General features: G+C 42.4%; 1 protein-coding gene across 1 annotated transcript; it reads right to left on the bottom strand.

The window, feature by feature from the left end:
- Positions 1–48,915: 48,915 nt before the first annotated feature.
- LOC130037360 (interleukin-36 gamma-like) lies at positions 48,916–52,500 on the bottom strand. The gene is made up of 3 exons (XM_056129184.1): positions 52,395–52,500; positions 51,697–51,830; positions 48,916–49,125 (listed from the first exon to the last, which is right to left on the bottom strand). Exons 1-3 carry the CDS (start codon positions 52,498–52,500, stop codon positions 48,916–48,918), a joined length of 450 nt encoding a protein of 149 aa, XP_055985159.1.
- Between the last annotated feature and the right edge of the window lie 19,589 nt (positions 52,501–72,089).

Raw genomic sequence — 72,089 nt, 5'->3', positions numbered from 1 at the left:
ACCTGGCAAGCTACCGAGAATATCTTGCCCGCAGGGAAAAGCCTGGCAAGCTACCTGTGACGTATTCAATATGCCAAACACAGTAACAACAAGTCTTACAATGGAGACGTTACTGGGCCCACTCGAGCAAATCAATGAACAATGGAAGGACAGTGCTACAGTGCAAACCCCAAAAGCAAAATGGTGGAGAAGCCTAGGTTCCTGATATCTAGTTACAGGTGTCATATAGACATCTATATTGACTCACAGAACTAATAAAATTCACATAGCTCTTCAGACAGCATGTTATCATAGGATTCCCACAGATCTTCTGGAAAAAATGCTATGTTCAGTTTTCAGATCTGTCTCCACCAAGCATGAAGGCTTAAAGTAGGGGATCTCAAAACCACATTCTAGAGAACAAATATCTATTTCAAACTTCAAAATCAATCATTCTAGTCCCTGGTGTGAGGAATGAGTGTTAACTCCAGCATCCTGCCAGTTTGCAGCAAAATATGTTTGCTCATTCTCTCCTGTGTTTATCACTAACGATTAATATATTTCTGTTGCAAGCTCCTCAGGGAGGAGAAAGTCTGCTCTTGTATCCTTTGAGGCAACTTGCTTACAGTAGAACTTAAAGATAAAATTTGGAACAGTTGGGCCATAATATGGGAGAGTGCCAGTGAGAAAACAGCCAGGTATAGTCAACAAGAGCTACTTTACTTCTCATCCGCAGATTTCTATTCACCTATCTGGAAGCAATTTCAGCCTAGATAAAGGGCTGAAAGGAGGAATAGCTACTGGTGCCCATAAGGAGGACATTCAGGAAGTAGAGTAGGGTGCACCACTCTGAACCAGAGATTTACTATTTCGTCCATTATGAGTGAATGTATGGAAATCTAGTGGAGATTACTAACCCTGAGGCTATTGCTCATCAAGAATATACAGTGGGTAGATGGGAGTAGAGAGATATAAATCATGATTGAAAAAAATTAGTTAACAGTCCCTTGGTGTGGCAGAGCAAAGATTACTCCATTGTTTTGGATTTTTTCTTCTTGGCAGATATGACCACTGTCTTTTCCCTCTGACCAAGTATGCATGTTATTACTTGACTAATAGAAAGCAGTGGATATGGGCTGACTTTTCACACTTTCTTTTCAGTGAAACAAAATGGTTTTATTTTTATTTTTATTTAAAATTGTAATAAAAAACTGTGTTTACAATATTATTGATAGTTGAGTTTTAGTCATATAATATTTCAATATCAATCCCACCACCAGTGTCAACTTCCCTCAACTTGTGTTCCCATATTCCCTCCCCACTCCTACCTTTACCCCACCCCCACCTGTCAATTTGACAGCAAGACAAAATGGTTTTACTGGAAAAAAAATAACTTATATAAACAAATGTGAGGTGGGAGGGAGAGAGAGGTGTGTGGGAGGGTTGAAAACTCAAAGAATGGCTTTTGGGAGGTCATATGCAATTTTTCCAAATTGTCTTGAGTTGGAGTTTTCTGCAGAGGTAAAAATCAACCTGGATGCTCTCACAGGGAAAACCTTGGACTCTTGGTGATTTTTTCCATATTCTTACTATGGTGTTTAGATTCTCCTGTAGCTTTCTTTCTGAGGGGATCCACCAATCACTGGGAGATGACTCAGTTTTTTCAACTGAGTAGTGCTTCAACTTCTGCATCTGGGTTGTTCTTCAGTTTCTCAGTCTCCAAAGAGCTCAGAATTTGCATCTCAAATGGTTGTGTTCCTCATGCTTTGGGTTGTTTCAGGGTTAGTCAATTTCTTCTTAGGTTTTATTGCTTCCTCTAAAGTTATTACCAGGGTCTCACTATCTGCTGGCAATGTTCCACCCACCTTTGGGATTTCATCCCCTTAAATTTTTAAGAGGTAAATGAGTGATAAAAAGGCCCTCCCGTTGATCGTCGATTTGCTCGAGCGGGCCCAGTAACGTCTCCATTGGAGACTTTATTGTTACTGTGTCTGGCATATCAAATACTCTCGGTAGCTTGCCGGGCTCTCCGAGAGGGGCAGAGGAATCGAACTCGGGTCGGCCATGTTGGCCGCTTGTAAGGCGAACGCCCTACCTGCTGTACTATGAGTGATGGTCCATCTTTTATGACTTCTTTCTGCTGGAGAAGGTCATGAGACTTCCCATAGAGGGAATAAAAAAATCTCAGGTTAACTTAATACTAATGGGGCCCAGGCAAGAGTTTATTAGGTTTCAGATTTGTTTAAAAGTGAAGTTGAGTAGATTAGACAATAACTTTAAAAATATTATGCTGTGGAAGATAAAATATTTCCTTGGACCAAAGAAGGCAGAGTGCTTTTAAAAACAAGGAAAAATGGATATAGCGTAAGCTTTGTTGTTTAAGCTTTGTTTTGTATTCTGATGAGTTTGCTATGAAAGAAAGCACCTATTTCTGTTTTCACTGGCCACCTGTAAAGACATGTTCAAAGGTAACAGACATATAACTTAACTGGATTTTTCTTAGAAGTTTTAAGTCCTCAAAGGATTCATAGCAATAAGTTGATTTGCTCTATGTCAGTGTCTCGGTCTGGATGACATAGATGGAGCTGATTTTATCTCGAAGAGATGAATACATCTAGAAACTCCATTAAGTTTTACATCAGTGGGGGCGTGTACTTATGATAACTTGGTAATAGCCCTTCCATTTTATTAGAAGGGGGTCCAGTTTTCCAGATTTTTTAGTAAAACCAAGCTACCTGGCTGAAATTTTGATGTGACTAATGCTCTATTTACATTAGGTGAAACATATTTCCATATTCTAGAATTGCCAGCTGTATCTGTCCAAAACCAGTAATACTTGTACTTAATTTTAAATTCTCTGAGTCTATTGTTAAAAAGGAGTCTGGCGGAGTTCCAGTCAAGAGGACCGGGGTTCAACAGCAAGTGCCAAAGCTGGCAGAGGGACTGCAGCCCTCAGTGCTCCGAACTGCTGATGGGGCCATAATATTTCTGTGTGAGTGAATGTGGGTGCCCTTAGATACCCTGTCTCAGGGAGAGCACCATGAAACAAAACTGGCTAGGCACCCACGGTGAAGTGCCAACCTGGAGTGGGATTTGTGAGGATGGCAGGGCTGTGGCAGCCAACTGGTAGAGCTACCACAGCTCTCAACCTCTCAGTGCTAGAGGTGGTCACAGTGTTTTAAAGTGATTGAATAGGACTATTTGGGTCCAACTCAGTGCCACTGAAGAGCGAGGTTCTGGAGTTGGGAGAGCGCCTGGGTTCCCACTTTGGGGACCCTGTCAGTGGAGCAGGCCTGCCACCATATCTCCCCCAGACTAACTTGTACCACTCACAGTGTATTATGGAGGAGGATCCTCCCGAACACTAACTGTCTGGAGACCAAGGATGGGGGGTTGTGCCCTCTGTTCAGGCTCTACTGGACTGGTGACTGCAGCCCACCCAAAGTGCCCAGGCCACAAATTAAAGCAGCACCAGCCTGGGTCTTGGTCCCTGTCAGGGTCCTGCTGCCATCAACACTGGGGTCAGAGGGAAGGGCTCCACAAGCTGGTCAACCTGGACCCACTGGTGAGAGCATCAGTAGCCTGATGGTATCCTCGGGCTTTCTGACAGCCCAAAATTGCCACTGTGCCTCTGGCCAGATTCCAACAATTCATGACCCTAGTGTGACAACTAAAAATATTAATTTCTTTATTAATATGAGATTTACTTTCTCTGTCCTTAGCCAATTTCCTCTTAACCTCTCAAGAAATCCTGGGGTGTCTCAGAAGGAGAATTATCTAATCTTGATTTGTTCATGAAAAGTAACTAGTCACATTTGTTAAAAACAAGTCATTTGGTAAAGTAAAAGTGGAGCAAAAACTGTTTTGGTAACATGCCTTTCTGTACAAATCAGATTCTAGTTCTTCAGAGGTTTTAATATTTCTGGAGTAATTAAAATATAAAAACTCCCCATTCTAAGGCACAAATTGGCAAGAAAAAGTTAAATATTTAGATAAGGTAATCTTAAGGATTGGTCTCTATCCAGAAACCATAAAGAAGTTATTCTAAACTCATGGCACCTCAAACTGGAGAACAATTGAAAGCCTGCAGGGGATGACAGGATTCTACAGACTTTGGATCTCCAACTGTGGAATTATAGCTAAACTTCCTTTTGAGGCACTATCGGGGCCTGATTTTGAGTCACTAAAGAGGAATAAGAGCTGCCGTCAGGCATTTCACACTCTTAAATACATTTAGCTTTAGCTCCAGTTTTGGCAATACCTTAAATGTAGCTGAGAATCAAGAGTTTGTACTAGGTCTGTTTACCCAAAACCTGGTGGAAATTCCTAGACTTGGAACCTATTATCTAAACATCTTGACAATGCGGCTCAGGGTTGGCCCAAATGCCTCTTAGTAGTGGCAGCATCTTTTCTCATCGTAGAGGAGTCCACAAAACTCACTTTAGGACAGCCACTTGAAGTCCAGACTCTCCACCAAGTTCAGAGTGTGCTAGAAGTAAAGGAGCATCAATGGCTGAGAGGTGGGGGGTATGACAAAGTTCCAAGCCCTGCCGTTAGTTAGACTCTCCATAGTAACTCTTTTTTTTAAAATTTTTTATTAGTGAAACACCATGAGGTACAGTTGTAGACTTACAAATTTTTGTGCTGGGGTTTCAGTTATACAATGAACCAGTACCCATTCCTCCACCAGTGCCCATTCTCCATCATTTACATTTTTTTAAAATTTTTGTTAGTGAAACACCGTGAGGTACAGTTGAAGATTTACAAATTTCTGTGCTTGGGTTTCACTTGTACAATGATCAAACACGCATCCCTCCACCAGTGCCCATTTTTTACCACCACGGGTCCCAGTATCCCTCCCACCCTCCATCCCCCCATCCCACCCCTTTTGTTCTCTCTCTCCTTTTGGGTGTTGTGGTTTACAAAAGAGTCATTGAGTGGCAATCATGTTTGGTCATAGGCTTATTAGACACTTAATTCAGAAACCCTTACTCCCATCCCTCAGTAAACCTTTGAAAGTACAAATCTCCTGTGAGTAGAGGTGATTGAATAACATAACAGGTTTTTTCTAAAAGCAACCTTCCTAGATGAGCCAGATGAAACTTGGTTTGCAGATGAGAGTAGCCTACTTCATGAAGGAACTCAAAAGTTACACATGCTGTTGTGAGTCTGACCAGGGTTGTGGATTCTCTGAAGAACTAAGAATCTGATTTCTACAACAAGGCATGTTACTAAAATAGTCTTTGCTCCACTTTTACTTACCAAATGACCTTGCCAGGGGGAACTTCAGCTCAAAAGGCAGAATTAGTTTCTCTCACTGAGTGTACCAAATGGCTGAAGAGTTTAGAGTAAACATCCATACTGATTCTAAATACAAGCTCATGCCACAATATAAATGGAAAGTGGGTTTCTAAGAGCTAAAAAATCTGATAAAGCATGGAGAAGAAAATTTAAAACCACTGGAGCAGTGTAGGCTGACAAAGAAACTGCAGGGGCCATTATAAAAGAGATATTGAGATAATTAAGGGAAATATCCAAGTGGATGCCAATTGAATTTTTGTTCAATTGTGGGACTTAACCCCATCCAGAGAAAATTTCTATTAAGCCAGAATACTTTTTTCTTAATAATGTAGGAGTACTGCTATTTATTCAGCCATTGATTAAGCTGATTGAATTGTGCATGAACTCCACATTACTTCTTTTTATTTTGAATGTTAATTTTATTTAATTATTTTATTATTATTTCCCCCACCCCTCTTTTTTGATTCACTGTGAGATACAGTTACAAAGCCTTCAAGTTTGAGCTTTGGTCATAGAATTATCAAACACCCATCCCTTCACCAGTGCACATTTTCCAGCACCAAAATCCCCAGTATTCCACCTGACCCCCATTCCAATCCCTCCCCTGCCTGTGTGGCAGACAATTTCCCCCATACTCTCTCTCTGGACTGGAGCGCACAGCGGTAGGGCGTTTGCCTTGCACGCAGCCAACATGGCCGACCTGCGTTCGATTCCTCCACCCCTCTTGGAGAGCCTGGCAAGCTACCCGTGATGTATTCAATATGCCAAACACAGTAACAACAAAGTCTCCAATGGAGACGTTACTGGGCCCGCTCGAGCAAATTGATGAACAACGGGAGGACAGTGACAGTGACTCTCTCTCTACTTAGGTTACATTAGATATTATAACACCAGTTCCACCACCTACTCAAACCTGCCCAAAAGGCAATGCTAGATGATTTATTTTGTTTTGCTTGTTATGGATAGAATATAATGTTTAGGAACTTCTTCCAGGAACTTTAGTTTATAGTCTCTGGGTCTTGGCCGTTGTTGAGATTACATGGTGCCAGGGGCAGTTTGTGGGTGTGACTGCCAAGCTACTGAAAAACTGGGGACCTGGGGGGAGGAGGCCCAGTCTCTATCCGAATGGGCTTGGAGATCTCAGTCACGGGTTCTCACATATATGGGTTTTCTTGATGGTCCACTATCTCGTGAGGTTCATCCCGAAGCCAGAATGCTTTGGAGAAGAGAAAAACGGGAGTTACATTAAGGTTTTTCAAGGGAATAAACTAACGGATGATCTATTAAACAAGGTAAACTACTTAATTCAGCCAAAGTTGTTAGCTTCTGGGTCTAAGAAGTGCAGTAGTTAAGGCATAAACATGTGCTCAACATGGGATTGATCTCCAACACCAAATGCTTCCCAGAGCTGCACCTAGTAAAAAGAAGCAACAGAAACTTGCAACCATAGATGGTGAAGAGAACAGTCACTGGGAAGCAGTATAGAAGGCTTTACTATTTTTAAAAAGCAAATGTGTATCTAAATGAACCAGAAATCTTCCCCACCCATTACCCCCCACAAAATCCTGCAACTGAATATTTACCGCAGCTTTATTCAACATTGTCAAAGTCAAGACATCACTCAAGATGTCTTTCCAGTACTGAATAGACAAACTGTGTGCAATATGACTTAGTCATAAAAAGAAATGGTCTCTCAGGTCACACACACAAAAAAAAAACTCATGGAAGAGTATTAAAATGCATGTTCTTAAGTAAAAGAAGTCAGTCTGCAAGATTCCACAACATAGCATTCTGGAAAGGCAAAACTGGAGCTTGTTTTGCCTCTGCACAGAGACCAGTGCAGGTCAGTTCTGAACAAATTGGGGAAGGTTGAGAGGTGAAGATTTAATGGCTGTTTTGGGCAGTGAAACATTATGTATGATTCTGTTTTGGCAGATATATGACATTTTGCCTTTATCGAAATTCAGAACTGTGTAGGATAGATTAGAAATGAAGAATTTATTTATCAAATTATATAAAAATAATATAAGCATAAATGGTTCTTCTGCTGCAACAAAGATACCATATTAGCACAAAGTTGTTCATAATAGAGATGACAGTGTATGGGAAAGGAAAGTGTGAGTTGCTCTGTATTTCCCACTCAATTTTTCCACAAAGTTAAAGCTCTTCTGAAAAAAGTTATTCATGAAATAGCACAGAAATAAGTGCAGTAATTTAAAAAAATACTTATTCTTTAGCCTAATATCACACATATTACCACTTTGCTACACAATCATGATGAAGATAATTAGGTCTCCAAATGAGTATTTGTAGTCGATTTTGGAAATGAGGTGTGTTTCATACTTCATCACATGTTGGTGTTAGGTAGCCTAAATTTCAAATGCCTGATAGCTCCTTTTGCTACCATAGTGCTACCATAATATCCACCCACTACCACATGCTACCACATGCTACCACACCCACCATATTGAACAACACAGTGTTGAACTCTGAAGCAACTGCACTCAGATTTCAGCTTCTCCATCCTCTTTGTCAGAAAGAAAAATTAGAAGACAAACTCTCACACCATTCTGAAACTAGCCATATATCTACCCCATAGGCCTACAGCAAGACACTGTTACCTCTTTCTGAAAAACCCAGCAAGCAGCTTCCCATGGTGCTGCTTCTCCTGCTCTGCTCCTGGGGTTCCTCTCATATCACAACCACACCTGAGCCACATTCATCCTCCATGTTGTTATGGGTTCAGCAGATCCACTGAGGCTCACCAGGGCCTCATTGGTGCAACAGGAACTGGAATGGCTGTCAGATGCAGAAATCTACAGTAACCTTAAGTGTTCCTCGGTTTAGAGGCTCACTGAGATGCCTTGGGCCAAGCTGGAGAGGGGAGATGGTGAAGTAGGGACAAGTATAATGCCCACTGAGCAGGCCAGTCAGGGGCTGGGTAATGTCAGCTATATTGTGTTGGAGAGGGGCTTGCTTTTTCTCAGACTTGCAGCCTTGCCAATAGGCTTTCTTTATTTTTATTTATTTATTAAAGGATAAAATATATTTAATTTATAGTTCATAACTACCATGCGATAGCACAGTGGTAGGGCTTTTGCATTGCAAGCAGTCAGCTAGGTGAAGCCAGGTTCGATTCCTCCAACCCTCTCAGAGAGCCCGGTAAGCTACTGCGAGTATTTCGCCCGCATGGTAAAGCCTGGCAAGCTACCCATTCGATATGCCAAACACAGTAACAAGTCTCACAATGGAGACATTACTGGACCTGCTTGAGCAAATCGGTGAACAATGGGAGGAAATGCTATTATAGTTCATTAAACATTCATTTAAATAATTTTAACATTTTTAAATGAATCACTGTGAGATGCAGTTACAGACTTACAAAGTTTAGTGATTACGTTTAAGTCATACAATGATTGTATACCCATCCCTCCACCAGTGCCCATTGTCCACCACCAATGTTCCCAGTATCATATCATTCCCACCACTACCACTGTCTCCCCATCCCTCCCACCTCTGTGGCAGGCACATTCCCTTTTACTTCTTTTTACTCTCTCTCTCTCTCTCTCTCTCTCTCTCTCTCTCTCTCTCTCTCTCTCTCTCCCTATGGATATCATGATTTGCAAAACAGGTACAAAGTGGCCATCATGTTTGGTCCCTAGTCTACTATCAGCACACATCTCACATCCCGAGCAAGCCCTCCAAGAATCATTTACTTAGGGGCACCTCCTCTATCCCAGCTGCCTTTTCCCCCAAAATGTGAGAGCAGCTTCCAATCTATGGAACGATCCTCCTGGCCTTTACCTCTACTATCCTTGGGTGTTAATCTCCCATTATGTTACTTTATATTCCACATATGAATGCAGTCATTCTATGTCTGTCCCTCTCTCTGTGACTCATTTCATTTAGCATCATATTCTCTATGTCGATGAAATTATATGCAAATTTCATGATTTCATCTTTTCTAACAGCTGCATAGTATTTCATTGTGTAGATGTACCAAAGTTTCTTTGACCAGTCATCTGTTCTCCGGCACTCGGGTTTTTTCCCAATTCTGGTTATGGTAAACAGTGCTACAATAAACATACAAGTACAGATATCATCTCTACTGTGCTTTATTGCACTAGTTTTTTGAGAAACATCCAAAAATTGTTTTCCAAAAAGGCTGAATCAGTTGGCATTCCCACCGGAAGTTAAGGAGAGTCCCTTTCTCCCCACATCCATGCCAACACTGGTTGCTTTTGTTCTGGATATGTGCCAGTTTCTGTGATGTGAGATCACATCTCATTGTCGTTTTGATCTGCATCTCCCTGATGATAAGTGATGAAGAATATTTTTTCATGTATCTTTTGGCCATTCAGATTTCTTCTTTGAAAAGGTTTCTGTAAATTTCATTGCCCCATTTTCTGATGGGATTGGATGTTTTCTTTTTGTAGAGTTTAACCAGTGCCATATATATATATATATATATATATATGTATATATATATATCCTTGATATTAACCCCTTATTAAAAGAGTATTAGGTGAATATCTTCTCCCATTCTGTACACTGTCTTGCATTCTGGTCACTGTTTCTTTTGAGATGCACAAGCTTCTTAGTTTAAGATAGTCCCATTTGTTTATCTCTGTTTTCACTTCCTTGGTCAGTGGCATTTCATCTTTGAAGATATCTTTAGCTTCAAAGTCCTGAAGGGTTTCACCAACATTTTTGTCAATGTACCTTTTGTATTCTGTTCTGATATTGAAGTCTTTAATCCATTTTGATCTGACTTTTGTGCATGGTGTTAGGTAGAAGTCTAAGCCCCCTTTTTTTTGAAGTAGCTGTCCAGTTTTGCCAGCACCACTTCTTAAAGAGGCTTTCCTTGCTCCACTTTATATCTCTTGCTCCTTTACCAAAGATTAGATAATCATATATTTGAGGGTGTTTGGAAGGATATTCAACCCTATTCTATTGGTTTGCGGATCTGTCTTTATTCCAAATACCGTGCTGTTTTAATTATTACCACTTAATAGTAGAGTTTGAGGTTGGGGAAGGTGATGCCTCCCATCTTTTTTCCCTCAAGAATTGCTTTAACTATTAGTGGGAGTTTATTGTTCCATATGAATTTCAGGAGTGTTTGATCCATTTCTTTGAAGAATGTCATGGGTGTCCTTACAGGGATCACACTGAATCTGTATAATGCTTTGCCTTCAGAGGTTATAAGAGTTCAGGAATTTATCCATTTCTTCTATATTCTCTTGTTTTGTGGCATACAGACTTTCAAAGTAATCTTGGATGATCTTTTGCATTACTTTAATTTCTGTTGTGATGTTCCCTTTTCCATTTCTGGTTGGGTTTATTAAGCTTCTCTGTCTCTCTCTTTCTCTCTCTTTCTTTCTTTGTGTGTCTTGCTAGTGGTTTATTAATCTTGTTTATTTTCTCAAAGAACCAGCTCTTGATTTCGTTAATCTTTCAGATTGTTTTTTGGAAATAAGCTCGTTGATTTCTGCTCTAAGTTTCATTATTTCTTTCCTCCTGTCTAGTTTGGACTTCTTTTGTGGGTTCTTTTCTAAGATATTGAGCTGTTAAGTCAAGTTATTGATGTGGGCCCTTTCTTCTTCCTGATAAAGGCTTGCAGAGGTTTAAATTTTCGTCTTAACACTTCTTTAGATGATTCCCACAAGTTCCAGCAGCTTGTGTCTTCATTCTCATTTGATTCCAGGTATCTTTCAATTTCTTTCTTGATTACCTCCCTGACCCACTTGTTGTTCAACATGAGTTGTTTATTTTCCAGGTATTTTATTTGATTCTCTGCGTCTGTGTGTGATTGACTTCTATCTCCAGTGCATCATGGTCTGAAAAGACAGTTGACACAATTTCTATCGTTCTGATTCTTTTGAGATATGTTTTATGACCCAGAACGTGGTCTATCTTGGAAAATGTTGTATGTACACTGGGAAAGCATGTGTATTCAGTTTGGGGAAGGGGAGGGGACGGAAAGCCCTGTATACATTGACATTGAAAGAGATTATTGTCATGGGATTTTGTGCCATCTTTCTGTAGAGGTTTGTTGTGCTTGTAAGGGTTTATCTTTTCTTACAATAGCCCCTTCAGTTCTTTTTTTTTTTCACTTTCTTTTTTTTTTAAATTTTTATTAGTGAAACACCATGAGGTACAGTTGTAGACTTACAAATTTTTGTGCTTGGGTTTCAATTATACAATGATCAAATACCAACCTTCCACCAGTGCCCATTTTCCACCACCATGGGTCCCAGTATCCCTTCCACCCCCTTCTCCCCCATCCCACCCTGCCTCTGTGGCAGGGCATTCCCTTTTGTTCTCTCTCTCTCCTTTTGGTTGTTGTGGTTTACAAAAGAGGCACTGAGTGGCGATCATGTTTGGTCTATAGACTACTTTCAGCATGCTTCTCCCATCCTGGGAGAATCAGTCCTTCTTTTAAGGTTGGTTTTGAGTCTATAAAGTTACTGAGCTGTTGTTTATCCATGAAATAGTGTACTGTTCCTTCAAGTTTTGGTGAGAGTTTAGTCGGATGAAGTATTTTGGGTGAGGCAATCATGTTTTTGAGTTTTTTCACTATATTCCACCATTGTCTTAAGGCTTGAACAGTTTCCTCTGATAAGTCGGCTGTAAATCTAAGGGATGCTCCTTTGTATGTGATTTTCTTCTTTGACCTTGCTGCTTGCAGTACTGTGTCTCTATCTGCGGTATTTATCATGATTGTGGTAATTCTTGAAGTCTTTTTATTAGAGTCTCTTTTGGCTGGTGCCCTTCGGGCTCTTGGATCTGGATGCCTGCATTCTCCAGCCCTTGGGAACTTCTTAGCAATAATATCTTTAACTGTTATTGCTTCATTGGGGTTGCCTTCCTGTCCTTCTGCTACTCTGATGATGCTTATGTTGTTCCTCTTGAGTTCATTCCCTAGGTCTCTGATTCGCCCTAGAGCTATTTTGAGGTGTTTTCCCATTATATTTCATTCCCTGTATACTTTCCACAGCTCTTCTTCAAGCTCACTGATTCTTTGGCTGTTGTCATTCTACTATTGAGGGCACCCACTGAGTTTTTAATTTCATCTACAGAATTCTTTTTTGGTAACACTTCTGTTTGTAGCTTTCTTACTTCTGCTCTCATTTCTTTATGTATTTTATGGCTGTCTGTTACACTGTTTCTTTCATGTCCTCCTTTAATGTACTAAATGTTTGATCATCCTCAACATTTCACCTCTGAATTCTTTATCGGAGAGATTGTATTTGTGGGTATTCTGTCTTGAGGCTTCAGGGCTCTTTTCTTCATCCACTCCTTGTGGTGGGGATCTGCACTGTTTCTTCATGTTGCTGTGGGTAGTATGGAGTTGAGGCTCTCCAGTTCACTATCTGTGACCCCCTCTCTCTTCGAGGGAGGATTTTAGATGGGCCTTTTTGTGCTCCTCTGCGAATATGTGGGGCCTCTAGTACAGCCTCAGGAAATGTGTTCTTTTACATTAGGCTTTTTCAGATTCTTGTGTTCACTGTTATTTTGTTGAATTTTGGGAGTATATTGATTGGAATAGGCTATTGGATTATTGGCCTAATATGTTTGGGATAGCCAGGCTGTCCTCATCAGAATTAGGTAATGGAGATTGAGATGTGAGTCCAAAGCGCTGGAAAAGGGGAAAATATCTCCAGCTGCTGAGCAGTGGCCTCCGGAGAGGCCACGATCACCACACTGCTATACTTATTGGGGAAGGGCCACTTCAGTACCTGTGCAGGGCTAGCAGTTCACTTCTGAGGCACTCCTATGACTTGTGGGTGTCCACTTTGGCCTAGGTGCTCGGAGGGTACCCCAGCTGAGAAAAAGGTCTTCAGGCTCCCTGTGCTAGTAGCTGGGCACGGTGCCTGAGGACACACACTCTGCACCGCTGTGCCTGTGGGGGAAGGGGACTCTGGCGCCACACAGAAAACTTTTAACTTTTCCTGATGATGCAGGCTGCACAAAGGTCATTTTTATAAAAGGTGATAAATCAGACATTAGAATTTTAAAATTTTGGGCAAAACATCACAGGGAAGAAATTAAAATGATAAGAAGTTGTAAGAAATTATTTGTTGGGGACCAAAGAGAATGCACAGTGGGCTAGGTGCTTTCCTTGCACATGCAAACCTGGGTTCAATCCTTAGCACCCAATGGTCTACTACCATGTCACTGTCACTGTCACTGTCCTCCCATTGTTCATCAATTTGCTCGAGTGGGCCCAGTAACGTCTCCATTGGAGACTTTGTTGTTACTGTGTTTGGCATATCGAATACATCACGGGTAGCTTGCCAGGCTCTGCCATGGGGGCGAGATACTCTCGGTAGCTTGCCGGGCTCTCCGAGAGGGGCGGAGGAATCGAACTCGGGTCGGCCAGGTTGGCTGTGTGCAAGGCAAACACCCTACCGCTATGCTACCATACTGCAGGTAAACTCTGAGCAATGTCTGGTGTGACCCAAACTACCCCAATCCTAAAATAGATGACTTTCAAAATAACCCATAACTTAACTGGGATTAAATTTATAAATTATTTTGAAAGAAAATTGACCACTTGATAAAATTTTTATCTCATTCAAAAGAAATTGACACATCTTCATTTATTCTCTTTTTGGTGTTTTTTTATAGTGTATGCTAGGTGGTCTATATTACTGAAAGAAGAGCTATTTTTCTACATTATTTTGATTTAACGATCATGCTGAATCCATAATTACTTACATATAGGAGTATATATTATGTATATTTTCAATGGTATGAAAATATCTTTTACAAATCTGGCATATTTTATCTTTGTTTCTGAATTACAGTTATCAATTGTGTTTATTCCAAAGTGCTGACCACAAATTCCACTATAAAAGTAAAAGTAGCAAGTACTAAATTTATGATCTTAAAGGGAGTGAGTCTTATGCCTGATGTGATTATTGAAATTATTATATAATGTTTACTATAAATTAATCAAAAACTAAATAATTAACTAATCAATCAATTAAAAACTTAGACAGATTTTCTAATGTTGTCTTCTACATTCTGGAGCAAACCCAATGACTATAAAATATTCAACGCATTATAAATTTTGAGAACTGATATTTTATTTAGAATATTTTGACTGGCAAAAAAATTTTCATTGACATTTATAAATTAAATGAGGCTATTATTGTTATATTATAATAATTTTATTATTTGTATTGTTATTATGATTATTTTTCATTTTCTGATTTTTTAATTTACTTTTTTTTGGCTTTTGGGTCACACCCAGGGGAAATGTTTAGGGGTTACTTCTGGCATTGCTCCAGAGACCACATGGGATGCCAGGGATCAAACCTGAGTTGGCCAAGTGCAAGGCAAATGGACTACCAGCTTTACTCTCTCTCCAGCCCCCATTATCTGGTTCTTAAACCAAAATAATACTCCTCAAAACATTTGGAAATTTTTATTTGTGAAACACATTGTTTCTAGAGAAATTAATTGTTTCTTGAAAGTTTGGTAGAATTCATACATAAAATTATCCCAGCCTGGGACTTTTTTATTAAAGGAGATTCTAGTGTCAATTTACCAACTGCTTATTGGCATATCCAAATGATATATTTCCTCTTATTTAAAAGTTTTATTTCTTGTAAGATTATCTGTTTCATTTAGAATTCCCAACCTTGGTGCTATTGTTAGGGGAATGATTTGCCACTGAAAGTTTGTCCCTGTAAGATGAGTCAACTGGAAATACCATGGTAGATGGAGAAAACTACAAGGATGGACACTAATTTGTAATTGTTCCTCAACCTTTTGTACCTCTGCCTCTTGTGATCTTTGCAACTTTCCCAACTGTGCAACTCAGGACACAAGAGGAAGGTAGAGACCAAAGAAGACCCAATTGTCTACTTTTTATTCTGCTAGTGTCAAGTCACTTTCCATTTCTATATTTATTTATCTCTAGTGGAAGGAACTCTGCCCTGTAGTTACTCAGCCCCATTAGACAAAGACTCAACTTTCTGTGGCTGCGATTTTTGTTTGCCTTTATACCAGAGGTGAAGTGGTGCGATACAAGCACAATACAGGCACTGGTCCATTGCAACTGTCACCTAGTATTAGAAAAGTTTCTGCCACAATCATGCTACATACCAAACAAAACTTCAGGACTTAGAACAGTCATTTATTTTGCTCGTTCTCTATAGGCTCAGTATCGGTTGAGGTGATCTCACATGGATTAGCTTCCATTCAAAGCTGTGAGTCAAAATCTGCTAGATTCACCTTACTTGTATCCAGGACTCAGATGCGAGATGCATTCTTAGAGCCTTCTCTTTTCATAGCAGAAGCCAGAAATTACAAGGGGCTTCCTTAGACTCCCAAGCATCCTGTGTGTGTGCATTTGTGTGTGTGTGTGTGTGTGTGTGTGTGTGTGTGTGTGAGAAGTAGGGGGAGTGGAAGCAGGGACAGGAACACCACAAACCTACTGTTGTTCAGAGATTATTCTCTGCTCAGTTCTCAGCAGTTCCTCCTGGCTTTGTCTGGAAAACTATGCAGTGTCAGGACTCAAATTCATCGCTTCTGTATGCAAAACATTTATTCTAGTCCATTCAGCTACCTTCCAGCCAATACCATTCCTCTTAACTCATGACTGGTTCACTGTCATGTCTGCCCACATTCCAACTGGCCCAAAAAAGCATATGACAAAACATCAAGGAAATATGGAAGGGAAGAGCAGGTAGACAAGGAAGCCTCATGGACGAATAATACAATTTACCTATTCCTATAGCCCTTCACATGATATTGGGCATGCACACTACAAAGGACAAGACTATGAAAAACTTGAGGACTTATCAGGAGCTACTGAATATCCTTGTGCGATTGAGTTATTTTTGTAGACACAATATGAGAATGTAGTTCAAGTCACAGTCAAAGTCAAACTTGAAAGTCATATATTTCTGGACACACTGGTCCAGTTAGCTAGTAGAAGAGCATACTAGTGAGAATAAAGATAACTTCAAAGGGATAAATCATCCTTCGAGAAATCAAAACAAGATTGGGCAAGCTTAACACAGTACAATAACGTGGTTATTAGGAAGCTGTAGGAACTTTGAGTTTGTTAATAGTCTATGGCTCAGATTTGTCTCCTCCTTCTGCCCTCCTTCTGCCCATTTATACCTCCAGCATGCAGATCTTTCAGTTCCAGAATTGGTCAGAATAATACAGATCCAAGAACACTGCAAGGACACAAGAAGCAGGAGTGAACAAAACCCATCCTCAAGATACACAGGGGACATTCATCATGCATGACACTGAAAGGTAGCTCTATTTGTAAATCAAACTGGTGAGATCTGAAGAATTTGAAGTCATTAAATATTATCATGAAACCACTTGCAATGTGTCCCAGGCTGCTGTCTGGTGACTAGACCATGGTTAGATTCAGGTGACATGTGCAGAGCAACAGCAGTGACATTATTGGTGACAGGAGCAATGGTTGGATGTACCATTGGCCTGGGAACTAATAATGAACTGTGGTCAATCAGCAGTATTTGAAATACAGTCCCAGAGTTCTTGAAAAAATGTTGCAGAAGCAAAAGAACTCTCTCATGTATTCAATGAATGTTGATCATGACCTGGGAACTCTTTCACAGAAATTTATTGATAGTACAACTTTCCAGGGATGGTGATTTCTCTAATGTCCCTGGAAATTTGAGGCATCAGAGTATATTCTAGAATTTGCTGTTTACACATTCAATTTCTAAATTCTAAGTTGATAAAATATAAACAGAATGTCAGACAGTGATCTTGCCCTTGTCATGCTCCCTGAGAAGTTTGTGTGACAGCAGAACATGCAAAGGGAAAATCTAGTAAACCCAGTGTGGAAAATAGTTATAGGGCTATGCATGATTTCTCAGTTCATCTAGGATTTTAGACCAGAGCTGACACCAGAACATCAGGGGGGAAATCTCAGAACATAAAGAGTTAGCTGACAAAAAAAAAAATTCTGTGTCAAACTTTCTTGAGATAATGACAAAAGAGGAAGAACTGGATTCATTAACTGCTGGACCTTGGGGATGGATGTATCAAGCCTCCAAAACTTTCTCTTATCTTAGACAGTAATCAGTTTATGTGAGGTAAGTCTTTATTAGTTGGGGGCACTCTTATATCTAATATTTACCCCCAGATTTTGTATATTTAAGCTCCCAAACCTCTATTTCTTCCAAAATTCAAGACAGTAAAGGATGGAGGCAAAACCTCCTTCACTGCAGGGATATGCCTATGACATGACATGAATATATATATGGAAGAGTTGTAAGAAGCTGGATTTGGACAGGATTTTTCAGGACTTGTACAGTGGGTAGGGTGCTTGCCTTACTCTCAGCCAACCTGGGTTCAATCCCCAGCATCCTATATGGTCCCTCAAGCACCACCAAGAGAATTCCTGAGTGTGCAGAATCAGGAGTGACCTCTGAATATCCCAAGTTGTGACCCCAAAACAAAACAAAACAAAAAAGCAGTTCAAATAGTTCAAAAAATTTTTAAAAAGGAATTCAAAATAAAACTCACAGATAAATGGATCATGAAGATGGGGTATATATACACAATGGAATACTACACAGGTATGAGAAGTGATGAAATCATACAATTCACAGAAACATAGATGAAACTGGAAGACATCATGTTCAATGAAATAATCCAGAAGAAGAAGAAGAAACACAAGATGATATCACTTATATGTGGTATTCAGAACAACTGGATGAGGGAATGCAATGTTTTAAAAGGGGAATGCCCATATCAACACTGGCCTCAGAGTGAAAGGAGGAGAAGGAAAGGAAGAGTGGGGAGAGAGTGAGAAGAGACAGATGAGAAGCAATGGGGCACCAGGGCAGGGGAGTCAGGTATAAAGTTGGTGTTGAGGAATGATAGAGACAAATACCCAAATCACAGAGTCAACAACACTAAGTAAAGTAAAAGTAAAGTAAAGGCCCTCCCGTTGATCGTCGATTTGCTCGAGCGGGCCCAGTAACGTCTCCATTGGAGACTTTGTTGTTACTGTGTCTGGCATATCGAATACTCTCGGTAGCTTGCCGGGCTCTCCGAGAGGGGCGGAGGAATCGAACTCGGGTCGGCCATGTTGGCCGCTTGTAACACTAAAATCAAGTATTTTTATTTTTTATATTTTTTATTGAATCACCATGAGATACATAAAGCTTTCATGATTGAGTTTCATTCGTAAAATGATCGAACACTCATCCCTCCACCAGTGTACATTTCCACCATCAATGTACCCAGTATCCCTCCCACCCCATCCCCTGCCCCACCTCACCATCTGCCTCTGTGGCAGACAATTTTCTTCTTAGTCTCTCTCTACTTTTGAAGAGACGCAAACTTTACCAACCAAACTTAGAAAGTTGATTGTTAGGAGGACAGGCTGGAAGGGCCGGGGGATATGGAAGGAAATCTGGGACTATTGGTAGAGGGAAATTGGGGGGAAGTGGTGGGATTGGGGCTGCAATATTGTAAGTTTAAAACTCAACCATAAATAACTTTTAAAATCACACTTCTTCACAATCACGATCACAACCATCCTGTTATTCGTCGATTGCCTCGAGCAGGCCCCAGTAACGTTCCTTCATCCTAGCCCTGAGATTTTTTTTTTAAAAGTGCCATATTCAAGGCTCTTCCAGAGTTTGGAGAATGAGACCCTTCATTGTTACTGGTATTTGGCATATTGGGTATGCCACGGGGAGTTTGCCAGACTCTGCCGTGTGGGCAGGCTACATTTGGCAGTCTGCCAGTTTGTCCAAAGTAGGAATGAGATGATAAGATGTCGCGTGGCCACAAATGCAGCCGCGCACTTCCAGGAGCTGGGTTTTATAGTCTCTGAGTCTTGGCCATTGATGGGATTACACGGCGCCAGGGGGTAATCTGGTGGGTTGGTGGGTGTGACCCCTGCCTACTGGAATTTGGAGGATCTGGGTAGAGGATGCTCAGCCCCAATCCGAGTAGACTTGGAGATCTCAGCCCCAGGATAGGCGTGCCTTTGTTCCTCTGCCGGATATGTATCAAGTTCCTCAGAGGAACAAAGAGAGGAACTTGATACATATCTATAATTATCTGCTTTTGCATTTTCTCTCATGGACTTGATTCCCACTGACTCCCAACCTTCCCTCTTTCCTGGGAGCCTATACTGAGGGATTCTGACATCGCCTGAAATTTTTCCACCTCACAAATATGGAACGCTAATAAAGTCTGTTCTGCTGCATATTTTTAATACAAACCAGCGCATATATACTTGATTAACATAAGAATGGTGCCAGCATAATAAAAAAGTCATAGGATCTTTATACTTTTCTAGTATGTCAGTTATGTTAAGAAGGAAAACTTAGCAATATATATACAAAAGGCTGTGAGGTCAAAAAAAAGATGGAACTCTACAAATAAGTTCATTCCTGTAGTGCCCAATTTTTAGTGGTTTTAGGAACTGCTACACATTCCACTGAATTAAGCGATCTGGGTTTTAAAATGTAAGTGCAGCACAGATCAAAAGGGATGAAGATACTTCTTACTGGCTTACAAACTCATGCATATTTATTTTATCCTTCAGGTTATCATAATTTTGTTGCTTCATCGCCCCCAGCTTATCCACAGAGAGCGTTTGCCATTGACAGTATCTCACTTCTTAAATTTTAAAATGTGTTGATTGAAAAAATAAATAAAACTTGAGGCTCTCACTCCACGCACTCTCCTCATCTCCTGATGGACTCACTACTCAATATCCAAATTCAAAACAATATCGTGTGTGACTAATCTCCATTTTTGAGGTTATGGAGGCAGGAGACCTCCACCAAAAGAGACCACAGATTCAAAGAAGGAGGTCCTGCGTGTTGGGGAGCTAAGAATGGTAAGGTGGTGGGGCCAGTGCAATGGTGCAGCAAGGTGTTTGCCTTGCACATGGCTGACCCAAGTTCAATCCCCAGCATCCCATATGATCCCCCCCAAGCACCACCAGGAGTAATTCCTGAGTGCAAAGCCAGGAGTAACCTCCGAGCATCACCAGGAGTGCCCCCCCCAAAAAAGAAAGAATAGTAAGATTACACCAATTTCGAACATTGGGTCAGATCTACTCTATTCTGCTCCTGAAAAGACAGAGGTCTCCAGGGACAAGTAGAGATGTTTAATCAACATTCACAATTCAACATACTGGTGACTTTAGCACAAATAGCTTTATTAAGAAAAGTTTCTTCCCCTTTTCATCATCACTGATAAGAATCTGCAACAACGAGAATCTTGGACTACCAAGACTCACCTTGTATCACAGGAAATGCAGAGGGAGATATGAGAAATCTTGTAAGACTGAGACAGCTTCCTATTTTTTTTTCCTTAAATTTTATTAGTGAAACACCATGAGGTACAGTTGTAGACTTACAAATTTTTGTTCTTGGATTTCAGTTATATAATGATCAAATACCCATCCCTCCACCAGTGCCCATTCTCCACCACCACTGATCCCAGTACCCCTCCCACCCCTCATCCCCCCATCCCACCCTACCTCTGTGGCAGGGCATTCCCTTTTGTTATCTCTCTCCTTTTGAGTGCCGTAGTTTGCAAAAGAGACATTGAGTAACAATCATGTTCGGTCTAGAGTCTACTCTCATCACACATCTCCCATCCTTAGAGGAACCTCCCAACACCCTTTATTTGGTGCTCCCTTCTCTATCTGAGCTGCCTTTTCCCCTAGCGTGTGCAGCTGGCCTCAAAGCCATGGAGTAATCCTTCCTATTTTAGTAGAACACTGAAAAGGGCTGGAGCAATAGCACAGCGGGTAGGACATTTGCCTTGCATGCGGCTGAACCGTGTTCAATTCCGCCACCCCTCTCGGAGAGCCTATCAAGCTACCGAGAGTATCTCGCCCACACAACAAAGCCTGGCAAGCTACCCATGAAGTATTCGATATGCCAAACACAGTAACAAGAAGTCTCACAATGGAGACGTTACTGGACCTGCTTGAGCAAATCAGTGAACAACGAGAGAACAGTGCTACAGTTCAGTGCTACTGAAAAGTCTAAAACCAGAGGACACTACCAAGGTAAAGGATACCGGATACCTGTGGTCAGTCCTAATGAAAAGATCTATTGAGTTCAGAGGTGAACCTACCCAGGAGAGATAATAGCAAAATATTCCATACCTAGGCTACCCAAAGTGGCAATTGAAGAAAACACCTGACAGATGGACAACGCCATACTTTCATCACACATTTATGGTTCTCGAGTTAAAAAAAAAAAAAATTAAAAAAAGTTTACATGAAGCACTATAGCACCGCCTAGTGTAAAAACAAAGTAATTACAAAAAAAATAAAAGAATGAGTCTCCAGTAATCAATTCGATGGGCATGGAAATGAAAAGTCTAACAGATGATGAATTTAAAATAACTATTAAAATTTAAAATAATTTAAAATAACTATTACAAGTGCAGTAAGAAATTCAAGAATATGCCAATCGTGTTTTTTTCACACCCAAATTGAGAGTTAAATTCAACCAAAATTAGCCTGGTTTTTGGATCCTATAAAACCTGAAAAACCGAATTCCCTTTGGATCAAATACAGTCTAAATGGAAAAGATCTCATCAATTTATCTTAAGCACTCACACTTCTATGAAACTGAATGGAATTTCTAGTGGGATTTCTAGTGGGGTTTCTAGTGGGGTTCGTCTCTCCAAGGTAAAACCCATTCCATTTAAATTCAACCACTGACCACATTAGAAGTTGGCGTTGTCAATCCACTGAAGATTCCTGAGTGCATAACCATGAGTATGCCCTGATCCTTGCTGGGTGTGGTCCAAAACTCAAAATAAATAATTAAATAAATAAATAAACTTAGTTTAAAATGTTTTACCTTGTGCCAGAAAGAGAGTGCAGGGGATAAAGCCTTGCATGTGTATGACCCCAGTTCCAATCCCTGACACCACTTCTGGTCCCCAAGCACCATTAAGAAGTCACTCCTGAGTACAGAGGCAAGACTAGCTCCTAAGTACTCCAAGTGGCTCAAAACTCGAATAAATTAATTGATCACTTGATCACTTGATATCCCATTACTCATCGATTTGCTTGAACGGGCGCCAGTAATGTCTCCATTCATCTCTGTCACGTGCTAGTGTAGCCCATTGGCATCTGCTCGTTCTAGGAACACAAAGAGCCTCAAACCGATTGATTTTTCAGGGTCTTGATGAAGAAGTATGACCATCGCGTGGCTGTGGTGGGCAGCCACGCAATCTTTTGACGTCCCGTGGAATCCAGTTGGTAATGGCTCTAGTCCAGTGGTCATCTCTAAATCTCATTACGTGTCCAGCCCACCTGATTTTCAATGCCTTGGCAAACGAGACAGCGTCCCTGATTCTTGAGCATTGACGGAGGTCGGAACTCCAGATTCTTTCTCTCATTTGAGTGAAGCGTGATACTCCAAGCAGAGCTCTTTCGATTCCTCTTTGAGAGACCTGAATAGCGTTCTCATCCTGTAGGGCCCAGGTCTCTGAGGTGTATGTTAATGCAGGAAGAACAGTGGAATCGAAGAGATGTGCCCGGAGAGGGAGGTTCTTCGTCTTCTTAGCTATTTCTTCGATGCTCTTGAAGGCAATCCAAGCTGCTCTCTTCCTCCTGAGCAACTCAGGTGCCAGGTCATTCATCATGTTGACTTCTCAACCTAGGTACACATAACTGTTGCATTCAGAGATGGTCATTTTGTTGAGAGCGAATGGAATGTCAGGAAAAAGACTGTTTCTCATGAGCATTGTCTTTGTGAGATTCAGCTGTAATCTGACCTTTCCACACTCACGGTCGAAGTCGGTCAGCATTTGTGCCGTTTGGCTGGTGTTTGGTGTTATTAGAAAATGTCATCAGCAAAGCGGAGGTAGTGTAGTTGCCGACCATCTATCTTCACTCCCATTCCTTACCATTCCAGCCGTCGCACAATGTTCTCGAGGGTGGCACTGAAGAGTTTCGGTGAAATAGTATCACCCTGCCAAACCCCTCTCTTAATATCGATGATCACTTCTTTGTAGAATGGTGAGATCCTGGTATTGAATCCGTAATACAGCTCACGGAGGATCCTGATGTATTGAGTTTGAACGCCCTGATTGGCTAGGGCTTCAATGGCCGCTTCCATCTCAACAGAATCAAAGGCCTTCTTTAAATCAATGAACGTTAGACAGAGCAGCATCTTGAACTCTCGAGAAGCCTCAATGAGCTTGGTTAACTTGTGTATATGTTCGATCATGCTGAATCCTTTGCAGAACCCAGCTTACTTGCATGGTTGTCCTTCATCTAGTGTTCTGCCAATCCTATTCAGGATGGCTGAGTGAACAGCTTGTAGATGACAGATAATAGGCAGATCGGGCGATAGTCGCCAATGTCATGAATGTTTCCCTTTTTGTACAGTAGTACAGTCCTGCTTGTTTTCCATTGGGACAGAAACTTGCATTCAGATAGGTAGCGTGTGAAGAGCCGAGCCAGCATATTAATGAGTACTGACGGTAGGTTCTTCAGGTGTTCAGGTCTGACCTTGTCTGGGCCAGGTGCTCTTCGTTTCTTTACCGACAAGATGGTGTGTCGGATTTCGGAAGGGAGAACTTTGGGAACGACATATCCATCCTGCGGAATTTAGTATGTGGGCAGGTGGACATGGCTATCAAAGAGATCTGAGGATAAGTCATGAATAATCTTCTCCATTGCCCTTCTGGAAGATGTGATAGATCCATCAAGACGTCGGAAGACAGTACTCTTGGTCTTGTAGTTGGCGAAGGACAGGAGGGCGTTACGAATGCTTTTCCCTGCTTCTGCCACATTTACCAGCACTGCTACTCTTCCCTCTTTGAGGTCTTCCTTGATCAATTCTCTGCACTGCTTTGCGAGCTCACTTGCAGTTGCCTGAGGCATGCACCAAGCCACTTTGGTGAATAAGCTGAAGAGTTTTCCAAAACAGACTTTTTTTGTGGTTATCTCGCTCTTGGCATTCCTCACACAATCATAAAGGTGCTGAACCAGTCGATCGATCGTATTCCTCATCAATGTTATCAATGACAGCATCTTCCCATGTTGCAGTAATAGTGCCAAAGAGCTCCCAGTTGGCGGTCATTCTGGGAATTCTCTTCTTAAACTTTGCAGTCCTTTCTCCCCACTCTGTGAAGTAGAATTTTGCACGAAGGAGACGGTGGTCCAATCCCATTTGGAATTTTGGGACAACAGCGACGTCAGGCAAAACTGTTGATTGAATATGATGTGGTCAATTTCATTGTTGAACTGTCCACTGGGAGACTCCCATGTCCAACGTTTAGATTCGGCCTTTTGGAACTGTGAGTTACCATGGAAGGTCTTGGTTGCCATGATGAACTCAGACAGTCTGTCACCCTGTTCATTTCATTCTAGGCCATGGGTCCCGATGTGAGTTCTTCGACTGATCTTCTCATTCTATCTTGGCATTAAAATCACCGACAATGATCTTGTAGAAGGTGTGGTCTTCTTTATAGAACTTCTCCAGCTCCATGTAGAACTTCTCAATTTCTCCTTCATCATAATTGGATGTTGGTGCGTAGATAATGAAGATAGAAACTGCCGGCAGTGAGCCACATCTATTCAAGTGTAATCGTCCGATTCGGGTTGTTAGGCATTTGAATGAATCAATGCCCATGGCTAAGTTCGTGTTGACAAGGACACTGACACCACCAATGCCTCTTTTGTCGCATGTTCTGAGGAACAGTTCTCTAGTGTCGAAAACAGCGTGATGTGATTGATGCCTTCTTGTCTTGGTCAGACCAATGATGTCGTACTTGATCATTCGCGCTTGTACCATCAGGTCCTCAATGGATGCATCTGATGCCAGCGTATGTTCTTTGAAAGTACAGACAGTCATTTTTGTCTTTCTTCGTTTTGGCAGCCTAGTTCGGCTTTGAGTTTTTTTCAGCCTCTCCTTCCACATCCTTCTCAACGCTGCCATATTGGTGGCTCCTTCAGGGTCAGGGGACTGAGACCCATTGTATTTACTGGGTCAATGAATAAATTAATTAATTTTAAAAAATCCTTTGTCCCTAGCTCTCAGAGAGTCCGGCAAGCTACCGAGAGTATCCCACCCGCGTGGCAGAGCCTGGCAAACTACCCATGATATATTCAATATGCCAAAAACAGTAACAATAACGGGTCTCGTTCCCCTGACCCTGAAAGAGCTCCCAATACGGCAGAGTTGGGAAGAATGAGGGGAGAGGCTGTTAAAATCTCAGGGCTGGAATGAATGGAGATGTTACTGGTGCCTGTTTGAGCAATTCCATGAATAACAGGATGACAGTGCTACAGTGCTACAGTCCCTGGTTAAAAGGATATGAAAGGAAAATGGGTTCCTCTTTTCTCTGGAATGATGCTTAGGAGACCTAAGTAGAGGAAACTTCCTACTCTTTTTGCTTTCTATGCTTTATTTCACTTCACTTAATCACTTAACTTCCCGTTAGTCGTCGATTTGCTCGAGCGGGCGCCAGTAACGTCTCCCGAATCGGACGTTTACATTTGAATAGATGTGGCTCACTGCCTGCAGTTTCTATCTTCGTTGTCTACGCACCAACATCTCATTATGATGAAAGAGAAATTGAGAAGTTCTACATGGAGCTGGAGAAGTTCTATAAAGAAGACCACACCTTCTACAAGATCATTGTGGGTGATTTTAATGCCAAGATAGGACCGAGAAGATCAGCTGAAGAACTTCACATCGGGACCCATGGCCTAGAATGGAACGAACAGGGTGAGAGACTGTCTGAGTTCATCATGTCAACCAAGACCATTCATGGTAACTCACAGTTCCAGAAGGCAGAATCTAAACGATGGACATGGGAGTCTCCCGGTGGATGATTCCACAACGAAATAGACCGCATCATATTCAATCGACGGTTTTGCCTGACTGATGTCACTGTTGTCCCAAAATTTCGAACGGGATCGGACCACCGTCTCCTTCGTGCAAAATTCTACTTCACAGAGTGGGGAGAAAGGGCTGCAAAGTTCAAAAAGGGAACTCCCAGAATGACCACCAACTGGGATCTCTTTGGTACTATTGTGGCAACATGGGAAGATGCCATTGTTGACAACATTGACGAGGAATATGATCGACTGGTTCAGCACCTCCATGAATGTGCGAGGAACGCCAAGAGAGAGATAGCCACAAAAAATCGCCTATCTTCGAAAACTCTTGAGCTAATTCACCAGCGTAGTTTGGCGCATGCCTCAGGCAACCGCAAGCTAACGTCCGAGCTCGCAAAGCAGTGCAGAGATGCGATCAAGGAAGACCTCAAAGAGAGAAGAGCAGAAGTACTGGTAGATGCGGCAGAAGCCGGGAAAAGTATTCGTAACGCCCGCCTGTCCTTCGCCAACTACAAGACCAAGATGACTGCCCTCCGACGTCCTGATGGATCCATCACATCCTCCAGAACGGCAATGGAGAAGATTATCCATGACTTCTACTCAAATCTCTTTGATAGCCAGGTCCACTTGCCGACATACCAAATTCCACAGGATGGATATGTCGTTCCCAACATTCTCCCTCCTGAAATCCGAGACGCCATTTTGTCGGTAAAGAAACAAACAGCACCCGGCCCAGACAAGGTCAGACCTGAACACCTGAAGAACCTGCCGTCAGTACTCATCAATACACTGGCTCGGCTCTTCACTCGCTACCTGTCTGAATGCAAGGTTCCGTCCCAATGGAAAACCAGCAGGACCGTACTACTGTTCAAGAAGGGAGACATCCATGACATTTGCAACTATCGCCCAATCTGCCTATTGTCTGTCATCTACAAGTTGTTCACTCGAGTCATCCTAAATAGGATTGGCAGAACACTAGATGAAGGACAACCATGCGAGCAAGCCGGGTTCCGCAAAGGATTCAGTACCATCGACCATATCCACACAATAAACAAGCTCATTGAGGTTTCTCGGGAGTTCAAAATTCCGCTCTGTTTAACGTTCATTGATTTAAAGAAGGCCTTTGATTCTGTTGAGACGGAAGCGGTCATTGAAGCCCTAGCCAATCAGGGCATTCAAGCCCAATACATCAGGATCCTCCGTGAGCTGTATTGCGGATTCACTACCAGGATCTCACCATTCTACAAAGAAGTGATCGTTGATGTCAAGAGAGGGGTGCGGCAGGGTGATACCATTTCACCGAAACTCTTCAGTGCCACCCTCGAGAACATCATGCGACGACTGGAATGGGAAGGAATGGGAGTGAAGATAGATGGTCTTCACTCTAGGTGGCACTGGTGGCAACTACACCACCTCCGCTTTGCTGATGACATTGTTTTAATAACACCAAACATCAGCCAAGCGGCACAAATGCTGGCCGACTTTGACTGTGAGTGTGGAAAGGTAGGACTACAGCTGAATCTTACGAAGACAATGTTTATGAGAAACAGCCTTGTTCCTGACGCCCCATTCGCTCTCAATGGAACGACCATCTCCGAATGCAACAGCTATGTGTACCTAGGTCGAGAGGTCAACATGACAAATGACCTGGCACCCAAGCTGCGCAGGAGGAAGAGAGCGGCTTGGAACGCCTTCAAGAACGTCGAAGAAATAGGTAAGAGGATGAAGAACCTCCGGCTCCGGGCACATCTCTTTGATTCCACTGTTCTTCCTCCATTAACATATGCCTCAGAGACCTGGGCCCTATGCAAACAAGATGAGAACGCTATTCAGGTCTCCCAAAGAAGAATAGAAGAGCTATGCTTGGAATATCACGTTTCACTCAAATGAGAGAAAGAATCCGGAGTTCTGACATCCGTCAACGATCAAGAATCAGGGACACTGTCTCATTTGCCAAGGTGTCGAAAATCAGATGGGCTGGTCACGTAATGAGATTTAAAGACGACCGCTGGACTAGAGCTGTTACTGATTGGATTCCACGGGATGTCAAAAGACCGCGTGGCCGCCCACCTTCCAGATGGTCAGACTTCTTCGTCAAGATCATGAACGATCCGTTTTAGGCCCTTCATGTTCCCGGAGCGAACAGATGCCATTGGGCTACACTAGCATGCTTTATTTATTTAACTTTATTTAAACAGCATGGTTTACAAAATTGCTCATAATACTATTGTTACAGGCATTCAATATTCCAACACTGATCCCATCACCAGTGTGATATTTCCTCCACCTTTGTCCCCATTTCCCGACTCCTTCAGCCTGTCTCTTAGCAAGCACAAAAATTATTTCGTATTGCTTGTTAAAACAAAATAGCTAATGAAATGATAAAAAAATGTACTTCAGAAAATAAAAAATTGTGAAAATTGTTATATCTTAATATAAAATTGTCATTAAAGTCATTGTCTGAGAGTTTACTGAGCTGCTTTTTGCCAGTTAAGCCTTCTGTTAATGTTTTTGTTTATTGAGCTAAGTGGGCTTCTATGCTACTTTCCATTCTAATTGTTGTGTCTGTCTATATTGTGGAATTTGAAGGTGTCACATTGGTGTGTATGTGGCCACATGCTCCAGGAGCTCCAGGATCTGTAAAACTGAAATGATTCTTGGCCAACCCCCATCCCAAGGGGACCCATAGTATTCAGCCCAAAGATCAGTGTACCCATGAGTTTTGGTGATTTGGCTGTCATCTATTCCAAAATTAGTCATGATGCTGTGAAATTGGGCCATTGTTTACATAGAAGCAGCTGTGATATGTCACCTTCTATACTTTCTGAACAAGAAGTGTTAAATAAAATTTCTGAATTTGGCCACCAAGTGTTGTCTCTTCTTCCAATCTGGGAGTTTGAAGATAAGAACCTGAGTGCACTGAAACATTTGGAGAGTTCCAGCCATGAGTGTCCAACTTTCTTCCTCATCCATAGTGGGAAACTGGTCTAATTCAGTCTCTCTCCATCCCTCTGATCCTCCAAGTTGTGAAATAGTAGATAGTGGTCACTAATATCAGGCCAATCCAAGGTTCACTGTATCACTGTCACTGTCATCCCACTGTTCATCGATTTGCTCAGGCAGGCACCAGTAATGTCTCCATTCGTTCCAGCCCTGAGATTTTAGCAGCCTTTTCTTACTCGTCCTTGTCAACGGTGCTGTATTGGAGGCTCTTTCAGGGTCAGGGGAATGAGATCCTTTATTTTTACTGTTTTTAGCATATAGAATTCACCACGGGGAGCTTTCCAGTCTCTACCATGTGGGCAGGATACTCTCGGTAACCAAGGATATGAACCGTATTTTCTGCCACTGGTCCTTGTGTGATAGTGATGGAATGGATTGTTAATGAGATTTGTGGCAACACTTGACAAACCAGAAGCTCATCCCTCCCTTAACCCAGTTTGAGATACTTAATCACTGCCATAGGCTGTTCTGCCCCCTCCCTTGAGGAGGTGACACTCAGTACTCTTGAATTCTGAATTCCTCCATTTTTCTAGCTCCTTTTCCCATGACTACCCTGTTTTCTGAACTTCAGGAAGTAAGTATCATGCAGGTCCAGAGAGAATCAATTAAAAAGTGACTAGGACATCACCAATCCAAGTGCCCCACATCCAGACCAGGTGCCAAGTGGCCCTGGCATCCCTCTTCATTACTTGCTGCTCCAGTAACCTCATTGCCCACCCCCAGTTCCAGGATAGGCAACTACTCACTTGGTGGAGGCTCTATCAAAGGTGGTGCTCAAGGGCACCATCCCTGGCTGGGGTTACCTTGGCAATGGCAACTCAGGGGCTGACCATCCTGAACTACCACCACAGGGGCCCGTCACAGACGCACAGGTGAAGAAAGGCAGGACTGCACTGTCACTGCTACCATTAGTGACCCTGACCTAGGGAGTGGTTTCTACCAGCAGCAGCAGAACAAGCAACTCTACTAACATGGATCACGACTGGAATTGCTGCCAGGAGCCACCAGGCCACGACAACCTATGTCAGCAGGCAAAGGGAATGGACACTGGTTGGCATGGGCAGCCCCAGGAAGCACCCTAGCACCTTCTTAGACGCTCATGACCATCATGACACGCATAGGGAATCCAGGTGGGACATATCTCAGGCTCTGGAAGTTCCCTGCCTCTCCATTCTGGAAGGTGAGACTTAAAGTGAATATTTGAGGGGTAAGAATTCTACCTCCACCTTTCTTCCCTTTGCATTGTTGGAAGCACATAAACATTCCCCCGCCCCCCGTTTCCCTTTTCAGGTCTTTCTCTAATTGGCCATGGCTCTATTCTTGCCTTCTTACCCCAATTCTGTCTTATTCCCCCAGGGTTCTCATTGGAAGATAGTAGGTGGTTCATCTGTTCACCCACTACCAAACACCCTTCCCAGTATGTATAGTATATTAAAAAGTAACCACTGGGCCCAAGAGATAGGTGGGGTGCCTGCCTTGCACACAAATGAGCCGGGTTCCATAGCCCACACTAAATATGTTCCCCTGAGTACAGAGCCAGAAGTAAACCCTGAGCACAGCCAGGTGAGCCCCCCACACGCAAAAAAAAAAAAGTTCGTAATATTTTTTGGTGGTGGTGGTTTCTGATTCAAACCTGGATATTCTCAGTACTTAAAACTGTTTCTGTGCTCAAGGATTACACTGAGCCACAACTAGATTTTTTTGGGGGGGAGCGGGTGATTAAATTGAACATACAAATTATTTTGAAAGAAACTTGATCAATTAATAAAATTATCTTCCCATTCAAAAGAAATCAACATCTCTCCATTTATTCACTCTTTGAAGTTCTTTCACAAATACATGCTGGTTTGCTATTACTGATAGAAAAATGATTATTTTTCTAAGTTATTTTGTACATAACACGCTAAACTGTATTATTACCTATAATGAATTTTCAAATATTTTAAATATTATATTTTATATACATATTTACTACATATGTACTTATATGTATCAAATATTATATATTCAATTATATTTCAAATACAATTGGTATTATTATATTATTTGCAAATACTGTCACTGTCACTGTCTTCCCATTGTTCATCGCTTTTCTCGAGTTGGCCCAGTAATGTCTCTAGTGTGAGACTTTGTTGTTACTGTGTTTGGCATATCAAATACATCACGGGTAGCTTGCCAGGCTTTGCCATGCGTGCAAGATACTCTCGGTAGCTTGCCGGGTTCTCTGAGAGGGGTGGAGGAATCAAACTCTGGTTGGCCATGTCACCCGCATGCAAGGCCGCATGCAACGCCCTACCCGCTGTGCTATTGCACCAGACCATTGCAAATACATGCAATATTTATTTTTGTTCCTAGCTCATAATTCTTTTTTAAAAAAACTTTTATTAGTGAAACACTATGAGGTACAGTTGTAGACTTACAAAATTTTGTGCTTGGGTTTCAGTTGTACAATGATCGAGTATCCATTCACTCCATCAGTGCCCATTCTCCACCGTCAATAATCCCAGTATCCCTCCCACCCCCCTCAACCCCCCATCCCACCCCACCTCTGTGGCAGGGCATTCCCTTTTGTTCTCTCTCGCCTTTGGGGTATTGTGGTTTGCAAAAGAGGTATTGAGTGGCAATCATCTTCGGTCTATAGTCTACTTTCAGCATGCATCTCCCATCCTGGGTGTATCTTTCCAACACCATTTACTTGGTGTTTCCTTCTCTATCTGATCTAGCTCATAATTCTTTTTTTTAAATTTTTATTAGTGAAACACCATGAGGTACAGTTGTAGACTTACAAATTTTTTCAATTATACAATGATCCTGGAGGTCTCTGGCTGCCGTAGCCCTGGCCGGGGCGGGGAGGAAAGCTCAACCCGCTCCCCTCCAAGGGACTCCGGGAAGGAACACCGAGGCGCGGGGGCAGAGACTGCACTGCTCTCGTCCGGGATCTGGATTTTATAGTCTCTGAGTCTTGGCCGCTGATGGGATTACACGGCGCCAGGGGGCCAGGTGGTGGGTGTGACCCCCGCCTACTGGAATTTGGAGGATCTGGGTGGAAGATGCTCGACTCCAATTCGAGTAGGCTTGGAGGTCTCGGGCCCGGAGCCCGCGTGGCTTTGTCCCTCTGCCAGTACCTTCAGGTGTGCGGAGAGTGGTCTCAGCATGGTGGTGGCTGGTCCTGGAGGTCTCCGGCTGCCGTAGCCCTGGCCGGGGCGGGGAGGAAAGCTCAACCCGCTCCCCTCCAAGGGACTCCGGGAAGGAGACCACTCTCCGCACACCTGAAGGTACTGGCAGAGGGACAAAGCCACGCGGGTTCCGGGGCCGAGACCTCCAAGCCTACTCGAATTGAGTCGAGCATCTTCCACCCAGATCCTCCAAATTCCAGTAGGCGGGGATCACACCCACCACCTGGCCCCCTGGCGCCGTGTAATCCCATCAGCGGCCAAGACTCAGAGACTATAAAATCCAGATCCCGGACGAGAGCAGTGCAGTCTCTGCCCCCGCGCCTCGGTGTTCCTTCCCGGAGTCCCTTGGAGGGGAGCGGGTTGAGCTTTCCTCCCCGCCCCGGCCAGGGCTACGGCAGCCGGAGACCTCCAGGACCAGCCACCACCATGCTGAGACCACTCTCCGCACACCTGAAGGTACTGGCAGAGGGACAAAGCCACGCGGGCTCCGGGCCCGAGACCTCCAAGCCTACTCGAATTGGAGTCGAGCATCTTCCACCCAGATCCTCCAAATTCCAGTAGGCGGGGGTCACACCCACCACCTGGCCCCCTGGCGCCGTGTAATCCCATCAGCGGCCAAGACTCAGAGACTATAAAATCCAGATCCCGGACGAGAGCAGTGCAGTCTCTGCCCCCGCGCCTCGGTGTTCCTTTCCGGAGTCCCTTGGAGGGGAGCGGGTTGAGCTTTCCTCCCCGCCCCGGCCAGGGCTACGGCAGCCGGAGACCTCCAGGACCAGCCACCACCATGCTGAGACCACTCTCCGCACACCTGAAGGTACTGGCAGAGGGACAAAGCCACGCGGGCTCGGGCCCGAGACCTCCAAGCCTACTCGAATTGGAGTCGAGCATCTTCCACCCAGATCCTCCAAATTCCAGTAGGCGGGGGTCACACCCACCACCTGGCCCCCTGGTGCAGTGTAATCCCATCAGCGGCCAAGACTCAGAGACTATAAAATCCAGATCCCGGACGAGAGCAGTGCAGTCTCTGCCCCCGCGCCTCGGTGTTCCTTTCCGGAGTCCCTTGGAGGGGAGCGGGTTGAGCTTTCCTCCCCGCCCCGGCCAGGGCTACGGCAGCCGGAGACCTCCAGGACCAGCCACCACCATGCTGAGACCACTCTCCGCACACCTGAAGGTACTGGCAGAGGGACAAAGCCACGTGGGCTCCGGGCCCGAGACCTCCAAGCCTACTCGAATTGGAGTCGAGCATCTTCCACCCAGATCCTCCAAATTCCAGTAGGCGGGGGTCACACCCACCACCTGGCCCCCTGGCGCCGTGTAATCCCATCAGCGGCCAAGACTCAGAGACTATAAAATCCAGATCCCGGAACATCTTATCAGGACATCTTTTTATGACATCTTATTATCTCATTCCTACTTTGGACAAACTTGCAGGCTGTCGAATGTAGCCTGCCCACAGGGCAGAGTCTGGCAAACTCCCCATGGCGTACCAAATATGCCAAATACCAGTAACAATGATGGGTCTCATTCTCCTAAAGAGCCCTGAATATAATCTCAGGACTAGGATGAAAGAGACGTTACTGGGGCCTGCTCGAGGCAATCGACGATTAACAGGATGATGAAATGAAATGAAATACAATGATCAAATATCAATCCCTCCACCAGTGCCCATTTTCCACCAACGTGAATCCCAGTATCCCTACCGCACCCCATCCCCCATCCCACCGTTCCTCTTAATAACGCTTATTATCAAGAAAAAACTGAACAGAAATTTCAAAATACCATTAAGTAGCAGTGAATACTTTAGCCATTAGTCTTAAAGCATGTAAATTTTATGCTTTATATGGATTTGAGATATATAGCTTTCCATGCCCTAGATAGGAGCTCTTTTAATGTTTTCATTTCATTTCATTTTCATTTCATCATCCTGTTAATCGTCGATTGCCTCGAGCAGGCCCCAGTAACGTCTCTTTCATCCTAGCCCTGAGATTATATTCAGGGCTCTTTAGGAGAATGAGACCCATCATTGTTACTGGTATTTGGCATATTTGGTAGGCCACGGGGAGTTTGCCAGACTCTGCCCTGTGGGCAGGCTACATTCGACAGCCTGCAAGTTTGTCCAAAGTAGGAATGAGATAATAAGATGTTTTCATATTTAATTAAAATTAATAAAGATTTAAAATCAGAAATAAGAACTAAATATTTAAAATGTTTTTAATTTATTGAGGTAAATCATATAATGTTTACTATTGATTAAGATACAGAACTAATCTTAAACTACTGTTGAGCCTGTTTTACATTTGGAAATAAATATAAAATGCTTAATAAATTATTAATTTTAATTGTAATATTTTATTTATAAATTTTCATTAGCATTTATAAATAAAATGGAACTATGCTTATTTCATATTATCATTGTCATTAGTATCATACCATTATCTTGTTCTTAAAAAGTATACGCTTTTCTCTCTAGTCATCAGGAAGATGGAAATCAAAACAACAATTAGACATCATCTCACACCACAGAGACTGGCACACATTCAAAAGAACAAAAGGAACCAGTGCTGGCGTGGATGTGGGGAAAAAGGGATGCTCTTTCACTGTTGGTGGGAATGCCCACTAGTTCAGCCTTTCTGGAAAACAGTATGGACATTCCTTCAAAAACTAGAAATTGAGCTTCCATATGTACCCTCTGGGAATATATCCCGAGGATGCAAAAAAGCACAGTAGAAATGACATCTGTACCTATATGTTCATTGTAGCGCTGTTCACAATAGCCAAAATCTGGAAACAACCCAAGTGCCCAAGAACAGATGACTGGTTAAAGAAACTTTGGTACATCTACACAATGGAATACTATGCAGCTGTCAGAAAGAAAGGGACAGACATAGAAGAACTGCACTCATTTATGGAGTATACAATAACGTAACATGAGACTGACACCCAAGGATTACTCCATAGTTGGAAGCCTGCAGCATGAGTGGGGCAAAGGAGCGGTGGAGAGGGGAGAAGGCAGCTGGAATAGAGAAGGGATCACTAAGAAAATGATGGTTGGAGGAATCGGTCAGGATGAGAGATGTGTGCTGCAAGTAGATAATGGATCAAATATGATACCCTCTCAGTATCTGTATTGCAAATCATAATGGCCAAAAGTAGAGAGTATGGGGGAGATTGTCTGCCATGGAATCAGTGGGAGGGTGGGAAAGGGGGTATACTGGGGATATTGGTGGTGGGGAATGTGCACTGGTGGAGGGATGAGTGATCATTGTGTGATTGTAACTCAAACATGAAAGCTTGTAACTATATCTCACAGTGATTCAATAAAATAAAAAATAAAAAAATTATAGGCTTTTCAAAAAAATTTATTGACTCACTGTGAGATACAGTTAAATAGCTTTTCTGGTTAAGTTTCAGTCATAAAATAATCAAAATCCGCCCCTACACCAGTGTACATTTTCCACCACCAATGTCCCCAGTATCTCTCCAGTCACTCCCACTCCTCCCCACCTCTATAGCAGATAATTTCCTTCTTTTTTTTTAAGATAATTTCCTTCTTACTCTCTCTCTACCTTTGGGCATTATGGTTTGAAATACAAATACTGAGACACCATCATGTTTGGTCCTTCATCTACTTTAAGCACACATCTCCCATCCCATGCAATCCCTCCAACGATCATTGACTTAGTGGTCCCTTTATTATCCCAGGTGCCTTCTCCCCCAGGCTTCCAACTATGGAGCAATCTTCCTGGCTCTCATCTTTACTGACCTTGGGTGTCAGTCTCATATTATATTATTTTATATTTTACAAGTGAATGAAGTTATTCTATGCCTATCCCTCTCTTTCTGACTCATTTCACTTAGCATGATACTCTCTGTGTTCATCCATTTATAAATAACTTTCATGACCTCATCTTTCCTAATAGCTGCATATTCCATTGTGCAGATGTGTCATAGTTTCTTTAACCAGTTGTCTGTGCTCAGGCAAGAGTTAAATTTTTTTTCTAAAATTATTTGTATCAATAGGTTACAATTGAATGTTTGGTAGGATTCATCCTTAAAACTATCCCAGTCCGGAGAGGCATGTTGAAAGTAGACTATGGACTGAACATGTTTGTCACTCAATGCCTCTTTTGCAGACCACAACACCCAAAAGAATAGAGAGAACAAAACGGAATGCCCTGCCACAGAGGCAGGGTGGGATGGACGGGATGGGGGTGGGAGGGATATTACCCATGGAGGTGGAAATGGGCACTGGTGGAGGGATGGGTGTTTGATCATTATATAGTCGAGACCCAAGCACAAAAATTTGTGAATCTACAACTGTACCTCATGGTGTTTCACTAATAATAATAAAAAAAACTATCCCAGTCTGAAATTTGAAAAATATCATTTTCTAGATTTAATTTTTATTTAAATAAATAAAAATTTGAATTTGACTTATTTGAATTTTTTCTTTGAATTCTTTTTCTTTCTAGGGTTGTTTTTACTATATATATATATATGCTTTTTTTAAAAAATTGAATCATCATGAGATACACAGTTACAAAACTGTTCATGAGGTTGGGTTTTAATCATAATATTTCATCACCCATCTCTTCACCAGTGTACAGTCCCCACTATGAATGCCCCCAGTTTCCCTCCCATACCTCTCCCCTGATCCTACACCCATGGCAGGCACCTCTCTCTCTCTCTCTCTCTCTCTCTCTCTCTCTCTCTCTCTCTCTCTCTCTCTCTCTCCCTCCCCCCACTCTTTCCCTTCCTTTGGGGGCATTATGATTTGCAACAAAGGTACTGAAACATTTTCATGTTTGTCCCTTTACCTACTTCCAACACTCAGTTCTTGTCTAGAGTGATCATTTTCAACTATCTCTGGAATATGGTCTTTTCTCTGTCTTAGCTGCCCTCCCAACACCATCACTTGTGGCAAGCTTCCAACCATGGATCATTCCACCTGGCCCTTGTTTCCACTGTCCATATCTCTCACTATGTTTTTGTGGTTGTTTTGTTTTGTTTTGTTTTAGTATCCCACAAATGAGTCAAAAATCTTTATTGTTTTCATAGCGTGGCCAGTACTATAATGCTAAATCAAGCATAGACAACTGAATCCTTTCCTAATGCTGTCCACCATTTCTTTGCTGAATAATTCTACAAGCTTTTTAATACTGTCATCTGTGTCAATATACTCTGCTCACCATGTTTTTTGGGGGGTGGGGATGAGACTTCAAAGTTAGAAAGATGGAAAACCTAGCTGTACAAAAGTTTCTAAATGTACCCCTAGACCAACACATAAGTAATTTAATTTGCTTCCAAATCAAGCAAAAAGAAAATCTTGAAAAGTAAAAGTCCACGTGAAAATTCTTTCAGAGTTAAATTTTATTTAAACTAAACGTTTATGTATTATCTGACCTTAATGATCACATTAGTCACACATGATTCCACTTCAACAACTGTGTCATACTCAGAATGCGCTCCATAGGCAAGAAATGCAGAATATCAGGTACCACCCTACAACCAATGAATCAGAATCTTGACTGAACTTTCACAAGATTCCTACTGACTCAGAATCATTTGAGAGGCATGTTTCAGTCTTTCAGTTGGTATATATATATAAAAAAAAACAGACACAAAGTCACATTATACACAGAAGCAAGTTCTTCCTTGCAGGATGAGTCATCTGGAGATATCACAGTGGAGCAAAAAGCTACAGGGATAGGCACTGCAGCTTACAAAGAATATGTCTTCTTATACCTCGACCTGCTGCTAACCTCTGCAATTGTCCCAACTTCCCAACTTAGGAAACAAAAAAAAAGTCAAGAAACCAAAGATTCATTCTCTGCTTTCAGTTCTGCTACTAAAAGTCAAGTCATTTCACTTTCCTGGGTTTTTTGTTTGTTTGTCTGTTTACCCATAACTAAGAAAGTGGAAAAAGCTCATCTGTCCAGTTTCAAAACCATTAGCCAACAACTCCCAATTTTCAGTGAATGCCATTTTTGTTTGTCTTTATATCAGAGATGAAGTATTACAATATAAGCACCCACTCTATACTGTCACTGAATTGCAGTTGGTACCTTGTCTTCCAGAAGATCCTATCACAATCATGCTGCACAACAAACAAAATCAGGGACTTAGTATAATCGTTTATTTTGGTCTGTGGCTTCAGTGTCTGCTTAGATGATCTTATCAGGATTAGTTTCTACCCAAGATTTATGAGTCAGAATCTTTTATGTTCCTCTTGTTTGTATCCAGCACTCAGGTGTAGTCTGGAGGCTTCTCTTCTCTGAGAACAGAAATTTTGTCCTCTGTAGAGGGATTTTATTGAACAATAGCACAATGGGTTGAGTATTTTTGTGCATGCAGCCAAGCACAGAGCCCTCAGCACTGCCAGGTGTGGCTCCAAAACAAAACAAAATCACAACAACAAAAACCAAGGAGCTCCCACAGACTTCCCAGGTTTTTTTTTTTAAGAAGATAGACCACACCCAGTGGTGTTTAGGTTCCTGCTTTGTTCTAAAGGATTGTTCTTGGCCATCTTTGAAGCGTTCAGCATAAGAGAAGGAACACATGGAGGGTGCGGGATCCCGGAGGAAAAAAAAAAAAAAGAAAAAACAGGTTCCAAAAAGAGCCGAGATCACTGGCAAGTTCCAGATGGAGTAGGTGCCGCATCCCGCCTCCCCCAGATGGAACCCCGGTGACCAGAAGCCTCTACAAACACAGCTCGAGTACGTGGGAACGAGGACTTTTTCTCAAATCTGCCAGACTACACCTCCCAGGTAACCTCTGATTCCGGAAGTCACACCCACAGCCCGCCCCCCAGCGCCATCTTTGAAGCATTCAGCATAAGAGAAGGAACACATGGAGGGTGCGGGATCCCGGAGGAAAAAAAAAAAAAGAAAAAACAGGTTCCAAAAAGAGCCGAGATCACTGGCAAGTTCCAGATGGAGTAGGTGCCGCATCCCGCCTCCCCCAGATGGAACCCCGGTGACCAGAAGCCTCTACAAACACAGCTCGAGTATGCGGGAACGAGGACTTTTTCTCAAAACCGCACGGCCGCTTACGCGGCCACGCGACATCTCTCTATATACAAAGTGATCAATGAGAAGTAAACCACCCAATCTTTCTCCCTGAAAATCAGAGTTAAGTTTGGAGCACGGCCACAGCCCCAGAAACACAAGGACTTAATGCAGAACCCAGCAGCTTAGAGCAGAAAAGTGAACGGACAATGAGTTAACCCAGGCCATCATTTCTGCCCAGAGGGGAAAGGGTGTTGCCCCATTCGCCCTCTCTTCTCTGGAAAGAAGGATGGCGGCCGCATGGGAGCCTTGTGGACAGCAAGTATGAGCCGGGGGTGTGGGGGGCGACTAAAACCTCACGAGAAGGGGGGCGTTCTGGTCCGTCCTTCACGCCCTACCGAGGTCAACAGTTGCCCCCCACAAGCGGCTCCCCAGCACGGCCACAGCCCCAGAAGCACAAGAACTTAATGCAGAACCCAGCAGCTTGGAGCAGAAAAGTGAACGGACTATGCGTTAATCCAGGCCATCATGTCTGTCCGGAGGGGAAAGGGTGTTGCCCCATTCGCCCTTTCCTCCCTGGAAAGAAAGATGGCGGCCACATGGGAGCCTTGTGGACAGCAGGTATGAGCCGGGGGTGTGGGGGCGACTAAAACCTCATGGGAAGGGGGGCGTTCCAGTCCGTCCTTCACGCCCTACCGAGATCACCAGCCACCCCCCACGAGCGGCTCTCCAGCACGGCCACAGCCCCAGAAGCACAAGGGCTTAATGCAGAACCCAGCAGCTTGGAGCAGAAAAGTGAAAGGACTATGCGTTAATCCAGGCAATCATTTCTGCCCAGAGGGGAAAGGGTGTTGGTCCCTTCCACCCTCCTCCCTCTGGAAAGAAAGATGGCGGCCACATGGGAGCCTTGTGGACAGCAGGTATGAGCCGGGGGTGTGGGGGCGACTAAAACCTCATGGGAAGGGGGGCGTTCCAGTCCGTCCTTCACGCCCTACCGAGATCACCAGTCACCCCCCACGAGCGGCTCTCCAGCACAGCCACGGCCCCAGAAGCACAAGGACTTAATGCAGAACCCAGCAGCTTGGAGCAGAAAAGTGAACGGACTATGCGTTGATCCAGGCCATCAAGTCTGCCGGAGGGGAAAGGGTGTTGCCCCATTCGCCCTCTCCTCTCTGAAAAGAAAGATGGCGGCCACATGGGAGCCTTGTGGACAGCAGGTATGAGCCGGGAGTGTGGGGGCGACTAAAACCTCATGGGAAGGGGGGCGTTCCGGTCCGTCCTTCACGCCCTACCGAGGTCACCAGTTGCCCCCCACGAGCGGCTATCCAGCACGGCCACAGCCCCAGAAGCACAAGGGCTTAATGCAGAACCCAGCAGCTTGGAGCAGAAAAGTGAAAGGACTATGCGTTAATCCAGGCAATCATTTCTGCCCAGAGGGGAAAGGGTGTTGCTCCCTTCCGCCCTCCTCCCTCTGGAAAGAAAGATGGCGGCCACATGGGAGCCTTGTGGACAGCAGGTATGAGCCGGGGGTGTGGGGGCGACTAAAACCTCATGGGAAGGGGGGCGTTCCGGTCCGTCCTTCACGCCCTACCGAGGTCACCAGTTGCCCCCCACGAGCGGCTCTCCAGCACAGCCACGGCCCCAGAAGCACAAGGACTTAATGCAGAACCCAGCAGCTTGGAGCAGAAAAGTGAACGGACTATGCATTGATCCAGGCCATCAAGTCTGCCGGAGGGGAAAGGGTGTTGCCCCATTCGCCCTCTCCTCTCTGGAAAGAAAGATGGCGGCCACATGGGAGCCTTGTGGACAGCAGGTATGAGCCGGGAGTGTGGGGGCGACTAAAACCTCATGGGAAGGGGGGCATTTCGGTCCGCCCTTCACGCCCTACCGAGGCCACCGGTTGCCCCCCACGAGCGGCTCTCCAGCACGGCCATGGCCCCAGAAGCACAAGGACTTAATGCAGAACCCAGCAGCTTGGAGCAGAAAAGTGAATGGACTATGCGTTGATCCAGCCCATCAAGTCTGCCGGAGGGGAAAGGGTGTTGCCCCATTCGCCCTCTCCTCTCTGGAAAGAAAGATGGCGGCCACATGGGAGCCTTGTGGACAGCAGGTATGAGCTGGTAGTGTGGGGGCGACTGAAACCTCATGGGAAGGGGGGCGTTTCGCTCCGCCCTTCATGCCCTACCGAGGCCACCGGTTGCCCCCCGCGAGCAGCTCTCCAGCACGGCCACGACTCCAGAACACAGAAACCAATTTCTTAACTATCTGACTTTCAGTAGAAATACTTCCAGGGTCAATAGGTAAAATAGCAGAAATCCAAAACCAACATTTAATTCTTGAACCCAGCTGTAGAAAGCAAATCACTTCACAATGCTTTTTCAGCATGTCTGATGTGGGGGGGGGGGGGTAAACTCTAAATAATAGTGGTGAATCTTTTATTGAAACAATGAATCTAATCAAAGCAGATAGAGTGTTAACTAGAATTCATCTGCCTCACAGGGATGGGGAGGGGTGGGGGGTGGGGTTTTATTGGGGTTCTTCATGGTAAAAAATAAGTATTGGTAAAGGGAAATGTGTTTGATATTTGCATGACTGAGACATAAACCTGAAAGCTTTGTAACCTTTCCCACAGTGATTCAATAAATAAATTAAAAAAAAAAAAGGATTGTTCTTTGTAGTGTTCAGAGGGTCTTGGTAGGGCTTCTGTATGCAAAGCATGTACTCCAGCCTATTGAGATGTCTCCCGTGCTCTTAATGTGATTCTAAGACTTTATCTCACTGTCACATCTGCTCAAATTCCATTATTCCCAAAATGCCACATGACTAAGTTCAATGGCTAAATAAAAGAAAATACCCTCCCTATCTACATGGAAGGTAAGCATCACATGAACAGATAGATAAGGAAGACTTGTGGGCAAAATAATACAATGTGCCCTTCACTATTACCCTTAGGCACATGTAATGAAGTAAATTAAGACTTAAGAGCTGTTCTGAACAGTGCAGCAATGAACATACAAGTGCAGATGTCATTTCGACTGTACTTTTTTGCCTTTCAGGGATATATTCCCAGGAGTGGTATTGTTGGGTCAAATGGGAGCTCAATTTCTAACTTTTTGAGAATTGTCCACACTGTTTTCCAAAAAGGCTGAACCAGTCGTCATTCCCACCAGCAGTGAAGGAGAGTCCCTTTCTCCCCACATTCTCTATTGCAAACCACGACACCCTAAAAGAGAGAGAGAAAAAGAGGGAATGGCCTGCCACAGAGGAGGGGCGGGGTGGGAGGGGATGGGGTAGGGGGATGGGAGGGCTACTGGGTTCATTGGTGGTGGAGAATGGGCACTGGTGAAGGGATGGGTACTTGATCATTGTATAACTGAAACCCAAGCACGAAAGTTTGTAAGTCTACACCTGTACCTCATGGTGTTTCACTAAAAAAATTAAATAAAAAATAAAATAAAGAATAATTTACAAAAGAAAAAAAAAAGACTTAAGATCTACTGAAAGTCCTTATGAGCCTGAGTAATTTCTACAGCAACAAAATGGGAATATAGATGCAGATGCAGTTTCAGCCAAACTTGAAATTCAGATATTTCTGAACACACTGATCCAGTTGTCTATAAATTCATTAGAGGCACATACCAAACAAAGTCAAGAAGTCTTTGAGAGGATAAATAATCATTTAGGAAATTTTAACCAGGTTGAATAAGCTTAACACAGTACAACAGTTCAATCATTACGTGGGAGAAAGAGTTTATTAAGTTTATCAATCATTTGTGGCTCAGATTTATCTCCTGGGGCAGATCCCACTGCACTTTCCTCTGTCACTCTATCCTGTGCTGTAATAAATAGCACCTCGAGTACGCAGATCCCTGAGTTTCAGGACTGGCCAGCATAGTACAGATAAAAAGACACCCAAAGATATGAAGAGCAGCAAGAGTGAGCTAGTCAGAAGCACCAAGTTCACCCTCAAGATAAATAGGGGACACTTTACAGGACATTGAAAAGTAGGTCCATTTGTAAACACAGACCAGTGAGATCTAAGAAGAATTTGGAGCCATTCAAAATTACCATGAAACCACTTATGAAGTGTCCCTGCCATCAGTCTGGTGATCAGCCTGTGGTTAGATCTAGGTGACATGTGTGGACAAAATGATAGTGGCACTGTTGGGAGACAGGAGTAAGGATGGATGTACGACTGGGTTGTGAATCAATAATGGACTGTAGTATATCATCTGGATTTGGAAAAACAGTGCCAAAGTCCTTGGAAGGATGTTTTAGACATCAAAACGTTCATTTCTTCATTCAGAAAATAGTTATTTAATGCTTGCCATGACCATCACAGGAATTAGGCGTTAACTGAGCTTTCCAGGGATGTTGTTCCTGGGAAGGTAGGGCGCAAATTTGGGGCCCAAAATACTAGGATGTGCTATTTAAGCTCTGTTAGATACCAAATTTTCTAAAAACCCCTCCCCTTCCAAAAATTATACAGTGACCTGGCCCAGTGTACTACTACCTAAGAAGTTACTTTGACAAAAGGCAACAAGAGTATATAGATAGGAAAAACATATCATAGGTTTTTACATGGTTTGCTAGCTCAACTAGCAACTGTAGACTAGAGAGGACAACAGAACATCACAAGGCAAGGTCCAGACCCAAATAATTGAACTGCCCAGAGGGACTAGGCAGAACAGCAAGTATTTGAACAATTGAGTAAAGTCCAATTCCCAAACCTCCTTGGGATATGTGCCATGTCTTTGGATACTGTTGATTAACAGGAGATTGTGTTCCCTGTGGAGTGTCTGAGCACAGATTTCACTACCCTGACAGACCCAACCCCAAACAAACTATCAATAGTCTTTTCCCAATAAAGGCAGAACAACCAAGGACCTACAGAAGTTATGTTAGCCACTAATGGACTTCCACAGGATAATTGAGGGGAATGAAAAGTACTACCCTTCCAAAACAATCAATTTCTCTGTGATCATCCTCTTGTCAATGCCCAAAACCACTCCTCCTCTCAGATTGGGTTGAGGGACTAATGTTAAGACTCACCAACAACTTGTGACTTTTGGGCTCTATTTCTGATTTCCCAACGTGCCCTTTTATTTCCCGTTGTCACTTCACTGCTGTCACACTGATGACCTTCACAATACATAATTGAAACCATTTCAGGCAGATGTACAGCTTTTAATAGTAAAGTATCTGAAAGCCATACATAATAGGGCCAGCACTCCTTCCAAATGGTAGCATGTGCATATTACAGGTATAATGTTGATCTGATCTAACTTGACCTAATTCTTAAGGGAGTGATTCTCACCCACTGAGAAATTGTCATCTTCAATGTCAAACCTTAACAAAAATTTACAGAGAGGGCCCACCATTTATGCTGTTGGTCATCTTTTTCTGAAATTTCTTTTATAAAGATAAATTAAGATCAAACTTTCCTTTGAAATGATTCTTTGAAACTTTAACAATACCTTTTCATAACTCAATGATGTCTTCAATTACTTTCTAACTGAAACTCTTAATAAGTACAAATTTAGTTTAGTTACTCATGGGACTTATTGGTGGATGTAGAGTCTACCACAATGACTAATGCCAGCATTAAATATAAAACTTGAGTTCTGACACATAAAAATCATGTGCACTTGACCACTGAATCATTTCCTGTCCATATGTATTTTGAGGATTCTTTTGTTGCTGAGTTCTGTATTTTATATATTTTTGCTATTTCTTGTCAGATGTATAGTATGTGAATATTTTCTTCCTTTTAGTAAGATATCTTTTTGTTTCAATAATATTTTATTTTGCTTTGCAGAAATTTTTTGTTTCATGTGATCCAGCTTATTAATCCCTTTTGTTCATTTTTTGTTTTTGATTTTCTTGTCAAGAAAGCCAAATCTCTAAGACATTTCTGAAGTCAGTATCATAGAGTATTTTACCTATGTTTTCTTCTCTGCATTTTATGAATTTAGGTTTAGTACAAGCATTTTTAATTTGCTTTTTAAGCAAATCTAAGTATTTGAAATTTACTACTTTAAATTAAGCTTTTTGCGTGGTGTGATATAATAATTTAATTTCATTCTTTTGTGTATGACTACCCAGTTTTTCCACACCATTTGTTGAAAAGACGTTCTTTGGGGACAGAGAGATAGTACAGAAGCTGAAGTGCTTAACCTTCATGCAGCTCACCTGATTTGATTCCCAGTATAATATATGATATCCCTGCTCACTGCCAGGAAGGCTCTCTGAGCACTGATCCAGGAGTAAGCCCTGCTTTGCCTAGGTGCGGTACAAAACAAAACCCAATGAATTAAAATAAAAACAAAAAGCTTCCTATTTTCCACTTAAATCTTTGGACTTATTTGTTGTAAATTGAATGTCCACATATGTGAAATCTAATGTTTGATTTTATCCATAGACTCTTGATTTTATTTATTGGTCTGAGAGTCTGATTTTACTCCAGTCCCACACTGCTTCGACTATTGTTATTGCTGTCTAAGCAGTATGCAGAACATCAGTCTCATGATTACTATTGTTTCCTAATATAGTTTAAAGGAGATTACCTAGAGATCTCCCATCTTGAACAGAGAGTCCAGGTTCCCAGCTCTTCGGATGACATATTCATCAGTTTTGGATAATTTACACTGATAAAATTCAGTAACTGTTGGTATAATTGTAAAAATAATGTTACTCATATCTGGTTCTATACACTTCTATTTTGCTACAAATACACACAATTATTTTTGAGTACACTCTGCTCCTGTTACCCCAAAAGATTTTTTTTTAATAATGTAGGAGTATGGCTATTTGTTCAGCCACTGATTAAGCTGATTGAATTGGGCATGAACTCCACATTACTTTTTTTTTAGTTGTATCACAATTTTTTTAATTGTGAGATAGAATTACAAAGCTTTCGTGTTTGAGATTCAGCCATACAATGATGGAACACCCATCCCTCCAGCAGTGCACATTTCTACCACCCACATCCCAGTCCTTACCTTGCCTCTATGGCAGACAATTTCCCCAGTACTCTTTCTCTAATTTTGGGCATTATGTTTTGCTCAAAATTTCCCACCACCATTCAAGCCTACCTGCCAGGAGCAGATGCTAAATAATTTATTTTCCATTGAACACTTTGAGTATCATGAGGGCTTTCATGGTCGTGATTATAAATATAAATTTCTAGATTGTAAATGATTGGGTTCCAGAGACATCACTGTATGGCACTAATACATTTTGGGATTCAATTAGGAGTCTCTGGGCCAGGGCTGTTGGTGCACTAAGATGGAGCCCAGAAGCAAATTGTGGGCATGACAGTCAGTCTACTGGACTGGCAGGGACCTGGGGAGGGACAGCCCAGGTTTTCTGCTGCCATGAAGACTGGAGATTCAGTCCTGGAACCCACATACCTGGCCTTGCTTGTGGAAGCTCTTGGTCATTGGGATTCCATCTGGAGTAGGTGGGGAGAGCACACCTGCTCCATCTGGAGTTCCCCAGTGAAACTGGCTCATTATGGGGCCCAGAGAGATCTCTGGCACTGTGGTATCTTCCAAGACTTGTTGCTGTGTCTCTGGGTCAGGGCTGTTGGTGCACTAAGACATGTATTACAAAATTTTCAGCAGATTATATCTTGGTGAGGTCCATCCTGCAACAGGATGGAAGTATAGCCACGATTTTGGATTGTGGAAGTAAGTGGCTGCTGGGGGCTCTTCTTGGGAGAGCACAGGTCAACTCACCTCCCTCCAATTAACCCGGTCTGTTCAGCCATGCATGGGTCCAAGCTTTTCTGCAACTTTTGATCTCTTTCTAGATATATTCAGGGGTCTCTGAAGCAAGGCCAACAGTAGAGCTTACCCGTGGCACTGGAGTTGGTTCGTGGGGGTGACTGTCAGTGCTTCCATGTATATTAGGAAGCAGGAAGAGGTAGCCCACTCCAACTCTGAGAAATCCTGGAGATTTCAGTCACAAAACCTGCATACCAGAGTTTTCAGCAGATTATATCTTGGTGAAGTCCATTCTGAGACGGTGGAGTCAGGTCAGGGATATGGTGGAGATTTTGGATTGTGGAAGCAAGTGGCTGCTGGGGCTCTGCTTGGGCGAACACCAGGCCAACCTGCCCTGCTCCAATTTGCCCCAGTCTGTTCAGCCATGTGCAGGTGTGAGATTAACTGTCCCTTTGCATCTCTTTCAAGATTTATCTATGGGTTTCCGAAATAAGGCCAGCAAATGAGCTTGTATAGCTGAGCCAGATGTGGTTTGTGGGCGTGGCTCCCACATACCTAACTTTTGGCTATTTAACTTCTTGGTAAACTTGGTCCCAAGTTGTTAGGATCTGACCATAGACACAGAGGCAATTTTGGGGTACCAGGAAGCCTGAAGGCACCATCAGGCTGCTGATATACTCAGCCCGCAGGTACAGGTTGACCTGCTGGCCACACTATACTCCCACCAAAAGTGATTTTTTTCTGCTATTCATTTTGGGCCACACCTGGTAATGCTCAGGGCTTACTCCTGGTGGTGCTTGGGGACCATATCCAATCCCGGGGATCAAACTTGGGTCAGCCATGTGCAAGGCAAATGCCCTACCCACTGTACTATCTCTAGCCTATTTTTTTTAACTTCCTGCTATGTTGTCTGGATGGTAAGAATGACTAAAGGTAACTATTAGAAGGACTAGGCAGGGCAATGTTATTAAATTGTAAAGAAAACAGAGAAACAAAACATTCTTTTCTATGTTGTCTCCTACCACAGACTTTCATCAAGTCTCTCCCTGCCTAAGCACTAGGCTCATGATGTCCTCTGTCACTTTACTCCAGATTATCTGTTAACTCTGAACTTTCTATTTCATATTTAATCTATTGTAGCTTTGTTATTATATGAATGCATAGTTTATATTCCTGTGTGTTTAATATTATAATTAAGACAAAAATAAATACTGATGACATTTTCTTTGAATGTCCTAATCTTTAATGGAATACATTGCACAACAAAGAATACAGAATATATAGTCCACATGAGAAAAGAAAATTAAGGAAAAAGATATCAACTTTCTTCATATTTGCATTGACGAATACCATGTCACGAGCTCTGAGGCTTCTTCATACCCACCCTTGAGAAACCCTCATAGCTTCTGGGTCTCACTGTCCTTATGAGAGTATTGTGGGATGGAGCCACAAGCATTATAGGGGAGCCTTATGTTACACCTGTCCTTCAGAAAATTAGTCACATTCCATCCTTAGTTGCCATGTAATCATCACTTATTTTCTTCCATAAGATGAGACAACAGCAGATCTTTTTCACATATCAAAACTAATGTGAAATGACATTGAGATAAAAGAGAGGAAAACATGCTGAGAACTAAAAATTTTTGGACAAAGACTTCTGAGCAAGAGGGTGGAGTGATAGCACAGTGAGTAGGGCAACTGCCTTGCATACAGCCAACCCAGGTTCGATTCTCAGCATCCCACATGGTCCCCTGAGCACTGCCAGGAGTACTTCCTGAGTGCAGAGCCAGGAGTAACCCTGGGCATTGCCGGGTGTGACTCAAAAAGAAAAAAAAAAGAGACTTCTGACCAAGCTGCCACCTTTAGGCTTAATTAGTGTCTTTATAGATAAAAGCAATATTGTCTGTTCCCCCTGGGTTGGAAGTGAGGAAGAGGGGCTGGCCCTTATTAGAGGAGGCGATGAACCAGCCAGGAAAGGCCACTGACTCAAATGTGGAGGTCCTGCCATCCTGTTCTCGGTAGAAGAGGAAGTTCGTCACAGGTTCCAGTTCATTGTACAGTTGTAAGATCTTCTTATCCTGAAATGTGAGGAAAAGTACCCAGAAAAAGAAGTATAGGGTGCTTAAATCATCGAGTTGATGTTACATTACCAATAAATGTCCTGGAACCTAGAAATTTCTAAAAACACTTTTCATATTTTAGAGGAGGTATAGAAAAACTAATCAAAGGACTAGAATAAACATCTAAGAAATTTCTGCTTCCTAACTTTTCCATTCAGAAATGTCACCAGAATGACTCAAAATACTAATAAATAGTGACAACACTTGAAAAAGGAACTGGACTCTCCTCACACAGAGCCTCTCAGAGCCTCTCAGATCCTAAGGAAGGAGTAGCAATTCCACAGCAGAAATCCAAGGTCTTTCTTTAGCAAAGCAGTATGGGATAAGGGCCTACTGGGATATATACTGCCCTGACAAAAGCCAGGTTGGGTGTGGATCTCTGAGAACTGCTGACAGATGAAAGAAGGCAATGATACAAACAGAGGACTTCTCCCAAAGAAGCAAAATAAAGATGACAATAAGAAATTTCCTCTATCAGAGGGACAGACATAGAAGGACAGAACTCATTTGTGGAATATAAAGTAACAGGATGGGAGACCAACACCCAAAGATAGTAGAGATAAGGGCCAGGAGGATTACACCACAGCTTGGAAGCCAGCCTCACATGCTGGGGGGAAAGGCAGCTGAGATAGAGAAGGGACCACCAAGTAAAGGATGCTTGGAGGGCTCGCTGGGAATGGGAGATGCATGCTGAAAGTAGACTATAGACCGAACACAATGGCCACTTAATACCTGTGGCATATGTTGCAAACCATAACACCCAAAAGGAGAGAGAGAGTAAAAGGGAATGTGCCTGCCATAGAGGTGGAAGCGGGGGGTGGGGGGTGACGGGATGGGGATGGTGAGAGGGATACTGGGAACATTGGTGGTGGAGAATGGGCACCAGTGGAGGGATGGATAGTTAATCATTGTATGACTGAAACGTAAGCATGAAAGTTTCTAAGTCTGTAACTGTACCTGATGGTGATTCACTAAAATAAATGAATAAATAAAAATAAAAATAAAGAAAGAATAAATAAATTTCTCCAGTTATCAGAAAAAAAAAGAAATTTCCTCTATCTCACTTACAGAAGTATGCTTTATAAGTATGTATATAAGCACATACCTCTACTGTATATTTAGGTATATAAGCATATGCCTCTATTGTATATTTAGGTAAAGTAAGTATTTCTTAATAAATGAATAAATTCAAGTTGTCCAGAGAGAGACACATACACAAATAGTCTATAACTGACTGCACGTCTTCCTTACCCACCCAAGATGGTGAGTTCACCTCTAAGATTTCTTTATTCGGTTAATGACCTATAATTAATTTACCCAATTGCTTTGGGAACTCCAAACTAGGAGCCATCCATGATATCATCTTTAATAATCCCTTAACATCTAAGCCAAAAGCTTAGCCTGTGAGCTCTGTCACCAAATAATTCATAAATTGAGTTACTTCTCCCAATGTACCCCAACTCCCACCCCACTCACGCCTAACCTCCAATCAGACCATCATCAACTTTATTGCTACCACTCATTTTCCACAAAACAATGGCACAAACTATAAATTGTAATCACAAGATCTGAACTACAATGACCAAACTTCAAAATGCCTGTCAAGGAGAAAGTCTGTGGGATAGGAAGGAACCTGGAGACGTTGGTGAAGGGAAATCAACACTGATTGTGGGACTGCTGTCAGAACACTGCAACTATAAATAAGTACATAAATCACTATTTAAAAATAATAATACAAATAAACAATAAGCTGAAATAAATATGACTAAGTCGACATCTAGGTTATATCTTGATTTCAATTTTATATTTTAATCACAATTTTACACATTCTTTAATTGAAGAGATGGGTGCTGGAACATTGTATGACTGAAACCCAATCACAAACCATTTTGTAGCTGTGTATCTCATGTTGATTCCATTTAAAAACTTCTTTAATAACCCATGTGTTAGGGCCAGAGAGATAATACAAGGGAGTTAAGGGGCATGCTTTGCATGAAGCCAACCCTGCTTAATTCCCAGCAACACAAAGGTCCTGAGCAGCACCAGGGTGGAATAAGTAATTCCCTGAACTATTGGACCTGAACAACACTGTATCCCCAGTTGACTGAGCATGGCTGCAAGTTTCCCCGTCACCCTGGGCACCATTAGTGAGGCCCTCCACAGACGTGATATAAGAGGAGAGGAAATGTAAGGTCTGGAAAATTAGATGAGATATTAAAGTGAGATCTAGAAATTCCAATAACTGATAACAGAAGTTTCCATTGAAGAGATAATACATAAATTTGAAGAAATAGTGCTTAAAAAGCTCTCACATTTCAAGAAAGACAGTCCTTGGTTTTGTGAACAAGAAGCAGGAGAGATTAAAGAAAGGCCGACTGCAGGCACAATTCTAAATCAAAAGGAGTGACAAATGCTTATGGCAAAGAACAGAAAAAGAGATCTTTTGGATTCTAAAATTTGATTTTATGCTACACTAACTTCAATTATCAAATAACTTGGTCTTTAGCATTATTTTTCTTAGTCACTCACCTTCAGTTGCAGTGTGGGCTTCCCTTCAGTCTCCTCACAAGACAGACACTTGTCTGGATTCTTTATTCCCAAATAAATAGGAAAGCTTCGCTCAGGAGACACCTGGTACTTGCAGGGCATGATGGTGACAGTGACTATAAAGATAAGAGAGGTGATGTCTCTGTTTTCTGAAGTCAGAAGAGACTATTATATTGCATGGAGTGGTGCCCTAGACCCACCAAACAACCAACATTGTATTGTTCATTCATACCACATACCCATCTCTGCCCTAGTGCTGGTGACAGAACCTGCAGTGGAGATTTTCACATTTCTGTTTACATACTGGTGGTCAGGATCCCCCATCTGGAATCCCTTTGATCCTTGGAGAGCTCTGTCAATGAGCAAGGTTTGCCTAGAATCTGTCTGAGTGTGATTTCTTATTGGTCCTCATTGGGACAGCTGGTACTCAGGTTCGAAAGGCGCTCAGATTTGCAAGCAGTTCTCTAGTTCCACCCTATTCCATTTTCTTCATCAGGTCCCATACAAATTTGTTTCTAACTTCCCTTCCCAGGAAGATGTGAAATTCTCCTCCCTCAACTGAACTATTGTAAATCTACACTTTAACAAAAGTCCCCATTACAGCCTCCTAACCTATTTGTGTGAGGGGGCTGCCTCCCCAGAAGTGACCAGAGTATCAGAGTATCAGTATCCCCACTCACCTGGAACCACATTATTCTTCCGTGGAACTGAAACGAGATTTTCATCTTGAAAGATCCATACATTCTGATTCAAGTCAGAGATCTCCCCCAAATCAGATGTGGCCATTACTGTTTAAACAAAAAAGATAATGAAGAAACACTCAGATTAAGGCTGCTTTACTGCACACCATGAGGAAGATCACCTAATTCAGGCCCTTCAATAACAAAGGCCCAGGATTTTCACACCAAACCTGCCAGTCTCACAGAACCCTAGACCCAGAGATTTTGCACAGGACATCTGTGGGCTCCTTGAGGAAGGCAGGTTTATTAATTGGCTGAAATAGGTAAACCGTCAGTGTGAAGGTTCTCTCTTTGAGGTCCAGGAATGCTGGAACTGAGCTAGAGCTGTCGTCAAGCACTGTCCTCACCTTCAGGAACCACATGGTCCCAGTGGAAATGGGAGGAACTGATGGGATGTAGTATACATGGAGAGGAGCATTCAGAAGACCCCACTGTCAGTGTGGGTGTCTCAGGTTCCCCACTACCCATCCCAACATCACCTGAATGGAAGGGTTTCTGATGGATAGGGTTTCCTGTAATGCCTGCCATATTGGGGCTGTCTCAGCACCTGTGGGGACAGAGATAGAAGATGTGAGCCTGAGCAGACTTTTCCAAGACTTTTCTTCAGCAGGTTCCTAAGACCTTTTCTCTGGACAGGCACCTGGGACACATAAGCTAAACATAACTCCTACTCCAAGAATCTGAGCCAGGGGCTGGAGCGATAGCACAGCTGGTAGGACTTTGCCTTGCACGTGGCCAACCCGGGTTTGATTCCCAGCACCTCATATCATCCCTTGAGAGCACTGCCAGGAGTGATTCCTGAATGCAAAGCCAGGAGTAACCCCCTAACCGTAGCCGGGTGTGACCCAAAAAGAAAAAAAAAAACTCTGAGCCAGCCCCTGAACTAAATCTTTCAGAAAGGCACAGAGAGAAGAGATCAGGCAGAATTTTCATGATTTCAGAAATCAGCTAGTGACAATATCTCTCCAGAAGTTCCCCAACCAGCATGATTTTTGATCATCAATACCCCAACAGTTCCTGAAACTTGTGCCATGTCCTCTGGCAACCCTTTCCCCCTTGGCATCTGCTTCTGCCTATAAACCTGGAAGCCCAGAGATAGAAGATCTCTGCTAGGATTCTAGCAGCTTCCAAGCGAGAAATAGTTGGTGCCGTGTGTTATAAAGCATAGAACCAGCTCAAGCTTCACTGATCCCTAAAGCATAGAAAAGAGGAAAGTTTCCAGAGTCTGAAGACACTCCAACTTCTGGATGGGGAAAAAAAAGACCTTTATTGAAAATCCAGAGGACTAAGTTGCAGCTGCAGCAGCTCCCAGAAAAGCAATGAGCTCTGACTAAGCCTGCTTATATATCTGAGCATAAGGGAGTACCCTGCTTCTTAATGGAGCATGACAACCCTGCAAGAAGAAAACAAACCAGTTCCACCTGCTTAAAGATCCCTGAGGCTCTGATGAAAAAAAATATAATTCTAGTGGTGTGTGAAGAACCTGCCTGAGCTCCTTTAGATATACACCCTAAGCCAAGACCCACAGGAAATAAAGTAGGAAGGTGTGAAGGTTGGAAGATGTCAGAACCTGGGCTGCTCACAAAAGAGTCTCTGGAGAGACTTCCCCAGATTTCCCTTCTTCTCTCATTGTCTCCTGGTACTAGAATTCAAACAATCACGCCCTTTTAGAAAGTTTTAGAAAGTTCCCATGCCTGGAGTATGTGGGAAAACTTGTCCTTTTTCAATGAACATAGGACCCTAATTTTGGTCCCATGTTCACTACTTACGTTCCTACAATTCTTGTGCTAGAACTTCCATCACTTTAGAAACCCTGGGCACTAAACAATATACCCTCAATTGAGAAAAACTGTGTCCCTGATATCTCTTGCCTCAGACTTCCCTCCCTGATCCCTTCCACTACAGATTTCATTCTGAAGACACGGGTTTAAACTTGAGTGCTAGTGAGTATCATAAAAATTACAGGAGAACAAGTCCTTGAGAGCCATGTTGAAGCACAGCAAGCCAACCCATTCACTAAGGGAATGGATGAGAACTTTTATCGCAACGTAAAAATGCATACTATGGGGGTTGGAGCAATAGCACAGCGGGTTTGCCTTGCACGCGGCCAACCCAGGTTCTATTCCCAGCATCCCATATGGTCCCCTGAGCACCGCCAGGGGTGATTCCTGAGTGCAGAGCCAGGAGTAACCCCTGTGCATTGCCGGGTGTGACCCCCCCCGCAAAAAAAAAAGAAAAAAAATGCATACTATGGTTACATGATACCCTAGCTGCATTTTCATGCTGTCCCATAAAAACTGGAGTGAGACTTTTCTGTACAAATATAACCCAGTTTGCTGAATTATTTCTATAACTGTTTTGTTGTTGTGTAGACAAATGAAAATTTAATACACCATTAGCTGGGGCTTGAACTGGATTTACAAAGCCAAATATGCTAGACATAGTCATAGACAGATATGCTGATAAGGGAACCTCAGCTAGCTGCTCCACCCTCCAGAGAGATTAATATCCAGCAAACGCAGCATATGCAACCACTCACCAGATCTACTTAGCAAATTACACACCGCTCACAGTTATACTGTCATTCTGTGAAGACAGGCAGAGAAAAAAAAAAGAGTGATCCCCAGTCTAATCCCTCCGAGTCTCACAATCTGTTTAACACAAACATTCATCCTCGGGACAGCTTATGCAGAAAACAAATGAAGAAAATACATAGAAGCCTACCAAGTTTATTGAGAGAAAACAGTAACATGGAAGTCACACACAACACATACATATAACAATAACAAAAAGTAAAAAAGCATTTATGGAACAGACAGCTAAGGACTCTGGCTTAAATGCCTAATGTTTGCAATTTCTAGACAGAGTCAAACGCCAGAGAGCTTTCATCTTTTTCTGATGATACAGAAAGTACAGTTGTATAAAAGAGGTAATAAATCAGCAATCAAAAAAATTTTAGAATTTTGGACAAAACATTCGATGAAGAAATTGAAATAATAAGGCATCCTCTTATTTACCTCCCCCAAGTAATATTTTTAACATGTGAAATAAAGAGATAGAATGCAACATTTTAAAAATAGTTTTTACAGATCAGTAATAATGTAGGTAATCCTTAAAAAATAAACAAAAATTTCATTGAAAGGAAACACAAACCGATAGAAGTGACTATAGTTAGTCATGCACATAATTAGCAAAGTGCAATTTAAAGCAGTAATGAAATTTAGTTTCCACCTATTAGGAAGATGACAGGAACTTTAGAAGATGACAGGAAATATAGTGAGGAAACATATTCACTCATCCAATGAATGATTGTGTGAGTCAGCACAGACATTTTGTAAAACATTTTTGCAGGAGCTATTGCTAAAAATCTCGATATAGTACGGAAGTTCCTTGCAACATAATTACATGATAAAGAGATATTAAGGGAATATTGATTGCAAACAAAGTCAAATGATCACTATTTTTAGGTGACATTAAACTATATTTAGAAAGCCCAAAGCACCAAAATAAAAAAAAAAACTACAACGAGGGGACTGGAGCGATAGCACAATGGGTAGGGTGTTTGCTTTGCACACGGCCAACCCGGGTTCGATTCCCAGCATCCCATTTGGTCCCCTGAGCACCGCCAGGAGTGATTCCTGAGTGCAGAGCCAGGAGTAACTCCTGTGCATCACCAGGTGTGACCCCCATTAAACATTTAGTTTTAACAAGCAATATAAAATAAATTTCTTTGTGCCTGCTAAGGGGGCAAGTTTAGGGGCTGGGTGAGGAACTGAGTGGAAATCCTATCACTGATGTAGGATTGGTATTGCAATATTGAATGCCATAATAACTGTATTATGGAGCGATAGCACAGCAGTAGGGCATTTGCCTTGCACGCAGCCAACATGGCCCACCCAAGTTCGATTCCTCCGCCCCTCTCGGAGAGCCCGGCAAGCTACCAAGAGTATCTTGCCCGCACGGCAGAGCCTGGCAAGCTCCCCATGACGTATTCAATATGCCAGACACAGTAACAACAAAGTCACCAATGGAGACGTTACTGGGCCCGCTCGAGCAAATCGATGATCAACGGGAGGCCCTTTACAGAAATCAATGGCATTTATAAATGCAAACAATGAAGTAGAAGAAAGAATGAAGCATTTTAAATCTCATTCACAATAATGCCTTAAAAAATTAAGTATTGGGGCATGCTAAAAGTAGTCGATAGACCAAACATGATTGCCACTCAAAGCCTCTCTTGCAAAACACAGTACCCAAAAGAAGAGAGAGAGAACAAGGGGGAATACCCTGCCACAGAGGCAGGATGGGAGGAGGGGGGATGAGGGGGGGGGATGCTGGGACCCATGGGGATGGATGACGGGCACTGGTGGAGGGATGGGCACTTGATCATTGTATAACTGAAACCCAAGCACAAAATTTGTAAGCCTATAACTGTACCTCATGGTTTTTCACTAATAAAAAAAGAAAAAAAAATTAAGTATTGGGGAATCAGCTTAACAAAAAACTATATAAAAATTGTAAAACATCATTAAGATAAATTTTAAAATCACAAGGAAATGTAAACACATTCCCTGTTCATATATTGAAAAGATGAATATGTTCAAAATGACAAACTGACCCAAGACAATTCCTATAAAATTCCCCATAACATATTTTAGAATCATAGATCAAATGTTATTAAATTTTATTTTCAATCACACACCCCCACTGGGCTGGAGCGATAGCACAGCGGTAGGGCATTTGCCTTGCACGCAGCCAACATGGCCGACCCGAGTTCGATTCCCCCGCCCCTCTCAGAGAGCCCGGCAAACTACCGACAGTATCTCGACCGCACGGCAGAGCCTGGCAAGCCACCCGTGATGTAGTCGATATGCCAAACACAGTAACAACAAAATCTCCAATGGAGACATTACTGGGCCCGCTCGAGCAAATCGATGAATAACGGGAGGGCCTTTACCTTTGCCTTTACCTTTACACCCCCACTAAAATAGCCAAAAATATCTTAAGAAAAGAAAAGAGGTAAGGCTTTTATTTCCCCAGCTTTAAATTATATTATTTAACTACAATAATCAGGACAGTGTGGTATTGGAATAAAGACACTTTTAGTGGTGAGAATGGCCCATCTTGTCATGTGTCTTATCTTAGAGAGAAGACTTTCAATCTTTCATCATTGAATATGATGTTAGCTTTGGTTTTGTGGTAAATAGCTTAAACTATATTGAGAGGTGTTCCCTCTATACCCATTTTATAAGGAGTTTACATCATGGCAGCTAGAACTTGTCAAATGCTTCCTCTGCCTCTGTGGATGATATAATAATTTTTGTCTTTCTTTGAATTTATATGGTATGTTATGTTTTATTTTACATAAGCCATCCTTGTATATCTGAAATAAATCCTACTTGATCATGATCTTTTGATGTATTGTTGGATTTGGTTTTCTAATATTTTGCTGAGGATTACAGCTATGTTCATCAGTGATAATAGTCTATGATTTTCTTTTTATTTATATCACTTTCTGCTTTTGGTATCATGCTTGCCTCATAAAAATTTCTTGGCAAAATAGGAGACTAACACCCAAGAAAAGCCGAAATAAGTACCAGGAAGTTCACTCCATGGCTTGGAGGCCAGCCGCACATGCTAGGGGAAAGGGCAGCTCATATAGAGAAGGGAGTACCAAATAAAGGGTGTTGGGAGAATCCTCCCAGGATGGGAGAAGCATGCTGAAAGTAAATAATAGACTGAACATGATTTCCACTCAATGCCTCTTTTGCAAACCACAGCACCCAAAAGGACAAAGAGAACAAAAAGGAATGCCCTGCCACAGAGGCAGTGTGGGATGGGTGGGGGGGTGGGGGGGTGGGAGGGATACTGGGATCAGTGGTGGTGGAAAATGGGCACTGGTGAAGGGATGGGTACTCGATCATTGTATAATTGAAACCCAAGCACAAAAATTTGTAAGTTGGGGCTGGAGTGATAACACAGCGGGTAAGGCGTTTGCCTTGCATGCAGCCAACCCGGGTTTGATTCCCAGCATCCCATATGGTCCCCTGAGCACTGCCAGGAGTAATTCCTGAGTGCATGAGCCAGGAATAACCCCTGTGCATCGCCGGGTGTGATCCAAAAAGCCAAAAAAAATTTTTTTTAAGTCTACAACTGTACCTCATGGTGTTTTACTAATACAAATTTAAAATTTTAAAAAACAGAAATTTTTTGGAAAGATTCTTCCTTCCTTGATTTTCTGCAAGAACCTGTCAAGTATTGGAAGTCGGTTTTCTTTGAAGTGTTGGAAACATCCCATACCCTCCAGTTAATCCATCTGGGCCCAGACTTTTGTTCAAGGGAAAGCTTTGATTTTCTTTCTAGTGTAAAAGAACAGAAAACACTCAACTGAATCTCTAGAAGATCTACTGGCATCTCAAAGATTCAGTGAGTTACCATACCTGTTAGTGCTGGAATGGGTGAAGGGCGCAGAGGCTGAAAATTGGTAACATTTGCTCAACAGCTGATTGTGGAAGACAAGTCCGGCAACAATAAAGCAGGGAAGGTCCATAAGTTCCAGAAGCTAGCAGGCATTTCAACTTTTCAATAGCACACAATCTAGGTCAGTAGCTAGTTTAACACCCACCTGGGAAAAGATGAGAAGGCTCAGAAGTTTATGCAGTCTTAAGTAATGAAAGCTGTATAGGGAAGCACCTCGGGGAGTCTTTTGACACTAGGTGTCGCCAGACAACTACTAAAATCAACACCCATCAGCACCGCCACCACCACCACCACCACCATCATACACCACCAGCACCACCCATCCCAAAGCCTTAATTCCAGAGGTTTAAAATTAATTGGTTTGTGATGAAGCCTGTCCATGAAGATCTTTTTTAAAAATATCTTAGGATAATTATAATGTGTAATTAAAACTGGGAACCACTATCCTATGTATTCACTCATCAAATTAAGAATAATTTTCAGAAGTGTCCAAAATTATTATTAAATTGTTTCAAAAACACAACAAATTACCAATATGCACAAAGCGTCATACTTAGCACTAAGGAAACAAGAGAATGCCATTCCTTGTTTTCAAGAAATATAAGTATATTGAAAGATGTCTGTGACATAAAAATCATTTATATTTACATGCTAGGTTAATTATTGATGGCAACTAAGCTGTCTTTTTTTTTTTTCAAAATAGTATAATAATCCTACCTCTCAGTCATCAACTATGAAATTCTATTTTATATCAATATTGAATGCATGTTCTAGTTTACGATTCAAAAATTCACAAGTACAAATTCTTGGTCTTTTTAATTCATACATGGATAAAACAAAGGCAAAAATATGGACTTTCTGTTCCTTGACCTAGTCTCTCATTATAATTTGGTTTTCTTCCCCATGTCTAACATTCATTTACAGAACTAACTGTTGAATTCTGCCATTACCCAAAATTGGAACTTCTCTGTAATGGTAATTAATAATAAAGGAATTATGAGTGAAGTTCTATTCAGAAACATTGTCAGTGAACTTAGATGTGAACTCATTTGATCCTGAAAACAATTCTACAAGGTATTCAAAGACCCATTTTCATAGATGAGGAAACTGAGGCCCAGAGAGAAACAATTTTCCCTGGCTTCATTGTTAGTACTGTTCGAACAAAAATTGAATCCCAAATACTATGGTTCCAGAATTCAGGATTTTGAACAATGGAATATAAGATTTCTTTCTCCAATTCTCCCTGCCTCCATACATAAGGTTTGTAACTCATGCTCTTACTCAGCTTTTCAATGCTAAATTGCCTTTTAATATAAAGTATTTAAAAACTGAGAAGATGTTGGACTCTTTTAATCTTCCAAGATTGAAATGAGGAGAAGTAGCACACCTTCATAGATCAATGCAATACAATAGAGCCCAGAGAGAGACCTTCAGATATTACGGAAATAATCCTCAGCAAAAAGCAAAAGTGTTTGAAGGAGTAAGGAAAGTGTGCTCAACAAACAGTGTAGAGAAAACTGGTCATGTATGGGGGGGAAATGAACTCAGACTCCTATCCCACACTTGCCACAAACTTCAATTCAAAATGAAGAGTTGATATCAAACTTGAATCCATAACATCTATAAAGGAGAACATAGGCAGAACCCTTCATAAAAATGAACTTGAATCAACCACAAGTGTTTGGGGCAGAGGGTAGGTAAGGTAGAGAAGGGAACAGTATGACAATAATAGCTGGGAAAGATTCATGCTGGACAAGAACTGAATGTTAAAAGTAGGTAAAAGGATATTCTTGATAACCTTTCAATATCTGTATTGCAAACCACAATGCCCAACAGGAAGAGTATGTGTGTGTGTGTATGTGTGTGTGTGTGTGTGTGTGTGTGTGAGAGAGAGAGAGAGAGAGAGAGAGAGAGAGAGAGAGAGAGAGAGAGAGAGAGAGAAGTGTCTGTCATAGAATAGAAGCAGCCTGGGAGGTGGGGGATTTGGGTGATGGGAGGAAAACTGGGGACACTGGTGCTGAGAAATGTACATTGGTGGAAGGAACACTGTTTCGAACACTGTATGACTGAAACCTAATCATGAACAGTTTTGTAAAGGTCTATCTCACAGTGATTCAGAACCAAAAATTTCTAAATGAATCTAGAGGCATTTTAAATGCTCAATTCTATTGTCCAAGCAGTGAGTAGCAAAAATAAACAATAGAGCTTCATCATATTAAGACATTTCTATACTACAAAAGAAACGATGGCTGAAAACTGGGAGAAAATATTTACTTACCTCTCGTCTTGTAAAGGGTTAATATCCAAGATATCTAATTCACCTGTAAAATTTAACAATGAAAAAAAAACAAGCAACCCCATAAAAAATGGGGGGAAGAGATGAACAGATAGTTCCTTAAAGAGGACATACAATTGGCCAACAGGCTTAGGAAAAAGTGGCCCTCTTCACTTATTATTATTAAGGAAAAGAAAATCAGAAAAGCAAGTAAATATCACCTCACGCCAGTAATATTGGCACACATAAAAAAGAACAAAAGCGACAAGCATTGTTGAGGAATTGTGGGGGAGCAGAATCCTCAAGAAGTGGTGAGAATGTTAATTGAGTCACCCTCTGTGAAAAACAGTAAGGAGACTTCTCAAACTAAAAATGACCTTCCATATTATCCAACAACTTCACTTGGTACCTACCCCAAAAGACTAAAAATAATATTTTTAAAAGACATTTGTGCTCCTATGTTCATTGCAGCACTATTCATAATAGTCAAGATCTGGAAACAACTGAAGTGCTCAGAACAGGATAAAGAAACTGGGACATACACACAACTAAGTGCTAAGAAGTTTCTCAGTATTTGTATATGAAAAGAGGAAGTCATGTAAATTTCCACTACATGGATACAGCAAGAGGGTATTATGCTGAGTGAAATCAGCCTAAAACTAGCTTCAAAACTCAATAAAAACTATAATAGTTACCAGAGACAAAGGGTATGGGTGAGAGGAACTCAGAGGGGTCTTTTTAGTGGAACAAAGCTAGAAATTGGTGGGAGGTGTGATAAATTCTAAACACATATTGAGGTGTTAAGCTACACCCTTAAAATTTGAAAATACTATAAACTCAAAATCGTAAAATCAATTAAAATGAGGGAGAAGAAGAAGAATATTATGAGACAAATTGGCAAAAAGGCATGCTCTGCAAGAAGATGAACTGTGAATACTATGGACATTTCTCATCATATTTGAAACTTTACCTTCTCTTTCTGCTGAATAATTTAAAAAAAGAATCAGAGAATATGAATCTTCTATGAAATCTGTTATAATGTTGAAATAATATGGCTTATTCCTTGGAAATATTAGGAAACAGGCTGACTGTTTTCTAATCTCTCCCTTTAGCTGATACATAAGTCATTCATCTGCCTTCTTACAGCACAAACAGATCTCTCTTTTCTCCAACACCAAGTAAATAAAACCTACTTACCTTGCTCAAGAGGTTCCAGACTCCATCATAGGATCACAGAGACATCATCTAGAAGAGGAACGCATATTCTGATGGTTTTTTTCCAGCAATAGGTCCCAACTGAGCTAGAAGGAAGCTGAGAATCCTGATCCCTGTTACTATATTCAAGTGTCCTTCCCAAAAGACCATATTCCAGGCATGAATCAATTATAGAATAAAGGAGAAGGGTTTCTTCCTTCAGGAGGTTCGTGATTTGTTCTTTAAAATAATGACACCACCCTAGATGTCTACTCTATCTTTAGAGATGACCTGGTTTAGAGATCAGAATCTCTGAAGGGCAGTGCCGTGATGGACAAAACAAAGAGAACAAGCTTAAAGCATTCCCAAGGCAGCAATACAAAGAATACACAAAGCTTGAACAAAATAGAAAATCCCACATGGGGCCTCACTGAGAATATCCACTGGAGAGACTAATCACTATCTTCAGGAGATTCACCATTGTGAATTCACTGTGAAACAGAGAGTACAGCTAAGTAACTGTTGGGAAGGTAGAAGTGAGGGTAGAAGGGGCAGGGGAGAGGTAGGGTATGTATAGGGATTGTAATGACAAATAAGAAGCTGAATGTAATGAGAATTAAGAAACTGTAATGTAATGAGAGCCCGGAGCGATAGCACAGCGGTAGGGCGTTTGCCTTGCTCACAGCCAACATGGCCGACCCGAGTTCGATTCCTCCGCCCCTCTCGGAGAGCCAGGCAAGCTACCGAGAGTATCTCACCTGCACGGCAGAGACTGGCAAGCTCCCCGTGACGTATTCGATATGCCAGACACAGTAACAACAAAGTCTCCAATGGAGATGTTACTGGGCCTGCTCGAGCAAATCGATGATCAATGGGAGGGCCTTTACTTTTAATGTAATGAGAATTATGGAACTGTAGTGTAATGAGAATTATGGAACTGTAATGTAATGAGAACGGAGATGCTGAAATCAACCCCAAGTTCCAGCCAGAGAAGGAAGAGTTTTTTGCTCTATATGACCCTAATCAGGTAAGATAAGGGCCTGCCAGATGAACTGAGAGAGCATGAAGCCTCCCAGACTTAGGGGAATGCATGGGAGATGATACATGAAGGTCACACCCAATGGGCAAGAATTACTGACACAGACGTTTCTTATTTTCTTGGGGCACCTGAAGGCTGGGAAAAATGTTTCATTTTTTTTCTTTTTTGTAGGTTGTAGCTCACTCTTAGAGAATAAAAAAGAGATCCTTTGAGCAGACGGGACTCCAAGTCTCTTTCTCTTCTGACTTGGGGTGCTCAGAGCTGAGCTTCTAATAAACTCACTGTCTAATCCTGAGCTGTCTCTGTCTCTCTCTGTTTGTCTCTGTGCCTCTGTCTCTGTCTCTCTCTCTCTCTCTCTCTCTCTCTCTCTCTCTCTCTGTTCATTCATGGCTCGTGCCAACACAATAGGATAAGTACTGAGAGCTCAGAAATTTTCAGTGAGAAAAGAGACAAGGGAACCAAAAATACACCCCCCAGACTTGAAACTCCATGCTAGCCAACCTAACTGGAGGCAATATAAATACTGAAAGATAATCAGGGCTCTTAAGGTCCTCTAAAGGGATTAAGGCACTTGCCTCACATGCAGCCAGCTAAAGTTTTAATCCGTGCTCTTTAAACAGTTTCTCCAAGTACCGCATAAGAACACTTTGGTACACAGAGCTGGAAAGAGCTCATGAGCACCACCAGGTGTGGCCCAAACCACCCTCACCCCACCCACCAATATGCTTATGTGATATTAAATGCTGTATGAAATAAATAAATAGTGGAAGATATCATCAAATATCTCAGAGCAAGCACATCTGAAAGAAGTATGAAAAACATCCCTCAAAGAAAATGAATAAGTTAAGGTATACAGGAAATGAGATATTTTTCTTTTTTTAATATAAACACTGTGATTTACAATATTGCTCATAATACAGTTATTATGGCATTCAATATTGCAATACCAATCCTACACCAGTGATAGGATTTCCACTCAGTTTCTCACCCAGCCCCTAAACCTGCCCCCTTAGCAGGCACAAAGAAATTTATTTCATATTGCTTGTTAAAACTAAATGTTTAATGGGATTATCAAAAAATACTTCAGTAAAATAAAATTTGTGAAAATTGCTGTGTTTCACCATAGGGTCATTAAGTCTGATGTTTTACTAAGTTGTCTGTTGCAGGTTAAGCCTTCTGTGTTGTTACTTTTGTTTATTGAACTTAGCTGGCTTCTATGTCTCTTTCCTTTCTAATTTGGTATGCTTCTACTGGGCTCTCAATATTGTGGAATTTGAAGGTGGCGTACAGTAGCATAGGCAGCCACATGCTCCAGGAACTTCAGGATCTATAAAACTGAGTGGATGAGCTTACATGGTATCCAGGACTTCCAGAAGTATACTGGGAGGGGATGCTCCTCACCCCCACTCTGAGAAGGCCCCAGCAATTTCATTCTGAAAACCAGTGTACCTGGAATTTTCATTGGTTTGTCCTCTCTGCAGAGATTAGTCTTGAAGAAGGGGTGGGCCGTTGGCATGGTGGTAGCAGCAGTGTGTGGGTATGACTGCTAGGGTTTCAGCATGGCAAGGACTCAGCCCTACCCTGTCTATAGGGCTCTCCAGAGTTTTTAGCCCTTAAACATGTGTATCCATGAATTTTTGCCACTGGCTTGCATCTCTTCTGAAATTAATTGTGGAATCTATAAAGCTGAGCCAATGAGTTTACATGACACAGAAAATCAGATTTAGAAAAAAAATGAAAAAAAGCCCTTTATCATGGAGAGAGATTGCATGGGTTTACAATGTTTCCCTAACATGTGACCGACATCGGGTTTAATCCCTTATACAGCATGTTTTCCCAAGGACTACTGAGATCAATGTCTGAGGACATGGTTCAGGACTGGGCCTCCTCCCTCCCCCCAGTTACCCAGTTTTTCAGTAGCTTGGCAGTCACACCCACAAACTACCCACAGCACCATGTAATCTTATCAATGGCCAAGATCCAGAGACTTTAAAGCTCCCGGAAGAGAGCAACACAGAATGTTCTGACCCTGCGCCAGGCTGTCTTCACCAGGGCACCTGAAGGGAGGGGGGTAGTGCACGGGTTGAATTTCCCTCTGCAACCCAAGGAGAAGCCCAGCAGCTGAAAACCTTCAGAACCCAACCGCCACCATGCTCAAGGCTACTCTCCACACGCTTGGCCCACTTATATACAAAAAGTAGCACACATTTGTTTAGTTTTAACATGCTTGCTTGCATTCTCTTATATGTGCACTTAAATGACTCCAGAATGAAGTATACTTTCATTGTATTTCACATACTTTCCTCTTATTGTTTTGGGAAGGTCCTTGGTGGTGGGATTTTGTTTGAATATTATCTGTAATGATTTGTGAACTACTTTATGAAAATAAAATACATAAAAATTGAAAAAAAAAGTCTGAGCACAGAGCCATAAGTAGCCTCTGAGCACTGTGAGTATGGCCCAGTACAAGAAAACACATGAGTGAGAATTAGCAGCTGAATGGAAGAAACCAAAACTCAAATCAATGGGATGCTACCGCAGGAGTTTCTGTTACAATTAAATCACCTTTTTACAGGCATAGAAAAGTCCCTAACTTTATTTTTGGTATGTCAGGTGACATGGGTTGAAAAACTACTATCTGAAATCCTAAACCCTGGTACCTATAGATGGAATCTTATTTGGGAACAGGGTCTTTGTAAATGTAATCAAGTTCAAATAAAGTCATTAGGGTGTCCCCTGATCTAGCATGACTGGTGTCCTTGTTAGAAGCAGGAAATTGGACACTGTCATGCACAGAAAAGAATGCACGTGAACCAAAACAGAGTCGGGGAGAAGGCCACATGACAGTAGATCCTGGTATTGGAGAGATACAATTTCCCTTTCAGGAAAGCCAAGTGCACATGCTAAAGCCCTCAGAAGAAACCAACCCTGCTGACAATGTCATTGTATAATTCTGGGTCTCAGAAGAGTGAGAGAATTGATTTTAAACTACTCTGTGTTACTTTATGACAACCCTAAACAACTAAGAAATGGGGATTCTCAGAAATAATATAAAAGGGCTGAATACCTGGACCCACAATTACAATGACAAAAAAATGAAATTAAAACACCTTTCTAAAGTGTGTCTATTTTGTGTGGGGAACCATAAAAGTAATAAGGGAAGACACTCATTTAGATAGCAGTTTCCTTTCTTCCCTTGCTCCATTCCTCCCATTTTCATTATTCACTCATAAAAACCTTATTCAATACCTACAAGATCCAGGCAAAATGATATGTTGTTGAAATAACTAGAGATCAATGCACTCAGGAATTTACAATCTAATAGAAGACAAGAATAATAATTTCATGTTCTCACTTTAAGCACATTTTCTTTTCTCAACACTTTAATAAAATTTCTTTTAAAATAATAACATTATATAGTATATTAGATTTTAAAATCTGATTAGGGGTTATTTTGTAGCCTATTTGCAGGGGGCGGGTGGGTGCCTACAAGTCTACAGCCTATGGTACAGCTAGAGGCTCACCATGACTAACCTTGGTGTCACAATAATAAGGAAATAGCACACAAGAACTGATGCATCTGTAACATGCGGGATATATGTGATATCCATGAACCCACAGAAGCCCTTGTGGTTAGCACCAGATTGAAAAGAAGCAGACAGGACTGAGCTTGGGCTGAGCACTGTCTCCATTTGGCCTGCACTGCTGGCAGAAAACCCTCTTTCCTTTCCACTGGTCCACAGGGAGCCACACAATCAGTACTGTGGGACAGCAGTGGCTCCTTGACTGATTTGTATAATTATGTCTTGAATGTGGAAGATGCTCCATGGTATTATGATGGGCCCCCCAAGCTTCAGTGTTACCCGACACATTTTCAAACACTGAAAATAAGAAACACTTTTACACACACAAACACACGCCAACCTGGTGTTGGTCACCATCATCATCATGTCAGTACAGAAGCAGCTGAGTCTTCTGAACAAGGTCTCCCTTATTCCTTGAAGACTCAGATACTACCTTATTCCTGGATGCACTAAGGAGACTCAAGGAGGCATCAGCACATATTCCTGTTTGTCACCCACAGCTTTCCTCCTGATATCAGCTCTCCAGTTCTACTTTGAGGATCCTAACTGACCTCATGGATACACAGGGTTCTTGGAGGAACTATGGCTCAATATATATTACTTTTTTTTAGAGAAATAAGTCAGAGCAGATAGACAAATACCAGATGATCTCATACATATGTGGAATAGAGAGAAAGAAAACAAGAACATAGACTTCATCAAATGTTGACAAAGCAGAGATTAGAGAAAAGTGGAGGGAGAAGAAAGGGAAAGAGACAATGTGACATAGAGATAGTGGTAGAGAATCTTGGGCTTTTGGGTGCTGGTGAAGGTATAGTAATTTTGTGCATCAAAATACTTTAAAAAGTAAGCTTTCATAATGATACCTAAGCAATAATAAAAAAATTAAAACAAATATATGCTACTTTTAAAAAACCACAGATCAGACACAAGGGTATTCACATGCTCTCCAAGTGTCAACAAGCAAAACTGGTCCTTGTCAATCTGAGTGGTGGGATCAGAGTTTCCCTATCTCCTGTCATTTCAGACCTATCGGAATCTCTGAAATTAGTTTTTTAGTATAACCTGCATGTTCTAGATAGAATAATGCTCTCTAAAGATGCTATTACGCTAATCCCTAGAACTTGTGAATATAAAACTCCACATGGAAAGAAAAAACTTTGTATATGTGCTTAAATTAGCATTTTAAGATGGAATTATATTGATTTATCTGGATGAACCTGACCCTGGTCTCATTCACCTGACCCTGAAGGCTTCACCGACACGGCAGCACTGAGAAGGATGAGAAAGGAGAGGCCGACAAAATCTCAAGGCCGACCTAGGCTGCCACAACGAAGGAAGACAAAAATGATCATCTGTTCTTTCAATGCACGTACGCTAGCATCAGATGCATCCATCGAGGACCTGATGGTACAAGCGCGAATGATCAAGTACGACATCATTGGTCTGACCGAGACAAGAAGGCACGAATCTCACCATGCCGTTTTCGATACTGGAGAAGAATTGTTCCTCGGAACATGTGATAAAAGAGGTGTCGGAGGCGTTGGTGTCCTTGTCAACACAAACTTGGCCAAGAGCATTGATTCATTCGAATGCCTAACAACCCGAATTGGATGTTTACATTTGAATAGATGTGGCTCACTGCCTGCAGTTTCTATCTTCGTTGTCTACACACCAACATCTCATTATGATGAAAAAGAAATCGAGAAGTTCTACATGGAGCTAGAGAAGTTCTATAAAGAAGACCACACCTTCTACAAGATCATTGTGGGTGATTTTAATGCCAAGATAGGACCGAGAAGATCAGCTAAAGAACTTCACATCGGGACCCATGGCCTAGAATGGAACGAACAGGGTGAGAGACTGTCTGAGTTCATCATGTTGACCAAGACCATTCATGGTAACTCACAGTTCCAGAAGGCAGAATCTAAACGATGGACATGGGAGTCTCCCGGTGGATGATTCCACAACGAAATAGACCCCATCATATTCAATCGATGGTTTTGCCTGACTGATGTCGCTGTTGTCCCAAAATTTCGAACAGGATCGGACCACCGTCTCCTTCGTGCAAAATTCTACTTCACAGAGCGGGGAGAAAGGGCTGCAAAGTTCAAAAAGAGAACTCCCAGAATGACCACCAACTGGGAACTCTTTGGTACTATTGCGGCAACATGGGAAGATGCCATTGTTGACAACATTGACAAGGAATACGATCGACTGGTTCAGCACCTCCATGAATGTGCGAGGAACGTCAAGAGAGAGATAGCCACAAAAAATCGCCTATCTTTGAAAACTCTTGAGTTAATTCGCCAGCGTGGTTTGGCGCAAGCCTCAGGCAACCGCAAGCTAATGTCCGAGCTCGCAAAGCAGTGCAGAGATGCGATCAAGGAAGACCTCAAAGAGAGAAGAGCAGAAGTACTGTTAGATGCAGCAGAAGCCGGGAAAAGTACTCGTAACGCCCGCCTGTCCTTCGCCAACTACAAGACCAAGATGACTGCCCTCCGACGTCCTGATGGATCCATCACATCCTCCAGAACGGCAATGAAGAAGATTATCCATGACTTCTACTCAAATCTCTTCGATAGCCATGTCCACTTGCTGACATACCAAATTCCACAGGATGGATATGTCGTTCCCAATGTTCTCCCTTCCGAAATCTGACACGCCATTTCGTCAGTAAAGAAACAAACAGCACCCGGCCCAGACAAGGTCAGACCTGAACACCTGAAGAACCTGCCGTCAGTACTCATCAATACACTGGCTCGGCTCTTCACTCGCTACCTGTCTGAATGCAAGGTTCCATCCCAATGGAAAACCAGCAGGACCGTACTACTGTTCAAGAAGGGAGACATCCATGACATTGGCAACTATCGCCCGATCTGCCTATTGTCTGTCATCTACACGTTGTTCACTCGAGTCATCCTAAATAGGATTGGCAGAACACTAGATGAAGGACAACCATGCGAGCAAGCTGGGTTCTGCAAAGGATTCAGCACCATCGACCATATCCACACGATAACCAAGCTCATTGAGGTTTCTCGGGAGTTCAAGATGCCACTCTGTTTAACATTCATTGATTTAAAGAAGGCCTTTGATTCTGTTGAGACGGAAGTGGTCATTGAAGCCCTAGCCAATCAGGGCATTCAAGCCCAATATATCAGGATCCTCCGTGAGCTGTATTGCGGATTCACTACCAGGATCTCACCATTCTACAAAGAAGTGATCGTTGATGTCAAGAGAGGGGAGCGGCAGGGTGATACCATTTCACCGAAACTCTTCAGTGCCACCCTCGAGAACATCATGCGACGACTGGAATGGGAAGGAATGGGAGTGAAGATAGATGGTCGGCAACTATACCACCTCCGCTTTGCTGATGACATTGTTTTAATAACACCAAACATTAGTCAAGAGGCACAAATGCTGGCCAACTTTGACCGTGAGTGTGGAAAGGTCGGACTACAGCTGAATCTTACGAAGACAATGTTTATGAGAAACAGCCTCGTTCCTGACACCCCATTCGCTCTCAATGGACCGACCATCTCCGAATGCAACAGCTATGTGTACCTAGGTCGAGAGGTCAACATGACAAATGACCTGGCACCCAAGCTGCACAGGAGGAAGAGAGCGGCTTGGAACGCCTTCAAGAACATCGAAGAAATAGGTAAGAGGACGAAGAACCTCCGGCTCCGGGCACATCTCTTTGATTCCACTGTTCTTCCTGCATTAACATATGCCTCAGAGACCTGGGCCCTACACAAACAAGATGAGAACGCTATTCAGGTCTCCCAAAGAAGAATAGAAAGAGCTATGCTTGGAATATCACTTTTCACTCAAATGAGAGAAAGAATCCGGAGTTCTGACATCCGTCGACGATCAAGAATCAGGGACGCTGTCTCATTTGCCTAGGTGTCGAAAATCAGATGGGCTGGTCACGTAATGAGATTTAAAGACGACCGTTGGCCTAGAGCTGTTACTGATTGGATTCCACGGGATGTCAAAAGACCGTGTGGCCGCCCACCTACCAGATGGTCAGACTTCTTCGTCAAGATCATGAACGATCAGTTTGAGGCCCTTCATGTTCCCGGAGCGAACAGATGCCATTGGGCTACACTAGCACGCGACAGGGACAAATGGAGATGTTACTGGCACCCGCTCAAGCAAATCGACGACTAACGGGAAGTTAAGTGATTTAAGTGATTAAGTGATCTGGATGAACCCAATGTAATCACAAGGATCTTTCGTCAGTAAGGAGGGCAGGAAGGCAGGAGGATTAGAGTGATATAGAGTAGAAAGTGTTCAACAACCAGAGCTAACATTGAGATGAAGCCAACGGGGAGGACGGGGGTTGGGGGACAGAAAACTGACTCACTCTTAGAGCATCTAGAAGATATACAACCCTGCTTACATCATTATTTTATTCTGATCTCCAAAATAATAAGAAAATGTTTTCTTGTGTTAAATGACTGACTTCAAGGTAATTTGTTTCAACAAAAAGAAAAGAATACACCTAATGTCCTTTTAATATGCTCCTGTCTGTTTCAATATGTCTTTGCTCAAAAAAGTGTGAATCATTGGAAAGCTATAACTAGCCACCAACTAATTCCTAAGTTCAGCTCCCCTCCCCACACTCCTGACTCTGTCTGTCTAGCCAACTTTACAGCCTTTATCAGGATGTGAGCCCAACTTAAGATGGGGAGTCTAAATTGGGCTGACAGGCCTCCCAGACACTAACTGAACGTTCACCACGTGATTGCTATTTGACCCAGATTCCTTCTCTGGTGCCTCTCCCAAATGTTTTACCTTGTCTGAAACACACTCCACCCTTTTGCACTTATCTCTTAGGTGGTGAATTGCTATAACTTCTCTTCCTGTTGCATGTAGAAACAGAATGATTCACTTATGTGTACTTCTGCCCTGGCCCCTGTTTAATGCCAATAGGAGCAGCTCATTCAAAAGCATCACATTCTTCCAGTTGCTCCTTTCTGCAATAAATTCAAACACTGCCTGAGTAAACCATACAACATAACATAACTATGGAGAACTGACAGTTGAGGGTAAGTGGG

Source organism: Sorex fumeus, unplaced genomic scaffold (genome assembly GCF_029834395.1).
Source record: "Sorex fumeus unplaced genomic scaffold, SorFum_2.1 ptg000006l, whole genome shotgun sequence".
Lineage (NCBI taxonomy): Eukaryota > Metazoa > Chordata > Mammalia > Eulipotyphla > Soricidae > Sorex > Sorex fumeus.
Note: the sequence above shows the minus strand (reverse complement) of the source record. Positions and strands in the feature narration are given on the sequence as shown.

Excerpts from the sequence above, each read along its gene's own strand:
- LOC130037360 (XM_056129184.1), bottom strand. The coding sequence starts at position 52,500 with ATGGCCACATCTGATTTGGGGGAGATCTCTGACTTGAATCAGAATGTA. Across the intron at positions 51,831-52,394 it reads GAAGAATAATGTGGTTCCAG|TCACTGTCACCATCATGCCC; the intron begins GTGAGTGGGGAT and ends TTATCTTTATAG. Across the intron at positions 49,126-51,696 it reads AGCCCACACTGCAACTGAAG|GATAAGAAGATCTTACAACT; the intron begins GTGAGTGACTAA and ends CTCACATTTCAG.